The following is a 71,910-nucleotide window of genomic DNA, read 5'->3' as shown; positions in this document are numbered from 1 at the left end:
CGCGATCGAATATCATATCACCCTCCCCGGTGTTGTTTAGATATTCGGAGCCGTCATAATCTTCTTCATCCTGATCATCATCTGGACCGCGAGGATTGCATATGATATTGAACAGGGCCTCTTCTCTCTCTCTGCCGGTATTGTCCGCCATAGCTTTTATTTAACTAATCCAAAAGAAATATATTCAAATTACATTGCATGGATGCAATCAATTAATAAGAAAAAACTAAATCAATCATAGTACATAATAAGCATCATCGAATATAATCTCGAATACATCGTCTCGAATAATAGATATAATCTCGAATAAATCGTCTCGAATAATATATATAATCTCGAATGAATCATCTCGAATATTATATATCGAATACATCACTAGCTAGCTAGCTAGCTAGCTAATAAAGATCGAATACTAGAGAGTAATCTAGGCCACTCGCGGTTCCTGAGGCGCGGGCGGTGGACAACCAAAGTGAAGGAACCATCACTGGATCATAGCTCGGGTGATCTCCCGAAAGAAACTGCCAGGTATTGGAGAACCTGACGTCAATAGCAGCCATGTAGCGATGGACATGCTCTTCCTCCTCCCTGACACAGGGCCGGCTCCCTCCGCACCGAAAGTGGCCCACGCGAACACCACCAAAGGAGATCAGGGTTGACGACGGGACCCGGGGCCGGGTTCCTCACCAAGCGTCGCACCCTGAAGGTAGCACCTCCCAGTGCCAGCCCGGCGGAGCCCAATCCCGGACATGGGTCCTCTGAAACAGGACGTCGTCGCGAACTGGTCGACGGCGAGGATGCGGGCCGGGCATCGTCGACAACAAATACTATATGCCGCAAAAGTAAAGTAACATTTTTTAAATGATGGATTGTGATTTCATATATGAAAATTCTAAATTTTATAACTAAAAAAAACATAGACCATATCTAAAACTAACATTTCTAACATTTCTATAACTAAAAAACAGAAAAATTTATAACATTTCTATATAACTAACATTTCTAATATTTCTATAACTAAAAACAGAAAAATTGCTAACATTTCTATAACAATGTGTGTGTGTGTGTGTGGACATGGCGGCCGGGGCAGGAGCTCACCGGCGAGGCGCGGCGACGGGGGGCCGGTGACGGGGACGGAGACGGGCGGTGACGACGGGGATGGGGACGGGGCGACGACGACGGGGACGGGGACGGGCCGGGCAGGGACGATGGGAGGACGGGGATGGGTCGGGCGGGGACGACGGGAGGACGGGGCGGGGTGCGGCGACGGGGACGACGGGGACAGGGACGGCAAAGGACGGCGACGGGGACAGCGACGGACGGCGACGGGGGTGGCGACGAGGGGCGGCGGCGACGGGGCAGAGGGGAAAGAAGCAGAGGGAGAGATGAGAAACTGATTTTTTTGAAGTGTTTCCTTATATAAAACCCACCTTTAGTACCGGTTGGAGCCACCAATCGGTACTAAAGGTCTGTTTTGGCCAGGCGAAGCGGCGGGAACCGCACCCCCTTTAGTACCGGGTCATGGCTCCAACCGGTACTAAAGGCCCCCCCTTTAGTACCGGTTGGAGCCATGACCCGGTACTAAAGGGTGTGCGCTGCCAGGTGAGGGGCGCAGAAGTTTATGAAGGAAATATGCCCTAGAGGCAATAATAAAGTTATTATTTATTTCCTTATATCATGATAAATGTTTATTATTCATGCTAGAATTGTATTAACCGGAAACATAATACATGTGTGAATACATAGACAAACAGAATGTCACTAGTATGCCTCTACTTGACTAGCTCGTTAATCAAAGATGGTTATGTTTCCTAACCATAGACAAAGGAGTTGTTATTTGATTAACGGGATCACATCATTAGTTGAATGATCTGATTGACATGACCCATTCCATTAGCTTAGCACCCGATCGTTTAGTATGTTGCCATTGCTTTCTTCATGACTTATACATGTTCCTATAACTATGAGATTATGCAACTCCCGTTTGCCGGAGGAACACTTTGGGTGCTACCAAACGTCACAACGTAACTGGGTGATTATAAAGGAGCATTACAGGTGTCTCCAAAGGTACATGTTGGGTTGGCGTATTTCGAGATTAGGTTTTGTCACTCCGATTGTCGGAGAGGTATCTCTGGGCCCTCTCGGTAATGCACATCACATAAAGCCTTGCAAGCATTACAACTAATATGTTAGTTGTGAGATGATGTATTACGGAACGAGTAAAAAGACTTGCCGGTAACGAGATTGAACTAGGTATTGGATACCGACGATCGAATCTCAGGCAAGTAACATACCGATGACAAAGGGAACAATGTATGTTGTTATGCGGTCTGACCGATAAAGATCTTCGTAGAATATGTAGGAGCCAATATGGGCATCCAGGTCCCGCTATTGGTTATTGACCGGAGACGTGTCTCGGTCATGTCTACATTATTCTCGAACCCGTAGGGTCCGCACGCTTAAGGTTACGATGACAGTTATATTATGAGTTTATGCATTTTGACGTACCGAAGGTTGTTCGGAGTCCCGGATGTGATCATGGACATGACGAGGAGTCTCGAAATGGTCGAGACGTAAAGATTGATATATTGGAAGCCTATGTTTGGATATCGGAAGTGTTCCGGGTGAAATCGGGATTTTACCGGATTACCGGGAGGTTACCGGAACCCCCCGGGAGCCATATGGGCCTTATTGTGCTTTAGTGCAAAGGTGAAAGGGGCTGCCCATGGTGGGCTGCACGCCTCCCCCCTCCCCTAGTCCCACTAGGACTAGGAGAGGTGGCCGGCCACCTCTCTCTCTCTTTCCCCCTTGGGAATCCTATTTGGAATAGGATTGGGGGGGGGAGTCCTACTCCCGGTAGGAGTAGGACTCCTCCTGCGCCTCCATAGGGCTGGCCGCACCCCTCCCCCTTGGCTCCTTTATATACGGAGGCAGGGGGCACCTCTAGACACACAAGTTGATCCACGTGATCTATTCCTTAGCCGTGTGCGGTGCCCCCAGCCACCATATTCCTCGATAATACTGTAGCGGAGTTTAGGCGAAGCCCTGCTGCTGTAGTGCATCAAGATCGTCACCACGCCGTCTTGCTGACGGAACTCTTCCCCGACACTTTGCTGGATCGGAGTCCGGGGATCGTCATCGGGCTGAACGTGTGCTCGAACTCGGAGGTGCCGTAGTTTCGGTGCTTGATCGGTTGGATCGTGAAGACGTACGACTACTTCCTCTAAGTTGCGTCAACGCTTCCGCAGTCGGTCTGCGTGGGTACGTAGACAACACTCTCCCCCCTCGTTGCTATGCATCACATGATCTTGCGTGTGCGTAGGAATTTTTTTGAAATTACTACGAAACCCAACAGTGGCATCCGAGCCTAGGTTATTTATGTTGATGTTATATGCACGAGTAGAACACAAGTGAGTTGTGGGCGATATAAGTCATACTGCCTACCAGCATGTCATACTTTCGTTCGGCGGCATTGTTGGACGAGACGACCCGGACCAACATTACGCGTACGCTTAAGCGAGACCGGTTCCCCGACGTGCTTTGCACATAGGTGGCTTGCGGGCGACTGTCTCTCCAACTTTAGTTGAACCAAGTGTGGCTACGCCCGGTCCTTGCGAAGGTTAAAACGGAGTCTATTTGACAAACTATCGTTGTGGTTTTGATGCGTAGGTGAGATTGGTTCTTGCTTAAGCCCGTAGCAGCCACGTAAAACTTGCAACAACAAAGTAGAGGACGTCTAACTTGTTTTTGCAGGGCATGTTGTGATGTGATATGGTCAAGGCATGATGCTAAATTTTATTGTATGAGATGATCATGTTTTGTAACCGAGTTATCAGCAACTGGCAGGAGCCATATGGTTGTCGCTTTATTGTATGCAATGCAATCGCGATGTAATGCTTTACTTTATTGCTAAGCGGTAGTGATAGTCGTGGAAGCATAAGATTGGCGAGACGACAACGATGCTACGATGGAGATCAAGGTGTCGCGCCGGTGACGATGGTGATCATGATGGTGCTTCGGAGATGGAGATCACAGGCACAAGATGATGATGGCCATATCATATCACTTATATTGATTGCATGTGATGTTTATCTTTTATGCATCTTATCTTGCTTTGATTGACGGTAGCATTATAAGATGATCTCTCACTAAATTATCAAGAAGTGCTCTCCCTGAGTATGCACCGTTGCCAAAGTTTGTCGTGCCCAGACACCACGTGATGATCGGGTGTGATAAGCTCTACGTTCAAATACAACGGGTGCAAAACAGTTGCACATGCGGAATACTCAGGTTATACTTGACGAGCCAAGCATATACAGATATGGCCTCGGAACACGGAGACCGAAAGGTCGAGCGTGAATCATATAGTAGATATGATCAACATAACGATGTTCACCGATGAAACTACTCCATCTCACGTGATGATCGGACATGGTTTAGTTGATTTGGATCACGTGATCACTTAGAGGATTAGAGGGATGTCTATCTAAGTGGGAGTTCTTAAGTAATATGATTAATTGAACTTAAATTTATCATGAACTTAGTACCTGATAGTATCTTGCTTGTTTATGTTAATTGTAGATAGATGGCTCGTGCTGTTGTTCCGTTGAATTTTAATGTGTTCCTTGAGAAAGCAAAGTTGAAAGATGATGGTAGCAATTACACGGATTGGGTCCGTAACTTGAGGATTATCCTCATTGCTGCACAGAAGAATTACGTCCTGGAAGCACTGCTGGATGCCAGGCCTGCTGCAGGAGCAACGCCGGATGTTATGAACGTCTGGCAGAGCAAAGCTGATGACTACTCGATAGTTCAGTGTGCCATGCTTTACGGCTTAGAATCGGGACTTCAACGACGTTTTGAACGTCATGGAGCATATGAGATGTTTCAGGAGTTGAAGTTAATATTTCAAGCAAATGCCCGGATTGAGAGATATGAAGTCTCCAATAAGTTCTATAGCTGCAAGATGGAGGAGAACAGTTCTGTCAGTGAGCATATACTCAAAATGTCTGGGTATAATAATCACTTGACTCAATTGGGAGTTAATCTTCCGGATGATTGCGTCATTGACAGAATTCTCCAATCACTGCCACCAAGCTACAAGAGCTTCGTGATGAACTATAATATGCAAGGGATGAACAAGACTATTCCCGAGCTCTTCGCAATGCTGAAAGCTGCGGAGGTAGAAATCAAGAAGGAGCATCAAGTGTTGATGGTCAACAAGACCACTAGTTTCAAGAAAAAGGGCAAAGGGAAGAAGAAGGGGAACTTCAAGAAGAACAGCAAACAAGTTGCTGCTCAGGAGAAGAAACCCAAGTCTGGACCTAAGCCTGAAACTGAGTGCTTCTACTGCAAGCAGACTGGTCACTGGAAGCGGAACTGCCCCAAGTATTTGGCGGATAAGAAGGATGGCAAGGTGAACAAAGGTATATGTGATATACATGTTATTGATGTATACCTTACTAGAGCTCGCAGTAGCACCTGGGTATTTGATACTGGTTCTGTTGCTAATATTTGCAACTCGAAACAGGGGCTACGGAATAAGCGGGCACTGGCGAAGGACGAGGTGACGATGCGCGTGGGAAACGGTTCCAAAGTCGATGTGATCGCGATCGGCACGCTACCTCTACATCTACCTTCGGGATTAATATTAGACCTAAATAATTGTTATTTGGTGCCAGCGTTGAGCATGAACATTATATCTGGATCTTGTTTAATGCGAGACGGTTATTCATTTAAATCTGAGAATAATGGTTGTTCTATTTATATGAGTAATTTCTTTTATGGTCATGCACCCTTGAAGAGTGGTCTATTCTTATTGAATCTCGATAGTAGTAATACACATATTCATAATGTTGAAGCCAAAAGATGCAGAGTTGATAATGATAGTGCAACTTATTTGTGGCACTGCCGTTTAGGTCATATCGGTGTAAAGCGCATGAAGAAACTCCATACTGATGGACTTTTGGAACCACTTGATTATGAATCACTTGGTACTTGCGAACCGTGCCTCATGGGCAAGATGACCAAAACATCGTTCTCCGGTACTATGGAGAGAGCAACAGATTTGTTGGAAATCATACATACAGATGTATGTGGTTCGATGAATATTGAGGCTCGTGGCGGATATCATTATTTTCTCACCTTCACAGATGATTTAAGCAGATATGGGTATATCTACTTAATGAAACATAAGTCTGAAACATTTGAAAAGTTCAAAGAATTTCAGAGTGAAGTTGAAAATCATCGTAACAAGAAAATAAAATTTCTACGATCTGATCGTGGAGGAGAATATTTGAGTTACGAGTTTGGTGTACATTTGAAAAATTGTGGAATAGTTTCGCAACTCACGCCACCCGGAACACCACAGCGTAATGGTGTGTCCGAACGTCGTAATCGTACTTTACTAGATATGGTGCGATCTATGATGTCTCTTACTGATTTACCGCTATCTTTTTGGGGATACGCTCTAGAGACGGCCACATTCACGTTAAATAGGGCACCATCAAAATCCGTTGAGACGACACCTTATGAACTGTGGTTTGGCAAGAAACCAAAGTTGTCGTTCCTAAAAGTTTGGGGTTGCGATGCTTATGTGAAAAAGCTTCAACCTGATAAGCCCAAACCCAAATCGGAGAAATGTGTCTTCATAGGATATCCAAAGGAAACTATAGGATATACCTTCTATCACAGATCCGAAGGCAAGACTTTTGTTGCTAAATTCGGAAACTTTCTAGAGAAGGAGTTTCTCTCGAAAGGAGTGAGTGGGAGGAAAGTAGAACTTGACGAGGTAACTGTACCTGCTCCCTTATTGGAAAGTAGTACATCACAGAAAACTGTTCCTGTGACACCTACACTAGTTAGTGAGGAAGTTAATGATAATGATCATGAAACTTCAGAACAAGATACTACTGAACCTCGTAGATCAAGCAGAGTAAGATCCGCACCAGAGTGGTACGGTAATCCTGTTCTGGAAGTCATGCTACTAGATCATGATGAACCTACGAACTATGAAGAAGCGATGATGAGCCCAGATTCCACAAAGTGGCTTGAAGCCATGAAATCTGAGATGGGATCCATGTATGAGAACAAAGTATGGACTTTGGTTGACTTGCCCGATGATCGGCAAGCAATTGAGAATAAATGGATCTTCAAGAAGAAGACTGACGCTGATGGTAATGTTACTGTCTACAAAGCTCGACTTGTCGCAAAAGGTTTTTGACAAGTTCAAGGGATTGACTACGATGAGACCTTCTCACCCGTAGCGATGCTTAAGTCTGTCCGAATCATGTTAGCAATTGCCGCATTTTATGATTATGAAATTTGGCAGATGGATGTCAAAACTGCATTCCTTAATGGATATCTTAATGAAGAATTGTATATGATGCAACCAGAAGGTTTTGTCGATCCTAAAGGTGCTAACAAAGTGTGCAAGCTCCAGCGATCCATTTATGAATTGGTGCAAGCCTCTCGGATTTGGAATATACGCTTTGATAGTGTGATCAAAGCATATGGTTTTATACAGACTTTAGGAGAAGCCTGTATTTACAAGAAAGTGAGTGGGAGCTCTGTAGTATTTCTAATATTATATGTGGATGACATATTGTTGATTGGAAATAATACAGAATTTATGGATAGCATAAAAGGATACTTGAATAAGATTTTTTCAATGAAAGACCTCGGTGAAGCTGCTTATATGTTGGGCATCAAGATCTATAGAGATAGATCAGGCCAATCGCGGTTCCTGAGGCGCGGGCGGTGGACAACCAAAGTCAAGGAACCATCACTGGATCATAGCTCGGGTGATCTCCCGAAAGAACCTGCCGGGTATTGGAGAACCTGACATCAATAGCAGCCATGTAGCGATGGACATGCTCTTCCTCCTCCCTGACACAGGGCCGGCTCCCTCCGCACCGAAAGTGGCCCACGCGAACACCACCAAAGGAGATCAGGGTTGACGACGGGACCCGGGGCCGGGTTCCTCACCAAGCGTCGCACCCCTGAAGGTAGCACCTCCCAGTGCCATCCCGGCGGAACCCAATCCCGGACATGGGTCCTCTGAAGCAGGACGTCGTCGCGAACTAGTCGACGGCGAGGATGCGGGCCGGGCATCGTCGACAACAAATACTATATGCCACAAAAGTAAAGTAACATTTTTTAAATGATGGATTGTGATTTCATATATGAAAATTCTAAATTTTATAACTAAAAATATAATAAACTAAAAAAACATTAACCATATCTAAAACTAACATTTCTAACATTTCTATAACTAAAAAACAGAAAAATTTATAACATTTCTATATAACTAACATTTCTAATATTTCTATAACTAAAAAACAGAAAAATTGCTAACATTTCTATAACAATGTGTGTGTGTGTGGACATGGCGGCCGGGGCAGGAGCTCACCGGCGAGGCGCGGCGACGGGGGGGCGGTGACGGGGACGGAGACGGGCGGTGACGACGGGGATGGGGACGGGGTGACGACGACGGGGACGGGGACGGGCCGGGCAGGGACGATGGGAGGACGGGGATGGGTCGGGCGGGGACGACGGGAGGACGGGGCGGGGTGCGGCGACGGGGACAGGGACGGCAAAGGACGGCGACGGGGACAGCGACGGACGGCGACGGGGGTGGCGACGAGGGGCGGCAGCGACGGGGCAGAGGGGAAAGAAGCAGAGGGAGAGATGAGAAACTGATTTTTTTGAAGTGTTTCCTTATATAAAACCCACCTTTAGTACCGGTTGGAGCCACCAATCGGTACTAAAGGTCTGTTTTGGCCAGGCGAAGCGGCGGGAACCGCACCCCCTTTAGTACCGGGTCATGGCTCCAACTGGTACTAAAGGCCCCCCCTTTAGTACCGGTTGGAGCCATGACCCGGTACTAAAGGGTGTGCGCTGCCAGGTGAGGGGCGCAGAAGTTTATGAACGAAATATGCCCTAGAGGCAATAATAAAGTTATTATTTATTTCCTCATATCATGATAAATGTTTATTATTCATGCTAGAATTGTATTAACCGGAAACATAATACATGTGTGAATACATAGACAAACAGAATGTCACTAGTATGCCTCTACTTGACTAGCTCGTTAATCAAAGATGGTTATGTTTCCTAACCATAGACAAAGGAGTTGTTATTTGATTAACGGGATCACATCATTAGTTGAATGATCTAATTGACATGACCCATTCCATTAGCTTAGCACCCGATCGTTTAGTATGTTGCTATTGCTTTCTTCATGACTTATACATGTTCCTATAACTATGAGATTATGCAACTCCCGTTTGCCGGAGGAACACTTTGGGTGCTACCAAACGTCACAACGTAACTGGGTGATTATAAAGGAGCATTACAGGTGTCTCCAAAGGTACATGTTGGGTTGGCGTATTTCGAGATTAGGTTTTGTCACTCCGGTTGTCGGAGAGGTATCTCTGGGCCCTCTCGGTAATGCACATCACATAAAGCCTTGCAAGCATTACAACTAATATGTTAGTTGTGAGATGATGTATTACGGAACGAGTAAAAAGACTTGCCGGTAACGATATTGAACTAGGTATTGGATACCGACGATCGAATCTCGGGCAAGTAACATACCGATGACAAAGGGAACAACGTATGTTGTTATGCGGTCTGACCGATAAAGATCTTCGTAGAATATGTAGGAGCCCATATGGGCATCCAGGTCCTGCTATTGGTTATTGACCGGAGACGTGTCTCAGTCATGTCTACATTATTCTCGAACCCGTAGGGTCCGCACGCTTAAGGTTACGATGATAGTTATATTATGAGTTTATGCATTTTGATGTACCGAAGGTTGTTCGGAGTCCCGGATGTGATCACGGGCATGACGAGGAGTCTCGAAATGGTCGAGACGTAAAGATTGATATATTGGAAGCCTATGTTTGGATATCGGAAGTGTTCCGGGTGAAATCGGGATTTTACCGGATTACCGAGAGGTTACGGGACCCCCCGGGAGCCATATGGGCCTTATTGGGCTTTAGTGGAAAGGTGAAAGGGGTTGCCCATGGTGGGCTGCGCGCCTCCCCCCTCCCCTAGTCCCACTAGGACTAGGAGAGGCGGCCGGCCACCTCTCTCTCTCTTTCCCCCTTGGGAATCCTATTTGGAATAGGATTGGGGGGGAGTCCTACTCCCGGTAGGAGTAGGACTCCTCCTGCGCCTCCATAGGGCTGGCCGCACCCCTCCCCCTTGGCTCCTTTATATACGGAGGCAGGGGGCACCTCTAGACACACAAGTTGATCCACGTGATCTATTCCTTAGCCGTGTGCGGTGCCCCCAGCCACCATATTCCTCGATAATACTGTAGCGGAGTTTAGGCGAAGCCCTGCTGCTGTAGTGCATCAAGATCGTCACCACACCGTCGTGCTGACGGAACTCTTCCCCGACACTTTGCTGGATCGGAGTCCGGGGATCGTCATCGGGTTGAACGTGTGCTCGAACTCGGAGGTGCCGTAGTTTCGGTGCTTGATCGGTTGGATCGTGAAGATGTACGACTACTTCCTCTACGTTGCGTCAACGCTTCCGCAGTCGGTCTGCGTGGGTACGTAGACAACACTCTCCCCCCTCGTTGCTATGCATCACATGATCTTGCGTGTGCATAGGAAATTTTTTGAAATTACTACGAAACCCAATAGTTTAGTCCCACCTCGCTAGCCGAGAGGCACTCGCACCTGCTTATAAGCCCCGCCGCCGCTGCTGTCTCGAGCTCCTCTCTAAAGTAGGCCTTCTGGGCCTACCTTTGCTGCGATGCCCTGTTGGGCCTACTGGGCTAGCGGGCCTACATCCTGGCCCAACTAGAATTTGGGTTTCTAGTCGTATGCAGGCCGCTGTGGCCCAGTAGGTGGGCTTTTTTTCAATTAGTTTTTTTCTTTTTTTCTTTTCTGCTTTATTTATTTTGTTTTATTTATTTTTAGTTGTTTTTTGCTGTATTTTGAGTTTCTTTGTGAATATTTTTGCTTTAGGTACAAAAAATTACAAACTTTCTGTTAGTGTCAGTAGTTTTCAAATTTGAATAGTTTAAATTTTGAATTATTTGAATTTTGTGTGAATCACTAGTTTGTGAATAACTTAACTTTGAAAATATATTTTTCAGTGATTCTTTTTTCTTATGTTTAATATTAGTGTGTTTTATCATTATATTCAATTTGGTAATGCTTAAAAAATGAAATGCCTTTGTAACGGATGAGTTTTCATCCGAAACCCTGATACTTCGAAAGAGATTGTCCATTTTGTACACGAAGTGCATCCAGTTTTCGCAGTAACCCTCTCTACTTTTTTGCACATGCTATGTGGGTGAAATTATGATACCATGCCAACTTTCAATCTTTTCTGAGTTCATTTGAAATGCTTTTCAATTTCAGGGTCATTTAGCTGAAAAAATCAGTAAATGCATGAAAGAATTTGTTTGCACATAAAATTTCTTCGCGTTTCAATGCCAAAACACATAACTACCCTAACTATTACAGAGATTCCCTCCTGGGTGTGAAACACAGAAGAAAGTGATGATAGTGAAGCCGATCACATCCCAGATCTTTGGGTGTGAAACTTTTTCTTCGCGTGTGTCCCTTTGCACCGTAGCCATGGAAAATCTTCATCATTTAACTGGATGCTCGGGTCAATATTCACTGTGAATGGAGCAATTTCATCAAACCTTTCATAATCTTCTGACATGTTTGTCTTATCATCCACTCCCATGATGTTTCTCTTCCCAGAAAGAACTATGTGGCGCTTTGGCTCATCGTATGATGCATTCGCTTCCTTATCTTCTCTTTTTCTCGGCTTGGTAGACATATCCTTCACATAGAAAACCTGTGCCACATCATTAGCTAGGACGAATGGTTCGTCTGCATACGCAAGATTGTTGAGATCCACTGTTGTCATTCCATACTGCGGGTCTTCCGTTACCCCGCCTCGTGTCATATTGACCCATTTGCACCGAAACAAAGGGACCTTCAAACCACGTCCATAGTCAAGTTCCCATATCTCCTCTATGTAACCATAATATGTTTCCTTTCCCGTCTTGGTTGTTGCATCAAAGCAGACACCACTGTTTTGGTTGGTGCTCTTCTTATCTTGGGCGATCGTGTAAAATGTATTACCATTTATCTCGTACCCTTTGAAAGTCATTATATTCGAAGATGGTAACTGGGACAGCGAGTACAAGTCATCTTCAATAGAGGCGTCATGCATGGTACGTGTCTGCAACCAGCCGGCGAAACTCCTAGTTTGTTCATATGTAATCCAGTCATCAGACCGCTCCGGGTGTTTGGAGCGTAGAAAATTCTTGTGTTCGTCCATATACGGAGCCACCAAGGCGGATTTCTATAGAACCGTGTAGTGTGCTTTAGTTAGAGAATGTCCATCCATACATATTATTTGATCCCTCCTAGCGTGCCTTTTCCATCCAGTCTGCCCTTATGCCACGATTCAGGAACACCAATCGGCTTAAGGTCAGGAATAAAGTCAATACAAAACTCAATGACCTCCTCATTTTCATGGCCCTTGGAGATGCTTCCTTCTGGCCTAGCACGGTTATGAACATATTTCTTTAAGACTCCCATGAACCTCTCAAAGGGGAACATATTGTGTAGAAATACAGGGCCCAAAATGTTAATCTCTTCGCATAGCTGAACTAGGACGTGTGTCATGATGTTGAAGAAGGATGGTGGGAACACCAACTCGAAACTGACAAGACATTGCACCAAATCATTCTCTAACCTTGGTATGATTTCTGGATCGATTATCTTCTAAGAGATTGCATTGAGGAATGCACATAGCTTCACAATGGCTAATCAAACATTTTGCGGTAGAAGCCCCCTCAATGCAACCGGAAGCAGTTGCGTCATAATCACGTGGCAGTCATGAGACTTTAGGTTCTGGAACTTTTTCTCTGCCATGTTTATTATTCCCTTTATATTCGACGAGAAGCCAGACGGTACCTTAATACTGAGCAGACATTCAAAAAAGATTTCCTTCTCTTCTTTGGTAAGAGCGTAGCTGGCATGACCCTGATGTATGTCGTCTTTTCCGTGCATACGTTGCTGGTCCCCCCGTGCCTCAGGTGTATTTTTTGTCTTCCCATACACGCCCAAGAAGCCAAGCAGGGCCACGCAAAGATTCTTCATCACGTGCATCACGTCGATTGTGGAGCGAACCTCTAAGTCTTTCCAATAGGGCAGGTCCCAAAATATAGATTTCTTCTTCCACATGGGTGCGTGTCCGTCAGCGTCATTCAGAACAGGTTGTCCGCCAGGACCCTTTCCAAAGACTACCTTCAAATCCTTGACCATATCATGTACATCAGCACCAGTACGGTGGCGAGGCTTCGTCCGGTGATCCGCCTCACCTTTGAAATGCTTGCCTTTCTTTCTTACGGCATGCCTGCTCGGAAGAAATCGACGATGTCCCAGGTACACATTCTTCTTACAATTAGCCAAATATATACTGTCGGTATCGTCCAAACAGTGCGTGCATGCGCGGTATCCCTTGTTTGTCTGTCCTGAAAGGTTACTGAGAGCAGACCAATCATTGATGGTCATGAACAGCAACGCCTTTAGGTCAAATTCTTCCCCCATGTGCTCATCCCACGCACGTACACCTGTTCCATTCCACAGCTGTAAGAGTTCTTCAACTAATGGCCTTAGGTACACATCAATATCATTGCCGGGTTGCTTAGGGCCTTGGATGAGCACTAGCATCATAATGAACTTCCGCTTCATGCACAACCAAGGAGGAAGGTTATACAAATATAGAGTCACAGGCCAGGTGCTATGGTTGCTGCTCTGCTCCCCAAAAGGATTAATGCCATCTGCGCTTAGACCAAACCATACGTTCCTTGCGTCATCTGCAAACTCCTTCCCGTACTTTCTCTCGATTTTTCTCCACTGCGACCCGTCAGCGGGTACTCTCAACTTTCCGTCTTTCTTACGGCCTTCTCTGTGCCAGCGCATCGCCTTGGCATGCTCTTTGTTTTGGAACAAACGTTTCAACCATGGTATTATAGGAGCATACCACATCACCTTGGCAGGAATCTTCTTCCTGGGCCGCTTGCCCTCGACATCACCAGGGTCATCGCGGCTGATCTTATAGCGCAATGCACCGCATACTGGGCAAGCATTCAAATCCTCGTACTCACCGCGGTAGAGGATGCAATCATTAGGGCATGCATGTATCTTCTGCACCTCTAACCCTAGAGGGCAGGCATCCTTCTTTGCTTCGTACGTACTCTCGGGCAATTCGTTGTCCTTTGGAAGCATATTCTTTATCATTACCAGCAACTTTCTAAATCCCTTGTCAGATACACCATTCTCTGCCTTCCATTGTAGCAATTCCAGTGTGGTGCCCAGCTTTTTCTTGTCACCTACGCAATTCGGGTACAACAATTTTTTGTGATCCTCTAACATGCACTGCAACTTCTTCTTCTCCAAATCACTTGCGCAGTTTCTCTTTGCATCGGCAATGGCCCGACCTAGATCATCAACGGTCTCATCTGATGCCTCTTCTTCAGCTTCTTCCCGCATTGCCGGCTCAGCTTCTTCCCGCATTACTGACTCAACTTCATCCCTTATTGTTGTATCATCGTATTCAGGGAACCCATGGCCAGGATAGCTGTCTTCATCCTCTTCTTCTTCATTGTCTTCCATCATAACCCCTCTTTCTCCGTGCTTGGTCCAAACATTATAGCGGGGCAAGAAACCGGATTTAAACAGGTGGACGTGAATGATTCTTGACTTAGAGTAATTTAGATCATTCTTACAGCCAGCACATGGACAAGGCATAAAACCATCCGCCCGCTTGTTTGCCTCAGCCGCAAGCAGAAAAGTTTGCACGCCATTAATGAACTCGGGAGAGCATCGGTCATCGTACATCCATTGTCGGCTCATCTTCATTACACAACACCGAAAAAGACCAAATTAATACAAGTTCATACATAAAGTTCATACAACACTTAAATGCAACAAACAAATAACTCTCTAGCTAAAGAATTTAAATGCAACAACAAATGCGATCAAGATCGCAACTAATGTAACAATTGATCCAGCAACATAATGATACCAAGCCTCACTATGAATGACATATTTTCTAATCTTTCTAATCTTCAAGCGCATTTTCTCCATCTTAATCTTGTGATCATCGACGACATCGGCAACATGCAACTCCAATTCCATCTTCTCCCCCTCAATTCTTTTCAATTTTTCCTTCAAATCCTTGTTTTCTCTTTCAACTAAATTTAACCTCTCGACAATAGGGTCGGTTGGAATTTCCGGTTCAACTACCTCCTACATACAAATATCTATGTCAACTTGATGGGCATAATTTGTCATAAACACAAAATGCAACAAATAGCTTTAAAAGAGAATATACCACATCCGAATCATAACTCGGACGAGGGCCGACGGGGACGTATATCAAAACCATGGCACTATATATAACAAACAATGTATGGGTAAGATAATTATACGAGTAACTATATATCCAAATCACACAAACATCAATTTTTATATAAAACATTCATGAACAAGAGGCTCACCACAAGGTGGTGCCGGCGACGGGACGTTGCGGGCGATCGACGGTGGTTACGACAGAGACTTAGAAGGCACTAAGTAAACCACACCTACATATGCAAACTAAGTGTTATTTTTGACCTCAAATTGCATATAAATCAAATACTAGCACATATATATAATTCCTCCCAAATTACTAAACTCAAAAATCAATCACTATATGAAGCATTGCAAGAGCTAATCTAGCAATGAGAGATGAAAGGACAAAGTTGCTAACCTTTGTGATCATTTGAATAGATGGGGGCCTTCAAATCTTGACAAATTTTGGGCAAAATGTGTGATGAGCTTGAGAGGAAGAGGGAAAGAACAATGAGGAGAGGGGAAAGGGGAAGAATAGAGCGAGCTCGGGTGGACGAAGGGTGTATGTAGGACGACCTTTAGTACCGGTTCGTGATACGACCCGGTACTAAAGGTGCTGGAGGGGCCCCGGAGTGACAACATCCTGCCACCACTCACTTTAGTGCCGGTTCGTGGCACGAACCGGTACTAATGATGTCCGCCCGCCTAGCCGTTGGAACCAATTCAAACCGGCACTAATGTGCTTCACATTTGACCCTTTTTCTACTAGTGTCACGCGCCACCTCTTATAGTGGATACCCTCAAACATAGGAGGTTTCATGGAAGCAGCAAAACCACTTGGTGTAAATTGCCTATAAAAAGGTTTTTGGATTGTTGGAAATATGAACAATTTACCGAATGATTTTATTAATAGAAATATTTGATAAAGCATGACCAATATAATAGGGATAAGACTAGCCATGCGATCTAACAGAGAAAAGGTAAATAACATCTGCATATATGAACTGTAACCAAGCTTCTTATGTAAAGCAGACAATAGGGCAAGTTTCATATATGAAGTAGAACCTAACATATCTAGGGCAAACACTAGAACAAGGAACTGTAGCAGAACCTCGAACAGAAAGGAGAAGAACACATACGGGACAACAGCATCAACGACACTGGACTTGGGGTCGGTGTCCTCGCCAGCCATGTCATCGAGGAGGTCGTCGACGTTGGGGAAGAAGTCGTCGGAGTCCGGGGCGTCACTGGCCATGTCGTCGAGGAGGTCGTCGACGTTGGGGAAGAAGTCATCGGAGTCCGGGGCGTCACTGGACTTGGGGTCGGTGTCCTCGCCAGCCATGTCGTCGAGGTTGGGGAAGAAGTCATCGGAGTCCGGGGCGTCAGTGATGAAGAAGTCAGTAGTCGCATTGAACGCTCCCCAAAAACCTTATCAGCCTTCTCCCGTACAAGACTCAAAATTTAGACATCGGCTCGGCTCATTCCCGCGGCGCGGCGCGGCGTGACGAGGCGTGGGGTGGCGGGCGGCGGAGGAGGAGCGCACGTGGATGTCCCTCTTGTTCTCATGCTCATACAAGTGGGGAAAGATCCTCTCCCACTAAACTAGCAATGTGGGACTAAACTTTAGTAGTATCCCCTGCCTTGCACGAATGGGCTAAGTGAGCCTCTAGGATTTATTTAGGAATTTCTAAAATAGTTATTGGGCTGTCCTAAAATAGACTAAATTCCAGCATTACCTATTTGTATTTCAATGCTAGATAGATCCGTTTGAGCCATGGTTATTTCTCGACGAAGAGAGTACATTTTTTGTTTTAGAAATGGATTAATTACGTAAATTAAATAGTAGTGCTTCACCTGGCACCATAAAAAGTTGAAATAATTTTTTTTGATTACTATGATTGTATTGCAATATTTGGGTATGGGAAACATGTACATGAAAAATAACTGTAATATTTCTTTTCAAATATATGGTAGTAGCAGTTTTCACCATTGTATACAATCCTTCACTACTGTGAAAGTGGTGATAAAGCCGACAATACGTGTATTTATAATCTTCATGAGTGGATGGAGTGCAACTTTGTTTGCTATATACACATTTCCAATGAGTATATTCAAAATTATCTTTAACATTCATGGTGGCCATATACACATTTCATAAACTAAAACTCAATGCTACAAATGGATCCTGTCATACAGAGTGTAATGCAAAATACCACCACAATGGCGGTCCCTTTTAGCAGAAACCACCAATTTACAATTCGTCGCAAAAATCACCGCACGAGAAGGCAACAAACATTAAGTATTTTTCAAGCGTATTTTTCAAGTGGCAAATCACTCACGTGCTGATTTCGGGCCGTGACGCTGCACTAGTAGAAAAAGGGTCAAACGTGAAGCACATTAGTGCCAGTTTGAATTTGAGCCGGCACTAATGGTACCATTAGTATCGGTTCGAACGGCTATGCATTAATGCCGGTTCGTGTTGAACCTTTAGTACCGGTTTGTGCCACGAACCGGTACTAAAGGGGTGATGACAGGCTGGCGTCAGGCCGGGGCCCCACGATCACCTTTAGTACCGGTTCGTGTGACAAACCGGTACTAAAGGGCTAACCTTTAGTACCGGTTTGTGCCATGAACCGGTATTAAAGGGATCTGACCTATATTACCGGTTTGTGACACAAACCGGCACTATAGGGCAATTTTCAAACTCTACCCCCCCCTCCGTGTGTCGCCATTTCAGTTCTAAAAAAAATCAAAAGAAAATGATAAAAACTTCAAAAAATAAAATCCTTCAAGAGGTAGTTATATTACTACATCTACTAGTTAGGAAAATTTGAAAACTTAAATTTGGACATGTTTTGCAAAAAGTGTAGGGAAAATGTAAAACGGCTATAACTTTTGCATAAGATGTCGAAAAAACGTATAATATATCAAAAAATTTAGCACGAAAATCCGCATCCGATGCAGACGGCCTACGGCCTGTTTACAATTTTTTAGAATCCTCAAATTCCAAAACAAAAAAAAAGATATGGTCAAATTTCAGTTTTTTTTAAAAAAATTGGTTAAATCTGGTCAAACTACTTATTCAAGAAGTATTAATGTTACTACATAATTATTCAAGAATATTAGTGTTACTAAATAATTATTTCAATTTTTTAAATTTTGGTCAAATCTGGTCAAACTGTGGTCAAACTATGGTCAAACTTATTCAAGAAATATTAGTGTTACTAAATAATTACTGTTTTTTTAGAATAATAGTTTCAAACTCAAACAGTGAAATGTGTGACTTCATGCTCAAGCTAAACTCCTGAGGGTTAATAGGATTGACATCTTACTATTGTCAGGAAAACAACAAGTGCAGACTTGGAAACGAAGGAGAATAGAACCCGAAAGTTAAGCATGCTTGGGCTGGAGTAGTGAGAGGGATGGTTGACCGGTCGGGAAGATAGATGATTTGGAATGAGTGATCCACACTTGAGCAGTTAAGAGAGGTGATTAGAGACTAAATCATCAAATAATTCAGAAAAATTAAAAATCGAAAAAAATCAAATTTTTTTCCAAAATTTTCAAAAAAGTAATTCAAAAAAACCTTTAGTACCGGTTGGTAACACCAACCGGTACTAAAGGTCCCCCATACCAGGGCGCGAGCTCACGCCACGTGGTGGCACTTTAGCGCCGGTTCATGCCGAACCGGTACTAAAGGGGGGGACCTTTAGTGCCCACCCCCTAGTGCCGGTTATGGAACCGGCACTAAAGGCCCTTACGAACCGGCGTTAAAGCTCCGTTTTCTACTAGTGCTGGGAAATTGCTGTGAACGGTCGATGATGACCGGCTCGGTGAGAACTTTCTCTTTAGAAAAGCAATCGCTCCCTCCCTCTATCACCTCTCGCTCTCTCCGGCAATTCCGCTATGTTACTCCACTACCGCGTCCGAACCGCCGCTGCCGCCATGGTCTCCTGGAACAACGAAGAGTGCACCAAGGACTCCATGAAGGAGTTTGACTCAAATGTAAGCACCCTCGATACTCAGGCTAGGGTTAGGGTTCTTGGTAGGATTTGGGGATTTTTTTTTTGATTGGGGACGATTTGGACAAGGTATTTTATGTGAATGGAATAAGCTGGAGCTAGTGTTGTCTGGATGTTGTCTGTCAGTTAAGCTATATAAGCCGGAGTTAGTGTTAGTATTGTGTGGCTTTTATTCAGATATGTTTCATAGAAATTGATAGACATAAGGTTGTCAAAATCGCGATTCTTTTGTACGGTTCTACGACTTTACAATCCAAACTGACTTGTGTGATTTTACGATCCTGATTCGTAGGATCTACATTTTTACGATCTTGATAGTGAAGATTCTACAATTTGTGATCCTGCCATCGAAGCTCCGATCCGATTCAAAATCATGATTCTGATAACCTAAAACAAGTGATAAAAATTACAGTGCATGGGAGAAATAAGACTCGTGTGATAACTTCTCTTTTATATGGTCTTCATACCCTCCTCAAGCTATTCCTTGGGGCTTTGCTCACTTTGCCATATGTCTTCATCCATTGGCTGCATCAAATCAGGTTCTTCCACACAAAAAAGCATTGGAGTGCAAAAAGAATCTTGCTCGTATTCTTCATTCTTTCCCTGTTCTTTCCCAATTCTTGTTGCCATCTTCATCTGATGAGCCGCCTCCCTTTTTTCTTTGCGTAGGAGTTTCTGTTTCTTGCTCTCCTCCCTTTTCCTACGCATATCTTCCAGATTATTCCTCTCTTGCCCCTCTAGCAGTGGTCTCATCTCCTCCTACCTCTCATGAGGATCTTGTTGCTCAAGCATCATTTTCCTAGCTTGCTCCTCTTGCTCATAAATCTGGTAAAGCTTCTTGATCAGGTTCTTCACAGGGACGGTAATATCCAGAAAATCAACACCAGGAACAGCGTACAACTTCTCCTCTCTGAACTTGGAAGAGACACAGAACCATCGCTCGGTAAAGCTCAAGGCGACTGTCCAAGCCAAGTGCAACACAAACAGAAATTCATCAAGCTTAACACCAAGCCGATTCACGTACGACGTGATATAGATCCCCTCGCCTTTGGGCAACCTCCTGATGATGGCGACCTCGTTGAGTGGGCTGAGCCAGCCGTCCTCGAGGACACCCACTCTGCGATCAAGCCACCTACAGTTGTAGTAGTCGCTACCATATGAGAGGGCGCCCGGTTGCCCGTCCTCACCCGCCTCCTCCAGACGAGGCCCTTCTCTGCCGCCGACGAGACGGGCCACGCGCAGAGCGCCGGTGTACCCTGCCCGCTCCGGGGGGAAATGGGGGTACTCCTTCCGCCACCACGACACCTTGGCATTCCTGGCCGATGCCTTGATCTTGAAGAGAAGGAAGGTGGTCGCATCCGGGCCTCTTTTCTTCCTCTCGTCGACGAAGCGACCAAACGTCTTCCATTGGCATAGCTCGGGATCAAACCGCCGTCTGTCAAACGAGGAGAGGAGCTGCGCGTGTAGAGTGGAGAATACGATCTTGTACATGGTGAGGAAGCTCTCTGCAAGTGAGACGGCGTCCTCGTCCCTGAGGCCCCTCTCGACGGCGAGACAGCGGACGTCGTAGTCCGTCAGATTTGACCAGGCGGCGACGCGGAGGAACTTGCGCACCTCCTCGGCCGTCAGCCCGCTCTGGACGGCGACGGAGAGGGCCTCCTCCAACTCCCCCGCCGGCTGCCAGCTCGCGAGCTCCTTCCCCTTCTCCGGCTTCCCCACCTTCTTCCGGTCAGCGACGGCGAGGGCTTCCTCCATGTCGACCGGCCGCAGTGACCGGACGCAATCAACCCCCTTCCAGCTCTCACGGTCTGCCCGGGCAGCAAGCGAGAGGGCCTCCAGCAACTCGCTCAACCAGTGGCGTAGCCAGCCCAATAAATCAGGGTGATCCATCAATAGAAATATTTACATAAGTTTATTTATTTTTAAAGAAATATTTTTTTACTACACTATATACAAGCTATGAGGAAATTCCAGGGTGGTCCATGGACCACCCTGTCCACCCCCTAGCTACGCCACTGCGCTCAACTCCTCCGCGAGTTGCCGTCCCAGAACGGAACCAATCCCCACCCCCTTCTCCGGATGCTTCATCTTCTTCCGCGCGACGAAGGGGTCGGCCTCATCCAGCTCCTCCGCCGATCGCCGCCCGCTGGCCTGCACGGAATCGATCTCCATCTCCATCTCCTTCCTCGGCGAGGTTGATCGGTAGAGACCTCGCAACCGACGCGAGGTTAGGTTTTTCTCTTTTTGATTGAGATTGAGGGGTCGCGAGGTTAGGCTGTTTCGTTTTCGTTTTCTTTACTTTTTTTAGCGGAGTTTTCTTTACTTTACTTTTTTTAGGCAAAACACGCGCTTTATTAAACAGTAACAGTAATGTTTACAGGTACATTCAGAGGATCATAAGGGAGATCCAGCCAAACATGACGACCAAAATCTAAAGAAGAAGCGTGTTTTGCTAAATCGTGGGCTTCAAAATTGAAGTTTCTCCGTTCATGAATAATAAGACAGCTGGTAAAATGGCCCATCCTTCCTTGTATCTCCCGCACAATTACACCGTTTGTAGCACTCGAACCTTGATCAATGTCAGTCACTAATGTTTGGCAATCTGATGCAATAGTAATGCTTGCAAGGTTCAGGTCAGCAGTAAGGGCTAAGCCCTCCCTGCAAGCCAATGCTTCAATGACGGTTGGATCATTAATGTTCCCCAGAACGAGGGCTGAAGCTCCAACGTATCTGCCTGATGCATCTCAGCAGAAAGCCACTGCCGCTGTTGTTTTGCCCCCACGGGAGAAAGCTCCGTCAACGTTTATCTTTGAGTAACCCGGTTGCGGCGCCAACCATCTCTTGCTTGCATCAGGTTTAGGAATCAACCTCAATTTGTGGCTCTTGGCGTTATCCAGCATGTTCAGCTCAACTATATAAGAATTGACAAAACGGTGGATATGTTCCGGGCTCTGGAAGATATTCTCATGGATGGCCTTCCGACGAGCAGACCAAATTGCCCATAGTGTGATGATCATCCTGGTAAACTCAAAATGAGGTACTGTATCGTGCATGAAGAATAGCCAGTTCTTCGCATTTGGTTCTGTGTATCCAATCATATGGTCTACAATATTCTCATCCGACAGTGCCCAGGTACACTGAGGCATTGTACATCCGATCAAGGAATGCCGCCAAGAGTCCTCGCAGCCACACAGTGCGCAACTGCTCGACATTGCCATGTTTCTATGCTGTAAAAGGTCCGCTGAGGGGATGGACTGATGTGCAAGACGCTATACAAAAACCTTTAGTTTTGATGGTATGGAAAGTTTCCAAAGCTTTATCCAAACCTGTTCTGTTTTCTTATTGAAAGATGATCCCGCTACACCTTCAAGCCAGTTTTCTCTTCTGATTTTGGTGTATACCAACATTCTGTATGCCGACCTGACGGTGAGTAACCCTCGGCGATCGAAATGCCATGCCCAAAAATCAGTAACTCCAGCAGGGCATGTAGGAATGCTCAGGATCGCATCAGCATCCATCGGCAAAAATACTTGGCAAACCAAGTTGACGTCCCATGTACCTTCAGTGTGATTTATCAGTTCATACACCATTTGTGGAGGGTCTTGAATAAGGGGTAACAGTGGCCGCAGCAGTGGTTCCCTCGGGATCCAATTACAGTCCCAAATCTTAGTAGTCTGTCCGTCTCCAATGCGACGAATCAGGCCTTGCTTAAACACATCTCGACCATCTAGGAGTGCACGCCATACCTAGGAAGGATTGGCGCCAAGTTCTGCTTCAAGGATAGTGCTATTTGGGAAATAGGCAGCCTTGAGTAAACGAGCACTCAATGATGATGGGTCTTGGATCAGGCGCCATGCTTGTTTGGCCAGTAATGCCAAGTTAAAAAGCTCTAGGTCTCGGAAATCTAAACCCCCCATATATTTGGGGCTTGTCATGATTTGCCATGATACCCAGTGAGGTTTTCTTTTACCATGTTTGCTCCCCCACCAAAAGCCATGAATAAAAAGAATTTATATGCTCGCAAAGACCCCGGGGTAATGTGAAACATGCCATGGAATAGACAGGTATTGCCCGTGCAACCGATTTGATAAGCACCTCCTTCCCTCCTGCAGATAAAAGCTTCTCGAACCAGACTTTAATCTTCTTCTAAACTCTGTCTTTCAAATATTTAAAAGTGCCATTTTTTGAAAGGCCCACATCTGTGGGCATTCTCAGATATCTCTCGTTGAGAGATTCATTAGGTACCTGTAGTGATTCTTTACTTTACTTTTTTTTTTGAGACAATCCACGAAGCTTTTTATTCAAACCGTCACAATGTTTACAGGGACGAACTGAAGGTCACCAGGGTTGCCCAACCAAACATGGCGGCCGATCCCTATTCTCAAAACATGCTTCACTAGATTGTGAGCCTCGACGTTCGAGCTCCTAAACTCATGCACAAAATTACATGAAAGAAAACTACTAGAATAATCAACTATCTCGCGGATAATAGCCCCATAATTTGGACTGTTTTTTTGCTTGATATCTTCCACCACGCTTTTACAGTCTGTGGCAACGTGTAGTGCATGTATATGGAGATCTTCTGCGAGTGCCATTACTTCCCGAACTGCCGAAGCCTCGAGGGTGGCTGGGTCACAAATCCCATCAAAGACCTCCGTTTCGGTGCTGACTTGCTGGGCCCAAAATCTCGAAAAACAGGCAGTTAGCCCAGAAAGGCTCAGTTTGAGCGCCGGCTCCACTCCCCCATCTCCCCTTCTCCCCGTGAGGTTTTAGCTCTCGCCGCCGCCGCCGCCGCCCCCGCGCCAGAGAAGTGAGGTCTTAGCCCCGCCTCCGCCGCGAAGTGAAGTAGCCGGAGAGATGGGGAAGAAGCAGAAGAAGCCGGGGAAGGGGAAGGAGAAGACGGAGCGTAAGACGGCCAAGGGAGAGGAGAAGCGCGCCCGCCGCGAGGCCGGCAAGGTCGGCGAGGAGGACGACATCGACGCCATCCTCGTCAGTATCCTCTTCCTCTCCACCTCACCTCTTCGTTTACTTCGATGAGCTCGCTTTCCAGTGCTTCACTCTGCTGCTGCCGCTGCTTGTTGCGTTCTGTTCAGCTGCTGCTCTGCATCTGCTAATGAAGTCTTTTTTAATCGAAATTATGGAACGTTTCTTTAGTATACGCGTTGCTGTACTTCATCCCCTTTTGCTTATTTCCCCCTGTTGGGCTTTACTTTACTGCAGAAGAACATACAGAAGGAGGAAGCGAAGAAGAAGGAGGTTCATGTGGAGGAGAATGTCCCTGCGCCATCTCCCCGGTCCAATGGCTCGGTGAGGCTTTGCAGAGACTCAAAAATAATGACAGTTACTGAAAGAATCTTGTCTATCCATAATTCCATATGCTGAAAAGAACCGTGTAACATTAATTTCTATGCTTGTGAATCTTGTGATGGTCGTGTTCAATTAGGTGCTTAAAAGTTAGATTACTCAGTCTCATTGTATATGAGCAAAAGGTCTGCAAAATCTCTATGAGGCAATGATAATTTTCAGTGAAATTATTTAACAAATGATTATCATTATACGATTGAGCTATGTCCAAATAAAAGTTCTTCATTTTGTGGAGTGCTTTCGACATGATTTTTTTTGTTAAAATATAATAATTAATCTGTGTGTTACTTATATTATTGCCAATGCTACACAGAAGATATGTATATGACTTTTCAGCCAAGCAAGTAAATTTTATGGAGATTTAGTTGCCAATTTGACGTGATTCTTTCTCATATGCAGCTTACCATAAACCCATCGAAAGATACAGAACTAATTCTGTATGGTGGAGAGTTCTACAATGGTAGCAAGGTGGAGAACATATCTTCTGTAATCTGGACATTTTGCCGCATGTGACATGAATAATATGATAAATATATTGCACCAATTTCGCCATGCTCTTTCATTTATGGGTATTCCTGTATATTCTATAAATTTTATCTCCTGTCATTGCGCTTCCGTAGTAATGCAATGGTTGCTTAATGTTTTTCCTTGATAATTTTAATAAGTTCCCTCTTGAAGGCAAATAATTTCAGTAGTGCTGAATATTGTCTATATGTTTCTGCAGACCTTTGTTTATGGTGATCTTTATCGTTACGATGTAGAGAAAAATGAGTGGAAGTTGGTATCTAGTCCTAACAGTCCACCTCCACGAAGTGCTCACCAGACAGTTGCATGGAAGAATAACATATACATGTTTGGTAATAAAACTTCTACACACATGAGGACATTCTATGAGTAAAGGTGCTATTTCAGTCAACTGGATTTAATTTTCTTTTTATTGATGTTTCAGGTGGGGAATTCACTTCACCAAACCAAGAACGTTTTCATCATTACAAGGTAGAAGACTAAGTATTTAGTCTAAATTTTCTCATAACTGCCTGGGGATTTTTTCTTGGCATTAAGCATTTCACATATCCGTGATGATAAGCTGTCCTGACAGCTTCGGCCTCCGAAGACAAAAATTACATTTGGCTTGTTTTAAAAAAAATTGAACCAAGAGAGATGCTAATCCTATATGGGATATATCTATGAAAGTATATGTTGAGATGTCATTTGTAGAGATTAAGCCTGGGAGTTTGTTGCCATTTATAAATCAAGGAATAGAAGGCTCTTTACCATGGTCTGCCTGTCTTTTATTTGGATGTGTACACATGATAGATGATACTCCCTCCGTAAAGAAATATAGAGCGTTTAGATCACTATTTTAGTTATCTAAACGCTCTTATATTTCTTTACAGAGGGAGTACAATTTATTTTGTTCCTGATTTGCTTCTTTCTTTCTGATTTAACATCAGGGGTTATCTGTCTGTAATATGTATCTTAAGTTTAGCCGTCATAAATATGGTACATCTCTTATCCCGTGGCTTGTTTTCTACTGCAGGACTTCTGGACACTGGATCTCAAAACAAATCAATGGGAACAAATTCTTGCCAAGGGATGTCCAAGTGCACGTTCAGGACACAGAATGGTTAGTGTCTTCTATGTTGAAACCACTTGTTAACTATTACGGTCCTGTTTTCCTTAATCTTTTCTGCATTATAAGCACCAGGCTAGCAGCATAGTTGTAGGAAACATGTGGTTGTGATGCAATCATGTTAGGTAGTTCTGTTGAATAACCATATTTGCACAACCTAGTGCCTAAATACAAGAGATATTGAATCAGGCTATCTATGGAGTGATCTGAATAAATATGTAAATTAATATAATTGGCCGATGATATAAATTTGATCCCTTTCTTTTTTCTTCCTTTAGTCATTTGTAAACTGGTATGTGTTTCTTTCCACAGGTCCTTTACAAGCACAAGATTGTGCTATTTGGTGGCTTCTATGACACTCTTAGGGAAGTGAGGTTAGTACGTTTAGCTTGTGGTGAAGTTATTTTAGTAATATTTAATAATGTATGATATTTTTATAGAAGTATTAGGAGTTATGTCCTAGTTACACAAAAAGAACTCATGGCGTAGAGTATGTTATGAACTGTCAAGGACTTAATATGATATGGATTCAATTGATAATCATATCTTCTGCAGGTACTACAATGATCTGCATGTTTTTGATCTGGATAATTTCAAGGTGAGTACACCATGTTGTTTTTCCGTCAGTACTGCTGGAAACATAAAGTATATATTAGTAACAGGTAAAGCCATGTAATTCAATATTCTTACTGATAATGTTGGTGTTTTAGTGGGAGGAAATTAAGCCTCGTCCTGGTTGCTTGTGGCCAAGTCCAAGAAGTGGCTTTCAGCTTGTTGTTTACCAAGATCAGGCAAGCCTCTGTTTTTTAACCTCGATAGTTAGTATGCTGATACTTCATAAATGCTGTTTAATGTAACTCCATCACAATTTTTCAGTTATTAATGTATCGCATATTTTGCTATTGGGAGTGCTCTTGTTATGATTGATATTTTTTTATGTGGCAACTGATGTTTTTGCCGTAACAAGGCGTCATAAGAAAGAAATATAATTCTTCATGATGATGACATGGTGATAGATTGATGTATTGCACGTGTTTGCTCAACAAATATCAATTTTTTGCTCTGTTTAATCAGTTCTGGCAACCTTTAATTTTTTGTGTCAATAACCATTCAATAAGTGTGGCATAATGATACCTGACAATAGGTGACCTGTTATGCCGAGTCCTTTATTATTTAATATGTAGCTATGTAAGTTTATTAATGGTTGTTTTTCTGTAGATATATATGTATGGTGGATATTTTAAAGAAGTTTCTTCTGACAAAAATGCATCAGAAAAAGGAACAGTTCATGCAGATATGTGGTCTCTTGATCCTCGTACTTGGGAGTGGAATAAGGTCAAATCTTGCATTTCTCTTTAATTTGGTATCTACTGAGTTCTGTACTTAAGTCCAAGGATTTCTGAGCTCTGGGGCCATGTACTTAAGTCCAAGGATTTATCTTGCCAATGTTTAAAGTTTTTACTCCAGACCTGCATATCCCTGCTGAATGTCTTGCAATGTTTACTTGTTTCCCACTTGAACCCTTGATAGGTTAAGAAGACTGGGATGCCACCTGGCCCCAGAGCTGGGTTTTCAATGTGTGTTCACAAGAAAAGGGCTGTCCTTTTTGGCGGTGTAGTAGATATGGAAGTTGAAGGTAAGTTGAACCAAACTTTGCTTGCACTATGCTTTCCTACTTAGGTTCTTCTATTTTATATTTGAAATATCATGTGCGCTATGTTTCATCTTTTTAGTGATTAAGATGATTATTCTTTTTTACGAACCAAAGAGCTGCTTCAAGTCTTCAAACTCTAAGGGGTATTTCAATTGCTGTGAAACCTCTGCTAATTTCACTCCCTTATTTCTATTTGTAGCTGATGTCCTTATGAGCATGTTCATGAACGAGCTGTATGGATTCCAGTTGGATAATCACCGTTGGTATGCTTTATTTTAGCACCATTTGTGCAAATTTAATATTTATTTTATTTATATTTAATGGAAATAAAATTAGCTGCAAAAAACTCAGCCAGACAGGCACTAGCACCTTGGTAACATTCTTTAAGAAGAACGACCGTGACACCAGTTACTCTGTAATAAATTCAAATTGAATTAGTCACGACCCTGCTTAAATTTGTCTGTCATTAAGGTTGGTGGCATTCTTTAAGAAGAATGACCGCAACAACAGTCACTTGGTGGAATAAATTCAGATTAAGTTATTCATAATCCTGCTTGTTTGTCAGTAATTAATTTGAGCTACTGTGGGTATTTAAAAGAAAAACGGATGTGTCAGCTTGGTCCGGCAAATTACTGTAGCTGCTGCAACAAAATATGTTAGTGTTAGCAACATTCCACAGTCAGGCATACCATATGTTTTGCTCTGGCCAACTTTTAGTATCATTGAATTGAAGCAATAAACTATCATGTCTTGGATTGAACTTTCCCTTTAATCTTCTTGTGGTTATCTAGATTCTAGATAGCTTAACTATTCTGGAAATTATATAGCCTAGATGTGAAAGTTTGTTCTTTCTTGTAGTTTTTGCATTCTGTTTGTGTGTTGAATATATTGCTTTCCTTGGATGTCTCAGGTATCCTTTAGAGCTCAGGAAAGACAAGCCTGCTAAAAATAAGGTGATTCCTCAAATTAATGTGATCACGTGATCATCCATGTCCTGTTTATAATTGATAATCTGTAAGAAATCAGGCTGCGTACCAAAGTGGTTGGACCCTTCCCCAGACCCTTGCACAAGCAGGAGCTTATTTTTTAAGAAATCAGGCACAAAGCTACTGTACCAATTAATCTGCTGAAATGTCTTTTATTAATTGTGAGATAGACAGCTAATTTTGTGGTATGGGGTAAAATTTTGAACTTAAATGTGTAGTGATGTTTGTATCTCTGCCTAGCAAATGGCAAATTTAGCTGTCTTGAATGCTTATTTAGTTATTATTATAACACTATGCTGACAGTGGTTTACCATGCACAGACAAAGGATATCAAAAGAAAGGAAACAGCAAATGATTCAGAAAGTAATATTGGTAATGAGGATGATGATACCATGGACTGCTCTGAAGAAGCTACTGATGTTCAATCTGAAGTTGGTGGAGTTTCTAATCACTTGACCAAGAGTCTAACCTTAAATAAAGTTGGCTCAAGCCAAAACTCTGATGTCATGTCTGATTCAACAGAACAAGAAGCAACCCCAGAGGTTATATCCATGCTGGACAATTTTCGTAGACCATCTTTGATGTTTATACATCCTAATGACACTTCCGTTGCTCACTTATTTTTTGGTAATAACAGGCAATTAAGCCCATTGGTCGTATCAATGCATCAATGGCTGTAGGGAAAGATACACTATACTTATATGGAGGAATGATGGAAGTGAAAGATAGAGAAATTACTCTTGATGATCTGTATTCACTTAACCTTAGCAAACTAGATGAGTGGAAGTGTATCATACCGGTCAGTCGAAGATTGTCTTTCCCTTATATAGTTCATTTTTATTGGAGTACCCAACAAGTTATCTGCTAGTTGTTTCCTAATTATTCCCCAAAAAATATCAGAACTCACCTTTGCTTTCTGTTTTTGTGCAGTCATCTGAATCCGAATGGTTAGAAATGTCCGATGATGACGATGAGGAGGATGAGGATGAGGACGATGAAGATGATAGTGCAGATGATGCTATGCAGACAGATGAAGATGAGGAGGAGGTATGCAGTTGGATTTAAGGTTCATATTGTGCACATGTTCAGGAGAACAGTATTACCCACTTGGTTTCCCCTGCTTACAGTCATACTCGTACTTCTTAAAATCTCGCTAAGTTTGACGTGGGCTGTGACTGATTAATCTGATTCTAGCCAGTTCTATATACTTCCTGTAAGGCTTTTTTTTTTGTTAAAACAAGTAAAATATTTTAGTTTGATGTTTTCAACAATTGTTGCCAGAAACCAGACGAGCTGCTAATGTCCAGCCTGTTTTGTTTCAAGAATACACGTTAGTATATGCGTTAGGCTAAAATTCTGCATGATAGACGAGCCGGTGAGAAACCGTTCCACCAACACTTTCCACTTGAGGGATAGTAATCAATGTTTTAAGAGCGTCATAGGCGAGAATTTTTTCATAAATCCAACATTACAGTATTTTGTGGCAGAAATATTTGGAACTACAGAGGCCCCAGTCTTAGTTTGTTGGTATATGTTGTCATTCATGAACGCTATAGTAAAGTTGGGCTGTTGGTAAAATGCTCATTTTGTATTGACTATTGCACTCAGGCTTACCCAAAATGCCTCTGGCAGTTTGGCATGCTTGCCTGAGCTGTCAACTTGAGCTGCAAGTTCTCTGTAATTATTTATTGTTGTAACTTTTGGTTGGTACAACAATGACAAGAAAGTGTAAGTCACTGATAACGCCAGAGTCTGTTTTTTGTGATGAATTAACCTATTTGACAAAAATGCTAAATGGAGGACGAGCTCCATGGAGCTCTTTACTTTGAAAATTTTGAAGTTTCGAAAAATTCTAAAAAAATCACACGTTCATATGGATGTATACTACATGTGTGTAAAATTTGAAGATGATATACGTTATTGTGAGAGCTACACAAAAAAGACAGAGTTCTGATTTGAAAATGGTGAACAGTACATGCACTGTTGACTATTAAAAAATTGCATGAATTTGTCTTTTTTGTATTGTTCTCACCATGATGTATTTCATCGTCAGACTTTACACATGTAAAACACATCCATATGAACGTGTATGATTTTTTCCAGATTTTTTTTGGAACTTAAGAATATGATCTTTTGAAGATCTTTTTTTTTAAAGAGCTCCATGGAGCTCGTCCTTCAAAATGCCCTACTCCCTATTTGGAGGTTATAAAAGTAGGTATGCATGGTTAGTCCCATGGTGGTGTTTCTCACTTTCTGAGATTTATGCTGATGTTTATCTTTCTTTTCCTTTGTGATCAGTGTTTTTACTCATATTGTTTGGTTATTAATTTATATTCCTCCTGCGTAGTCCGATGAAGAAGCTGAGAAGAATGTAGCTGTGTCCGGTGCTGTGGCTCTACTGAAGGGTGAACGTAAGAAATTGCGCAGAAAAGAGAAACGTGCCCGGATAGAACAGATCAGGGTCATCCTCGGTCTTTCTGATTCTCAAAGGACACCAACGGTAATGTTGCAATTGATTAGCATTATTTATTCCTTCTATTATTTGTGGATCTGTTCCTGGCTATGTGTGTGGTGTCTGAAGTCATCCTTCGGATGTTTATCATGGAGCAATTTTTGGCCAGCTGCTTGTTACCTGCAGCAGACTGAAAACCAAATCATTATTTATTTATTCCCATCTTTTTGTTTTTTTAGCCAGGAGAGTCACTGAGAGATTTCTACAAGAGAACAAATATGTACTGGCAAATGGCTGCCTACGAGCACACTCAACACACCGGAAAGGTTGCCCTTCGTTGCTTATCGAGTATTCTATTCTAGGCTGTATGTTGTATTTAATCTTTGCGTGCCTGATGCCAGGAGCTCCGCAAGGATGGTTTTGATCTTGCCGAAACTCGATTCAAGGAACTGAAACCCATACTTGATGAGGTATTTTCTATTCATGCTAGAGTAGTTTGCCTGAAGGGATTCCAATATATCTGATCAATCTTGTTTTATGAATTTATATGTCAACTCATTCTGTGTGCATTTTCAGCTGGCCGTGCTGGAGGCTGAACAAAAGGCGGAGGAAGAGGCCAGTGCGTCGACTAGTTCCAAGAAAGACCCGAAGAAAGGCAAGCAGAAGAGCGCGGGAAGATAGCTTTGGTTCTAGAAACGGGGCTTAGCTTTGCTCCAGAGCTCGCCAAAATTAAAGTACAAATTCTTCCGGTGTTTGGACCTATAGTGTAGATCTCACGACTTTTTATGCGATCCGAAGAGTGAGACCCTTGAAGAGTTTTGTAATGTGTCTAGTACATTTTTGTTTACTTCTCATATGTATCGGAGGAAGGTGCATTCACCATATATGCTATGCATGCTAGTGTTAAGCATATCCTTCATTGTATTATTCTCTGCACATGTTTTCATAATAGCTTGGTGGTTATGTACTGGTTTGGTTGGTTGGTGGGGGGAGACGCATGTGTTTCGTTCCGACAACAAGAGCGTCAGCACGCAAAGAGCATGCCGCGTCTTTCGTGTGGCACGATCAACTTCAACTACTACGCCTGCCATCCGTGAGATTTTGACTACCCAATTTACTCTTCAGCCTCGTCAACTTTCAACGCCAACACAACCTGCATGCATTGCATGTGAGATTGCTTAGATACATGGATAATGTGCTACCGGTTACCACTCGTAGGGATTGTTGGAACAAACGTTTAATAATACAGTATAAAATTTTCCTAGAAATATTATGGCAAAAAAGAAAAAAAAACTGGGGAGCATGACATGATGTCCCTGCATCTGCATGTATCCGACAATGTGCTGATGATCACTTCTGCAGCTGGGAATGGGATTTTGCCTTTGAAATCCCTGCATGTATTCCGTCATCCTTTCCGAGGATTCCAATATTATGTTAACGGCTTACAAAAAAAATCAGTTAATTAATTAGTTAACAGCGTTCGACCCCACGAAACTCCACAGCAAGCAGCCAACCATCATCCTCTCCCCAGGGCTATATATGCATGGCCGTCGACCGCACCATCGCCCAGCTTGAGCTACACACCTCCCCACTGCCCAACAGTCTCGCCGTGTAGCGGCCGCGCTCACTTCCTTCCCATCGCATGGCCGGGGCAAGCGCGCAGCCGGCGTGGGCGCAGGCGCTCGCGGCGGTGGGCCTCCTCGTCGCGTCGCGCGCCGCGACGCGCCTTGCGCTGTGGCTCTACGCGGCGTTCCTCCGCCCCGCCAAGCCGCTGCGCCGCCGCTACGGCGCATGGGCCGTCGTCACGGGCGCCACGGACGGCATCGGCCGCGCGCTGGCCTTCGAACTCGCCGCCGCCGGGCTCGGCCTCGTCCTCGTCGGCCGCAGCCCCGACAAGCTCGCCACGGTCTCCAAGGAGGTCAGCGCTAGGTTCCCCGGCGCCGAGGTGCGCACCTTCGTCATCGACTTCGCCGCCGACGGGCTCGCCGCCAGCGTGGCCGCGCTGGCGGAGTCCATCCGGGGGCTCGACGTCGGCGTGCTCGTCAACAACGCGGGTCACGGCTACCCGTACGCGCGCTACTTCCACGAGGTGGACGAGGAGCTCAGGAGGAACCTCATACGCCTCAACGTGGAGGCCGTCACCCGGATGACGCACGCCGTGCTCCCTGGGATGGTGGAGCGCAAGCGCGGCGCCGTGGTGAACATCGGGTCCGGCGCCGCCTCCATCATGCCGTCCACCCCGCTCTACACCGTCTACGCCGCCACCAAGGCGTGAGTACTGCTCGGCCCTCTCCTCTTGAACCACTTTTGAAGTTAGTTTCATTCTTGCTATAGGTGTTAAATATGAATGCAGAAATTTAAAATAGTGCATTTTAACCTTCATTACGAAGTGATTCGCAATTTTTTTTATTACAAAGTCCGTTAGGAGGAGGATGTCGTTCACCCGTTCTAGTTTTATTTTCTTCTTTTGTTATCAACATAAATCACATCACACGTAAGTAGGAACCGACATTTCATTTGAATCAATAGCATATTTCATGTTTCATCTGATTTGCTTGACATGTGTTCAGTACTACGATAGTGTGTCACATACAAGTAAGCTGAGTGTTAACCGATATCAATATATCTTTTTCCATATTTTGTTCCATTAACCACTTTTCTCCCTCCTGACATGTCAAGTCCACGGTTAGACACGGAGGCCATGTAACATATATTGGAAATAATTGCACAAATTCTCTTAGAACTAAAAATTCTATCTCACCAATTTTATCTCCAAACTTTTCTGTAAGCATAATGTAAACACATACAGAATTTCCTCATATTTATTGTTTTCGTTCTAAAAAAAGCACACCTCAGGGGTAAGAAAGATGGATAAATTCTGAAATTGAGTATTCATTGGCACTTCGATGCCAATGAGGGCAGTGATGAGTGAACTATATATACCCTCGATTTATACAACAAATTTATTTTAAAGGAAATATGGCAATTTGATCTTGCTTAAATCTGCAGACCCTTGCCATATGGGTAACACACCGTCTTTCATTTCTTCACAGTGATACCAAAATGATTACATCATTTGCAACTGTAAAGGTACAAATTGCACACACTAGGATAGGTACAAAGATGATATTTCATTTCTCTACATTTTTTGTTTGCAGATCACTGGTTTCTCTAGATTATACAACATGCATTTATTTGTTTCAAAAAGTTGACTATAGATCTCTCCACAAAAAAGAAAGTTGACTATAGATTGTAACTAAATACAAACTCACAAGAAGTATGTGCGCGTGCGTGCTCGGAAGAAGTTACATACCACTCGCCAGGCACAGTGATAGGAACTCAACTATTTCTGAGAACCGGCAATGAAACTAATGTGTTTCCAATTTCTCAGGTATGCTGATCAATTCTCCCGAAGCCTATATGTGGAGTACAAGAACAAAGGCATCGATGTGCAATGCCAGGTACTAGCTAGTTAATCACTCTTGTAGAGGGCTGTTGCATTTCAGTTATCTCCGTTATTTTGCATGTCAGGCATAGTGATGTTCCTGTATGTTTAGAGAAATACAAATGATACAGTAGTATTTTGGTATTTTTATGATCTACCACCCCACCAGTTAAAAGTCTTTACTGGCCCTCCCAACGAACGCATGGATTTTCTCACTGTGGCACGAGCTAGTTCACATGGTTGTAGACCTGTACTGGATCGTACAGTAGACAGGTACTGGTGCATGGGCGCGAGTTAGTTCAACTAGAAACCGAAATCAACTAAAAAAAATAAATAAATAACAAGAAACCGGAATCATGACGTGTAGAAACAGTAGGAGCACTCAATTAGTGTCAGTTCGCCGCAAATCCTACTGTTTGGTCCAAGGCAGTAATAATCAGGAGTTATGCACTTATCAGTGTCACCTCATTCGTCAAACTGAATGAATCTCTCTTATTTGGGCAGGTACCCATGTACGTGGCGACCAAGATGGCCTCGATCAGGCAGGCGTCCCTGTTCGCCCCGTCGCCGGAGACGTACGCCCGCGCCGCCGTGCGCTACATTGGGTACGAGCCTCGGTGCGCGCCCTACTGGCCGCACGCCCTCCTGTGGTTCCTCTTCTCCGTGGTGCCCGAGCCCCTCGTCGATGGGTACGTCCTCGGCATGTCCCTCGGTATCCGCAAAATGGGCCGTGCCAAGGAGGCCAGGAAGAAAGCGGTGTGACACGCGCGGTGGAAGAAAGGGCACGTACGGTCGTAAAGATGGACTCAGATGAATGTGTTAATTCTACAATCTTCATGACCAATTGTAACACGACGAACGACTGAATGCAGCCTCCCTTCCCCTTCCAAACAGTTTTATCTGTATTAAGACTTAATTTGTGATATTTATCCATGTCTCACCAACGGGCCAAAATCGTTCGAAGATCATGAAACTGAATTCATATATTGAATGTGTTAAGATCAATCATAGACAGCTTTGTAAAGGCCATCATAGGGAGCTAACAACACTGGCTGCCCTCGAAAAGTCCAGGGGCCTCCTTCCATGACTTTATCCTAATCTCCAAGGCAAGAAAATTGCATGCATGGTGTAAAGGTTATTACTGGGTGATCAGAAATTGACAGCTGGTGCAAGATCCCGTGCGATTCCTCACATCCTTGGAAAACCAGAAATCCCCATACTCACGGCTGGTGTGGACCTTGTCGATCGCAAGCTAACGTGCCTCCATGGTTTGTTCTGGCATAATGTCCTCATACTCTCTCCATTCCATAATATAGTGGATATAGATTTTTTATAAAGTCATATCTCACAAACTTTGATCAAGTTTGTGGAGAAAAACATTTACATATAGAATGCCAAACATATATCAACATATTCATTATAAGATGTAGTTTCATGTGTTATATATTTGATATTGTACATACAAATAGTTTTCTCTATGAAATTGGTCAAATTTTGCAATGTTTGACTCTTCTAAAAATCTATAGGCACTACATTACGGAACAGATGGAGTACACCAGCTCATCTATGTCTTCCTCAATGATGCCTAGTTCATTCATCAGGTCCTCAAGTTCCTTGTCCTCCCATGTCGTAGACGCAGACACGGCACCCGCCATCACCAAGCTAGGGTTTGCACGATCCCGAGTGTGTCCGCACCGCCAAACACTAAAACCGTCGTCGTGCAAAGGCCAGGAAGCAGCGCAAGGCTGCCATTTAGTCAACCCGAGCGGGGGAACATGAGGGAAGGAAGGGGAGTGCCGGGTGAAAGATCGTGGATGTCGCCTAGAGGGGGGGGAGGGGGGGGTGAATAGGCGCTTTAAAATAATTACGGTTTAGGCTTGAACAAATGCGAAATAAACCTAGCGGTTAATTTGTCAAGCACAAAACCTACAACAACTAGGCTCACCTATGTGCACCAACAACTTAAGCTAAGCAAGATAAGCAACTATGTGATAGCAAGATATATGACAAGAAACAATATGGCTATCATAAAGTAAAGTGCATAAGTAAAAGGGCTCGGGTAAGAGATAACCGAGACACGCAGAGACGACAATGTATCCCGAAGTTCACACCCTTGTGTATGCTAATCTCCGTTTGGAGCGGTGTGGAGGCACAATGCTCCCCTAGAAGCCACTAGGGCCACCGTAATCTTCTCACGCCCTCGCACAATGCAAGATGCCGTGATTCCACTAAGGGACCCTTGAGGGGAGTCACCGAACCCGTACAAATGGCAACCCTTGGGGGCGGTCACCGAACCCGCATACTTTGGCAACCCTTGGGGGCGGTCACCGGTACCCGTCAAATTGCTCGGGGCGATCTCCACAACCTAATTGGAGACCCCGACGCTTGCTCGGAGGTTTACACCACAATGATTGAGCTCCGAACACCACCAACCGTTTAGGGCGCCCAAGCACCCAAGAGGAACAAGCTCAAGGGTACCAAGCACCCAAGAGTAATAAGCTTCTCAACTTGTAACTTTCACGTATCACCGTGAAAAACTCAAACCGATGCACCAAATGCAATGGCAAGGGCACATGGAATGCCCAAGTCCTTCTCTCTCAAATCCCACCGAAGCAACTAATGCTAGGAAGGAAAATGAGAGGAAGAACAAGAAGGAGAACACCAAGAACTCCAAGATCTAGATCCAAGGGGTTCCCCTCATAAAGAGGAGAAAGTGAATGGTGGAAATGTGGATCTAGATCTCCTCTCTCTTTTTCCTCAAAAACTAGTAAGAATCCATGGAGGGATTGAGAGTTAGCAAGCTCGAAGAAGGTCAACAATGGGGGAAGAACACGAGCTAAAAGGATAAGGTTGAATGGGGAAGAAGACCCCCTTTTATAGGAGCTCCCAAATCCAACCGTTATGTGCTCAGTCCGCGCACGAGCGGTACTACCGCTCAGGGGAGCGGTACTACCGCCCGGGCGTAGAACACGGAGAGCGGAGCGAAACAGAGTGCGAGGCGGAGTCGTATGAGCGGCACTACCGTTGGAGCCAGCGATACTACCGCTTGGCTCAGCGGTACTACCACTGGGATCACGCATAGCGCCAGCCACGAGCACGGGGAGAAGGAACAGGGAGGAGGGCCATTGAGCGGCACTAGGGGCGGTGGTAGCCGCGGTAGTACCACACATGAGCGGTACTGCCGCTCCTACTGCCGTTGAACCCGACACGAGAAAGCCACGTCTCGAGTCGAGGCGGTACCAGCGCGGAACCAGAGCCGTACTACCGCTTATGGCCATGGGCGGTGCTACCGCTGTGGGACAGCGGTACTACCGTTTGTGGCGATAAGCGGTACTGCCGCTCCGGCCCAACGGTACTACCGCTGGCACTATCCTTATGCCACTTCCACGAAAACAAGAATACTCCACGGAAAACCAGAACTGCCATAACTTCTACATATGAGCTCCGAATTGAGCAAACTCAAGCTTGTTGGAAACAAGATGACGAGTAGCATCAAAACAATGACTGGTTATAATAAGAAGAGGCAGAGGAGGTATGCCTAACAAATAGAGGAGTGAAACCTCCAACCGAGAAGAACCAACAAAACCTCCAACATCGAAAACATTATAGAAGATGCATGTGAACTCCGTTTTTGATGAACTCGAGCTTGTCAACAAGATGACCATAAGCTCCAAAACTCACAAAAAGAAGAACCAAACAAGAACCAATAAAGATGATGCAAGGATGTAATGGTTTGAGCTCCCTACGAACGATACGATCAAGCTACTCATCGAGAGCCCCCCTTGATAGTACGTCAATCAATCCTATAACCCGGTCTCCCAACCACCACTATGAGACCGGTAAAATAGAAAACCTATCAAGGGTAAACCTTTGTCTTGCACATAGTCCACTTGAGCTAGATGATGACGATTTTGACTTCCTCAAGTTGGACCACCTTTCTTGATTGTGTTGGCTCGATGAAGACTAGTTGATTGCTCCCCGTACTCCACTATGGGTGAGCCACTCTTCCGCACATATTCACAAGTCCATTGTCACCACAAAGGACGGCAAGCTTCAAACATTTGATCTCTTCGTGATGCTCCACTTGAACTTGCACACCGCAACCTAACCCCACAAAGAACCCTCACGAAGACCATGGGTTAGTACACAAAGCGTAATTGACAATGCTTATCATACCATGGGATCACTTGATCCCTCTCGGTACATCTTCTACGCTTTGTAGGTTGATCAACTTGATTCACTCTTTGACTTAGTCTTGATCAACCTCTCACAAGACCAATCTTTAGGTAATTCCTTAAATAGCACCTTGGTCGACACAAACTGTCCTTGAAACCAACACATGTACTCCAAGAAAAGCCTATGGACAAAACCTTCAAATATAACTCAAGGCAACCATTAGTCCATAGAGATTGTCATCAATTACCAAAACCAAACATGGGGACACCGCATGTTCTTTCACCGGGGAAAGTCTCAACCTAATGGAATGCTAGTTGTATCCTTCTGCCAAACTAGTTGGAACCTCGTATCTGGCTAACATTCGTCAGGAATGGGCGGCATTTCGAACACTTTTCATGGCTATCATCCCAGAAAATGTCATATCGCTCTGAAGAAACGGTCACCCACATACAACTAAAAATATCGTCAAAATCGTTCGAAATGTCATGTGTTGCTGGCAAACGTTTGCTAGGTAACATTACCGAGAAAAAAAGGATGCTAGTAAACGTTCGAAATGTCATATGTTCCTGGTGAACGTTTGCTAGGTAACCCAACCTGGAAGCTTCCTTCCGCCAAAACCAATGGCATGCTAGACTCCTTCCGCCAAGTTTCAAACATGTGCTAATCACCTTCCGCCAAAGCTAATAGCACCGGCCTACCGTTATCCGGACGGAGAGAAGAGAGATACATGGTGGCTTTTGGTGGCTTTTGATTAGGCAGATGGATGTTCGGACTTCCGCAAATTTTCATTAGGTTTACTTTCGATTTACATCAAAACGTACGCGTGGACACTTCCAAGAAGAAATAAGGGTTTGTGTTAGATGACAAAGTACGTCCAGATAACTCGGTCCGGACGTTTGCAGGCTATTTGAGGGTTTGTATTGAAAATGACCTTATTGCCAAGAAAAAGAAAGGAGTGCCACCTCTAGTCCGAACAAATGTAAACACAAGCTTCGTTCCGACACAAGAATCTCAACATGCAAAGAGCATGCTGTGGCACAAAGCAGCTCAGATGTCAATTTTCGGATAATCAAGTATTATGCTGGCCATCCGTGAGATTTTGACCACTACTTGAGCTTCGTCAACTTTCAACGCCCGCACAGCCTGCATGCATTGCATGCCCATTCTAAGAACTAGCCCGTCACACCTCGATAGACCATACTAGAACCTACCACGAGTATGCTCATGTTAAGAGACTTGCATAATGTGCTATCGATTACCACTTGTATGGATTGTTGGAACAAACGATTTTTATGGTAGTCTTTTTTTTTTAAATTGTTCACGGTGGTTTCTCTGGAGTGGCATCTATTTACAAAAATATTATCGGTTGTGTGAGCGCGCAGGTATACACATGGCGTTTCCTTGACAGTGGTAATTTTGAGTGACTTTGCGCCAAGCCATGATCCCCCAAGCCTCAAACTCGGCCACCTAGCTCTCATAGCCTACATTATTCACAATAGAAATCTCTGGATGCATTCATCATTCCTCTCCAAGGGTTCCAGTATTTTGTTCAGATTGCACATTGTCATTTCCTTTGATAAGTCCAACACTCTTTGTCCTTCATCTTCTCGTGATGAAAAGTATTATCGTCCACAAATTTCATGTAATGCATTCAAACTTTTTTTTTTCAAAAAGGAAAGGCTCCCCGGCCTCTGCATCAGAGTGATGCATACGGTCATCTTATTAACCAAATAAAAACGTGCCAACAAGGATTCAAAGTCTCCAACTGAAAAAAGAAAAGACAGCTCACACAGAGCCAAAAAGGCTAGAGACACAAACTAGCCAGGAAAAAAACGCCACAACCGGCTGGCTAAAGATAGATAGGTAAACTAATTGCCTATCCTATTACATGACTGCCATCCAAACCAGTTGAATATATCCCGAGCTACCATCTCCCAGCGGATAGATGCAGTAACCAAATGCTCTTTGGCCTCCATCGGAGTGAGTAGCGACCACGAACGGATCACTGCCGTGGCTCGGAAAATAACCTGCAAAAAATGAAAACGTGATGTTCTGTTAAAAACCAAATCATTTCTGCACTTTCAGATAGTCCACAGCAAAGCACAAACTCCAACCCGAATGTGTCTCGCTAAGTCAGGCTCAATCCCATTAAGCCATGTCCCAAAAATCGCATTGACAGTATTCGGTGGGTTAATATTAAACACAATGTGGACCGTCTGCCAAAGGACTTTGGCCAGCGGGCAATCAATAAAGAGGTGTTTGATCGTCTCATCCCGATCACAGAAACTACACCTAGTAGGTCCTGTCCAATTACGCTTCATCAAGTTGTCCTTTGTTAAAATAACTTGTTTATGGACAAATCACATAAACACTTTTATTTTCAAAGGAACTTTGACATCCCATACACTCTTGGACGTTGGAATGGAGTCCGAATTAATAACATCAATATACATTGATTTAACTGTGAATACTTCAGACCTAGTCAGCTTCCAGCGTAATTTATCGGGTTGTTGAGAAAGCTGAACCTCCATCAGTCTCCTAACTAGACGAAGCCATTCTTCCCAACGATTGCCCGCTAGCGACCGTCTAAGCTGAATATTAAGGGGGAATAGATTGAAATACTGTTGCAACGAACACCTCACATCGTTGAACAATACGATATAAAGACGAATATTGAATGGCCAAGGGTGTGTCGCCGAGCCAAGTATCTTCCCAGAAACGTGTACTAGCACCGTTTACAATAACAAACTTTGTCCTATTAAACATAGATTGTTTGACTTTCATTAGTCCTTTCCAGAAAGGCGAGTCAGTCGGCCTGACTGTGACCTGGGACAATGTATTTGTCTGGAGGTACTTGCTGCGAAGGATCTGCTCCCACATGGCATCAGTCCCGGATGAGAGCTTCCACAACCACTTACTAAGAAGGCATCTGTTCTTAACTTCAAGATTCTCAATACCAAGACCCCCTTGGTCTTTCGGTCTACAGATGATATCTCATTTAGCAAGCCGGTATTTTCTTTTAAGTTCATCACCCTGCCAAAAAAACGTGATCGATAGAAGTCCCGTCTTTTCCTAACACCAACTGGGACCTCAAAGAACGATAAGAGAAACATAGGCATACTCGTGAGCACCGAATTTATCAGGATTAATTGGCCTCCGTATGAAATGAGCTTACCCTTCCAGCAACTCAGTTTCTTCTCAAATCGGTCCTCGATGCACTTCCATTCTCTGTTTGTTAGCCTACGATGGTGTATTGGAATACCTAGGTAAGAAAAGGGTAGATCCCCCAACTCGCACCCAAACAATTGCCTATAAGCCTCTTGTTCGTCTTTGGCTCTACCAAAGCAGAACAACTCGCTCTTATGAAAGTTAATCTTTAACCCGGTCAATTGTTCAGATAGGCATAGCACCAGCTTCATATTTCTCGCCTTGGCCAAGTCATGCTCCATAAAGATGATTGTATCATCAGCGTACTGAAGGATGGATACACCTCCATCAACAAGATGAGGAACCAAGCCACCTACTTGACCATTCTCCTTAACCCTTTCTATCAAAATTGCTAACATATCCACCACAATGTTAAACAGGATACGGGACATCGGGTCTCCTTGTCTTAGGCCTTTATGTGTCTGAAAGTAATGACCTATGTCGTCATTAGCTTTAATTCCGACACTCCCTTTTTGCGTAAATGATTCAACCTGTCGGCGCCAGGCTTCATCAAAATCTTTCATACGCAATGCCTATTTTTGTTTCCTACTCTCAGTATTTCCAATTTCCTATAGAAATTCGTAAGATGTGACACACAGTCTGTGAATTTTTTTTGACAGAAAGATTATGTGAAATTGTTTTCTGTACCTTCATTTTATTTCAAAAGGCCTTCATTTCAAATGATTTTTCAATTATAGATTGTCATGCTATTATGTTTCTTCAATAAAAAACAATTCAACTAAGAGGATTCTGGCAAGAAAAATACTAAGAGGAACCCCTGCGGAATAATACCTAGTAGAGAGCTACTTCCTCCGCCACTCGAAAAAAGTGAGTTTCGACATTAACTTGATCTTAAAATAAATATATAAATTTAACCACTAATTTCTGTTGGGGTATATGTATGAAGACCAACGAATCTAATAGTCTGAAACTGCTCTTGAGACAAATCTTTATATATGGTTTTCAAGTTTGCAATCTACTCCCTCAACTGTCATAGTGAAAAAAATGTCTTATATTTTTATATAGAGGGATTCAGGGAGTATGCATTTAAAAACAATATATATGGTTAAAAATTGGTTTACACATGACCAAAGCATGACTATTTTAGTACTCCCTCGGTCCTTACTCGGCGCATTTCACAATATTTCAAATTTCCTATAAAATTTTTTATATTGCAAATGTTAATATTTTCTTCTACAAACTTAGTCAAAGTAGAAATACTTTAACTTCGGACAAAACTTAGCTACGGACTAAAAAGAAGCGGGAGGGAGTAGATGAAGGGGGTATGAGAGAAGCAGAGGTTTTAACCAGCACAGCAGGGTGTCCACCGCTGCACTAACGCCCTTCTCCTGTTCGCCATCCAAAGAGGAGAAGACTCCGTCAGAGCATCTCCAACAGGGGCCCAACGCGGCGCGCGTAAAAAACAGCTTTAGCGCGCGTTCATCGCCTGGTTTGGCGCGGTGCACGGCGCCCGCTCCAGCAGCCGCGCTAAAATGCAGCGCGGGCGCCACTCCAGTAGCGCGCAAAAAATGCAGCGCGCACATAACATTTTTTTTAATTTTCGAACGCATAGATAAAATAAAAATTAGATAGATTGCATAAATAAAAAATGATACAAAGGTATTTTACATCGATGCAACTAGATAGATAGTTCGAAAGCATAGATAAACTACGGCGCAACTAGATAGAAACTACTCTAAGTCGCTATCATCATCACCATTATCATCCTCGGCGGTGTCGTCCGAGGTGTCTAGCCAGATGTCCAGCCACCGATCATTGTTCGGCGCGAAGAACGACTGCCCACCTGCTGCAACGATGTCGGACTGCGCACTCGCCAACGCCTTCCGCTGACGCCTTTCCAACCGCGTCTCGCGGCGCCTTCGCGTGTCCTCCTCGCGGCGCCTTGCCCAGTAGGCCTGCTCGTAGGCGGCCACTCCGCCATGACCCGCTCGTCCTCCTGGGCGACGAGGAGGCGGCGTTGCCGCTCGGCGTGCTCCGCACGGTCTTCCGCCGTGTTCAGACGAGGCAGAGGGGCGAGGTTGAGCGCTTGCTGGAGCGTGTACACATCTTGAAAGTTCATCTGGCCGCGCGGCCGGCCTAGGTGCCACGCCGCGGCGTCGTACGCGCGGGCGGCCTCGCGCGCCGTCCCGTACGTGCCGAGGCCGAGCCGGAGTTCGCCGGAGCGTATCTCCGCGGTGTAGCAGCCGTTGGGGCGCAGGCGGACGCCGCGGTAGCCGGACGCTCCTCGACGGCGCGGCGGCATGGCGGCGCGTCGGTGACGGGGCGCTGGAGCGGCGCGTGGCAGAGAGGGAGAGGAAGAGGGGAAGAGGAAGTGTGGAGAAGCGCGTGGCGAAGCGGCGCACAGCTTTATAGGTGCGCCAAATCTTGCACGAGAGCTGGCGCCTTTTCGCGCACGCGCGCAAACGGTTCCGACGCGCGCTTGTTTCCCGCGCCGCTGGAGCACGGCAAACCGCCCCGCGCGTGCTAAAAGCTGAATTTATTGCGCGCGTACGTTGTTTGGGGCGTCTGTTGGAGATGCTCTCAGTTAATCGCAGCCAAAAAATAGTTAACAACGGTCCAGCTTGTGGCGCTCCGACCCCGCGAAACTCCTCAGCAAGCAGCCAACTACCGTACCATCCTCTCCCCGGCCCTGGGGCTATATATGCATGGCCGTCGATCGCATCGTCGTCAAGCTCGAGCTACACCTTCCCACCGCCCAACCGTCTCACTGTTGCGTCCACGCGCGCTCCAGCTTCCTTCCCATCGCATGGCCGGGGCAAGCGCGCAGCCCGCGTGGGCGCAGGCGCTCGCAGCGGTGGGCCTCCTCGTCGCGGCGCGCGCCGCGCTGCGCCTTGCGCTGTGGCTCTACGCGGCCTTCCTCCGCCCCGCCAAGCCGCTGCGCCACCGCTACGGCGCCTGGGCCGTCGTCACGGGCCCCACGGACGGCATCGGACGCGCGCTCGCCTTCGAGCTCGCCGCCGCGGGGCTCGGCCTCGTCCTCGTCGGCCGCAGCCCCGACAAGCTCGCCGCGGTCTCCAAAGAGGTCAGGGCCAGGCACCCCGGCGCTGGGGTGCGCACCTTCGTCCTCGACTTCGCCGCAGACGGGCTCGCCGCCAACGTGGCCGCTCTGGCGGAGTCCATCCGAGACCTCGACGTCGGCGTGCTCATCAACAACGCCGGCCACTGCTACCCGTACGCGCGTTACTTCCATGAGGTTGACGAGGCGCTCACGAGGAACCTGATACGCCTCAACGTCGAGGCCCTCACGAGGATGACGCACGCCGTGCTCCCTGGCATGGTGCAGCGCAAGCGGGGCGCCGTGGTGAACATCGGGTCCGGCGCCGCCACCATCCTGCCGTCCGACCCGCTCTACGCCGTCTACGCTGCCACCAAGGCGTGAGTACTCCTCTCGGTCCGTTAAAATGCTCCCCACGTCGTCCCACGCTTTTTTTTGGCTATCTTATAATTTTGGCATAAATCACATAAGTAGGGACCCACATTAGCATATTTCATCTGATTTTTTAAATATGTTTTCAGTACCTACAAATAGTGTCATATCGTTAAGCCGAGTGTCGATGTTTAGCTAATTTACAATTTTCATCATCATTCTACAATATTGGTGCGTATCATGCTCAGTGGTGGAGCTACACAAGATTGGTTGGGGTTTTCAATCTGCACCTTCATATAACAAATTTCTTCACAAAATTTACCAAACCTGGGGGGGCCATGGCACCTGCAGGGTTGCATGTAGCTCCGCCAATGATCATGCTATATTGTAATACTGTTCTCAATACATGACTCTTTTGTAACTAAAAAAATCTAACCATTTTTAGCTCTAAATTGTTGGATAATAATCATAATGTAAAAGCATACTAAAATTCCCTCATTTTTTCAATTCTGACTTTGTATTTTAAACAAAATTTAGGATAATAAACATAGAAAATCTTTAAAGATAAACCATTGTGTGTATAACTTGGAATATTATAGTAAGGATTTGTGTATTCGCACACCTTTGGATTGTTACAAACGTCCATTTCTCTTTTCTTTGTGTATGTCACTGGTTTTCCTAGATTATTATACAATAGACCGAGGGAGGGGGCTCACAAGAAGTTGCATGCCCGCGTCTCAGGCGAAGTGATTTTGTTTCCTATTTGTGTAAACTTAACCGTTTCTGAGAACCGGCAATAATGATATACTTTGGTCTATCAGATATGTCGATCAATTCTCAAGAAGCCTATATGTTGAGTACAGGAACAAAGGTATCGATGTGCAATGCCAGGTACCAACTAATATCACTCTTATAGTCGATGCATTTCACTAACCGCTCAAAAGAAAATCTTCTTCTTAGCGTTTCTTTTTGTTTGATTTTTAAAATACATACTTTCATATTTGTTGGTCTCATGTAACCCTTTTGAATTCTCCAGCATGGAGTTAATAGTGGGCTGTTGTACTGAATTTCAGTTATCTCCATAAATATGCAAATGCATTTACATGATCGTGATGTTTCTGTACATTTCATGGTAAACAACACTTTGGAAAATATAAACAATAGCTTGACATTTTTATGATTTGACACTCCGCTTGTTAAAGGTATGTCTTTCCCGCAAAAGACGCTACGGTTTTATGGGCTCTCATTTCAAACATGATTTTTCTCATGCTTACACGAGTTAGTTCAATTAGATGTGCACTTGTACTTGTACTGGACAGTGTGCAGTAGCTACATAGACACTGATGGGGATAACAGTGACATGGGGTTTTCAACAAGAAACCAAATTCATGACATGTGGATACAGTGTGAGCACTTAACGAGTGTCACTTCAAAAGTTAATGTCCTACAGCTTGTTCTTTTTGGTCCAAGGCATGTAAATGAGGAAAGCAGTTGGCATCGGTTCAGTCGTCCTTTTCAAAAAAAAAAAGTCGCAACTGATTGAATAATTTGTGTGATGTGCGCAGGCACCCTGGTACGTGGCGACGAAAATAGCCTCGATCAGGCAGGCGTCCCTGTTCGCCCCGTCGCCGGAGACGTACGCCCGCGCCTCCGTGCGCTACATCGGATACGAGCCCCGGTGCACGCCTTACTGGGCGCACGCTCTCGTGTGGTTCCTCTTCACCGTCGTCCCCGAGCCCATCGCAGACAGATATGTCCTTGGTGTGTCCCTCGACATCCGCGACAAGGGACGTGCCAAAGACGCTAGGAAGAAAGCCATGTGAGTGACATGCGCGGTGAAAGAAAGGCTCATACGCTCTCAAAGATCGACCCTCCGCGTGTTAAATTCTACTACTCCCTCCGTTTTAAAATATTTGTCTTTCTAGACATTTCAAATGACTACTACATACAGATATATGTAGACATATTTTAGAGTGTAGATTCACTCATTTTGCTCCGTATGTAGTTACTTGTTGAAATGCTTAGAAAGACAAGTATTTAGGAACGAAGAGAGTACATGCCAACTGTAATAAGATGAATGATTGCGCAGCTATTTCGGTTGCCAGTCATCTTATCGTGATGTCCTGACAGTGTGTATTGTGCTTGCACGTACCACATGTTTCTTGGATTTGGATGGCATATGTACCATCCTGTTCCTCCTAGCTAATAAAAGGTTGTCTAAATTAGCAATACCGTTCTTTTTTATGTACTCCCTCCAATCTGAATTAGTTTTTCTTTTTTGAGAACCCAATCCGAATTAGTTGATGCACCTCTATTACAATGTAAAGCGGAGGGAGACCACGTAACATATTAGATAAGCAACTCAAACTAATCCCAAGAAAATATAAAGCGGAGGGAGTACAAAAAAAATCTGCAACAACGTGGTAACCTAGGGGTGCAGATATGTATCGCCTTGAGCGAGACTGAGCAGCCATTCGCCTACAGCGAGTGTCCAGTTGGGCTGACTAATTAGCTTCCTACAGGTGAGTTTCATTTTCATTGTTTTTCATTTGTTTTGTAAACTTTATTTTGCCTTGCTCATATTTTCAAGAAAAACCTGAATACTTATATCCAAAAATTATATTTAATCCATATGAAACACTCATATTTTCTTAAATAATTATTAAAATCACAATTTTGAAAAATGTTAACACAATGTAATTTCTCTGTTAGTGTAACTTAAAAAATGTTGATACAATTCAAAAAACTTGTTCATGACATTTAAAAAGTTTGCGCATTTCAAAAATAAGTTTTTGATATTTTTTAAAATGTTTAAATAATGTAAAATATAATAAATGTTCACATAATTTTTAAAAAAGTTTTGTATCATTCAGAAAAATGTTTCGACATGTATTTGACAAATGATTAACACATATTTACCTACTAGGAAAAATGAGCGTGTGTTGCAATGGGAGAAAAAAACATCACATCTCTAAGAATGACTCAAGATCCTTCACTCAGGTCCATGTCCTCTATTTTAACATAGCAATCCAACAATGTCTATCCTTCCCCCTCCCTTATGTGCGGTTTGTAATTGCAATACATTAAGATCTAAAGTAATATTTAAAATCCTATTATCCACAATATTCTCATGATATCCAAAAGTTAAAAACAAAAGAACAAATATAAATATATGCTTAGAAACTCAGGAAAAAAATTCCACTCAAACAACTTTACAAGTAAAATAACAACAAAAGCAGGCAACATTATTCAAACTATTTTGGTTTAAAAACAATAAATTTTTTAAGTTCGTAAATCCTATAACTTTTTCAAAATACATATAATAAGTAAACATGGATATGATTTTACTTGATGTTTCAAGTTGCATGGTCTCCATCTTGTTGGTGAACTGGCACATGGCAAGTTGACACTATTTTTTTTGCCGAAATCGAAGTACAATGTGGTCTGAGAGACGAGGATGTATACCGATGTTCACTTCCTTAGAGGGAAGCTATGTCACCGTTTAGAGAGGTGGATGTTACCACGATGGCACACCAACGCCATGAAGACTCACCCTATTCTCTCTTTGAGACAACACCACGAAGGCGTTTCTCAACCACTAGTGGTAGACCTTGCGGTGGTCTCAAAATCCTCACAAACTTTCCGGGGATAATCACAATGATTGATTCCTCACCGAAAGACTCCTACCGCCTAGGAGTCTCCAACCTCCAAGAGTAATAAGATCCGAGGGAAAAAAGCTCAAGGCTTGCTCAAATCACGATTTGCTTCGGTCACAAGAAGGAGAGGGAGAAGATCTTTATTTTGATTGGAACAAATCTTTCAAACTCTCAAGAATCAAACCGGGATCTAGGATTTCGTGGATTAGCAAGAGAGAGGGAGCACAGGTGTTCTTGGGGCGTGTTGGAGTGGAGTGTTCCACCTTATCTCGAAGAGGTAAGGAGCTATTTTTACCCACAACAGAATAGAGCCGTTTTGAGAAGAGGTTGACTTGCCCGGATGATCTGGAGGACCATCTGAATGATTTGGTCACAAGCCCGGATGCTCCGGCTAAAGACCCGGATGAAAGTGGTAGCAGCAGAACTGCATGGAGGTCGGACAGTCCGGAGGACAGCCTAGATGATCTGGTCACAAGCCCGGATGATCTGGATGAACGATAGGACGATCCGGCTTTATCCACCAAACTTCTGTGACGGAAGAGGCGATATTATCCAGACGATCCGGGGCAGGTCCGGATGATCCGGCTACAATTAGTGCCAAATGATGCTTCCTGGATGCATTATCCGGACGATCAGGATCCAGCACCGGATGATCCGGGGCCAAGTCCGGATGATCTGGGTATGGGGTCAGCTTGTGGACAGAATGAAGAGAAAGAGTGGTAGGTTTTGGCTAAGGGGTTTTGCTAGGGATTTTGGTATTTTGTGAAAAACTACTTGTGAGGTAGATTGTGAGCAAGCCTTGAACCTACACCTCGGATCCCCTCTTAATAGCGCGGGATCCCAATTACTCAAGAAATGTATAAAAGAGCACGATGCTTCGTCTTTGTTTGCTCCTTTCCTCATTGATTATTTGCTTGAGTAATATCTCATATGATGTGACCACGACGCACATTAGAAAAACCATAGGACTGATGACCTGTGTATATACTTAGCAAACAAGGTTAGTCCCCTATATGTAAATTTGTCATCAACATCAAAAAAATTCTTAAGAGCAAGATTGCACTTTTAATCTCCCCCTTTTTTGGTCGTTGATGACAAACTACATATAGCTCTCAGCAAGTGAAATGTGATGCGAATATTCTTAGGAGAGTTGTCCTCTATGTGTTTTAGGGAGAGCTCCCCCTTAATGTATGCATAGGAGTAAAGTGATAAAATACAAAATGATGCACATATGGCGTGGATACCCTCATTCGGCATATAATGTTCTAACAGCAGTGTAGACATACACCATTAAAAGCAACATAAGCAACGAATGAAGATAGCATACATAAGCTCTTACAGGGTACTCATAACTCATAATCTCATACAAGGTATAATCTCATACAAGGTAGCATAACACATGACCAAAGGTCAATTACAATAATAATAATGAGTCCAATAACTAGAGCTCAATAAACATAGCTGACACACACTCATACTCCTAAGAATTACATCTCCCCCTTGGCAGCAAGTACCGAAAAGGGGAAAACGGTAGAGAAGGTAGGAGGATCACTCAACATCCTCATCATCATCCCCATCACCATCACTCAGATCAGCAGGGTTAAGGAAGAACTCGGGAAAGTCATCGACAGAAGGAAAGTAAACCTTCGGAAGAGGAAGACGATCAGGAATAGGCTCATCTGGCTCGACAGGACTCCCAGGGCGCGCATGGAGGCGAGCCCTAAGTGCATTCGCCTCAGAGATACGACGAACCTCCTCGGTAGCAATGTGAGTAGCAGTGTAGCGGCAAGTGTCAAAGATAGCCTTGTGGGACTTGCCAATGAAGCGAGCCAGGCGGTCAAAAGGCTTCACGAAAGGTTTAGTGTGGCGAGAAGTGCACAAGGAGGAGCAGGAGCCTTCCCTCTGGAAGACTCATCACGCGGAGTCCACATGGAGTGTGTGGATGTCTTGGTAATGGGACAAGGATAGACCAAGTCGATGACTGTCTGAATGAAAGGGGCATGGGGAAGTGTACGAACCTTCAGACAACTAGCCATGTGGATCTCGTTCCAGAGAAAATCTGCCATGTCAATGGAACGGGTGGGAGCCTTCCTAGAGTAGTACATCAACTCAATGCTATAGGCCCGAACCATTCCACGATCCCCTTTATTGGGAGCAATGGAGTTGAGGACATACTGGAAGAACCACTGGTATTTGGGATGAAAGATAGAGATATCATTAAGCTCCTTTTGTTGCTGCGTTGTGGATAGCTGGGTGGTAGGCAGGACGAGATAGCCACATGCACTGATGGGCATGGGCTCAAACTTGGGGTTCACCTCATGGATCCGAAACAGAGAGGCCTCAGATCCAGGCATGCCCAAAGCAGCAGCAAACTCCTCGAAGGTGACAGATAACTGAGAGTGGTGAGTCATCCAAGTGATAGACCGGTCCGGATGGAAGAAACATATGGCATAGAATTGCCGAATGGCAGCCTCATTCCAATCACAATGAAGAGACATAGCATGACACAACCCCATGCCATCAATCTTCTCCAACACACCTTCGAACTTGGAAGGATTGTTCTCAATGAAACCCAAGTTCACGTAATGTTGAGGAGAGAAACCAAGATGAGCAATGACGAATTGGTAGAGGTCTTGTTGAACCAACATGCAAAAACAAGGATCGGTGGCATTTGCAGGAGCGGGAAATTGGTTGACATCACTCCTTAAGGCAGCATACTTAGAGGGGTCCATGGGCTGATAATTGACAAAACAACGGCCACGTTTGGTGGGGTTGGCCATGGACAGAACGAGACCAGTAGTTGCCGCAGACTGGGAGCTGGAGGCACCGGTTGTTTTCTTCTTCTTTGACTTAGTCGTGGAGCGAACATGCACGAGATCCTCCCCGTGGAGTTTGGCCTAGTAGTCAGGGTCGTCCTGCCCGACATAGGACGGACGAGCATGCCCCGGCTCCTTCTTGAGTGGACGAGCAACATCCTCTGAGTCCGTCGATGCTTGACGACGCACATCTGTGTACACACATAGGAGAGAGAGCCAACTCGTTGAATGACTAAACCTAGATGAAAAACGGAGAAATAGAGGAAAGGAGCATATGGAGTACCACAAGAGGGGCCGAGGACGTCGACTTGAAGCTCCGGCCACCACCTCCACGTCCGACCACCATGTCGGAGTTGGGGATAGAGGGCGCGAGATTGGGGAAGATCCAGTCGGCCCCGAGAGAAGCCGTGCGAGGAGGGAGTAGATCGAGGAGGAGGTAGCGTGAAAGGGGCAAAACGAGGCAGTTGGACGGCCGTACTAGCAGGGCCGGCCACGAGCAGCCGGTGGTGGTGGGAGGGGCGAGCGGTTGGGGGCAGTGGGGAAGAAAACAGAGGGGTACCCCTCTGTTCCTACTCGGCCCGATTTTAGTTTTGGGGCGTGGACCCACCCGGATGACCGAAAGGAGGCCCGGATCAGCCGGAGTGTTCCAGATGACTGGATAATGGCCCGGACATCCGGGCATACGACAGAGAGACCCAGACATCCGGATATATATCCGGATGATCCGGTCAGCCAGAGTGCAGATAGCCAGAGTTAATGATGAAGTGGTGATGATGTGATGATTTTGACATGTATATCTTTATATAAGTGTGAGTAACAACATAACCCAGAGCATAGCACACACCCGCATGAACAACTAAGAAGAGTTTTTAACCTAAGTTACCATGTTTGAGTATACATAACTTGGTATACCAAAGATGAGAACTTTGGACCCAAGATTACTACTCCATCATTTTAAGGTGCTATGGACACTTAAAAAGTGTCATAGTGACTTTGAGAGTGTTGGTTTTGTTTGCACATTGCATAGGGTAAAGAGGATTCATGAATTGAAGTTCTCCCTCGAAATATATGCCCACATCAAGACAAGACATGACAAAAATGCATGCTTGGGTACTAGATTTCACATAATGTTGTCAAGCTCCAAGATACCAAGTTCACGCCTAAGTTGATAGAATCTTGCTTCATCCAATGGCTTGGTGAAAATGTCAGCAAGTTGCATATCTGTACCAACATGACCAATATCAATGTCACCCTTTTCCACATGATCTCTCAAGAAATGATACCTAATATCAATGTGCTTGGTGCGAGTATGATCTTTGGGATTCTCAGCAATATTGATGGCACTTTCATTATCACATAGAAGAGGCACATGTCTATAGTTGATACCGTAATCCTTCAAAGTTTGCCTCATCCATAGTAATTGAGTTGCACAACTGACGGTTGCAACGTATTCAGCTTCGGCGATGGAGAGAGCAACACAATTTTGTTTCTTCGAGGACCAACTTACCAAGGAGCGTCCAAGAAATTGACATGCACCGGAGGTGGACTTACGATCCACTTTGTCTCCAGCCCAATCCGCATCTATGTACCCAATGAGATCAAACTTAGCATCCTTGGGGTACCATAGACCCAACTTTGGGGTGTGAACAAGGTATCTAAGAATATGCTTAACCGCCTTATGATGACTTTTCCTAGGGTAAGCTTGAAATTTAGCACACATGCATACACTAAACATGATGTCTGGTCTAGATGCACAAAGATAAAGCAATGAACCAATCATAGAGTGGTAAATAGATGGGTCGAAAGGGATACCATTTGTGTCTTCAGTGAGTACAAATTTGGTTGGCAGGGGTGTCTTACATGGACTAGCATCAGACATGCCAAACTTCTCTAGGATATCCTTGAGGTATTTTGCTTGAGACAATAAAATTCCTTCTTGAAATTGTTGAATTTGGAATCTGAGAAAAAACATCAAATCTGCATTGAGTGACATTTCAAAATTCTTGGTCATGGAGGCCACAAACTTCTTGCACAAATGAATGTTAGGAGAACCAAAAATTATATCATCTACGTAGATTTGGCATAAGATCAAATCACCCTTGTCCCTCTTAGTAAAAAGAGTGGGATCGATCACCCCTCTCACAAAACCATCATCGAGTAAAAAGTTCTTAATATGATCGTACCAAGCACGAGGTGCTTGTTTGAGGCCATACAAAGCCTTATGAAGTTTATACACATAGTCTCTATGATCGGGATTAATGAACCTAGGTGGTTGTGATACATATACTTCTTCTTGTAAAGGACCCTTAAGGAAAGCACTCTTCACATCCATTTGATGTAATGTAAAACCATTGAAAGCAGCATAAGCAAGTAAGATGTGGATAGATTCAAGACAGGCAACGGGGGCAAAGGTCTCACCAAAGTCCAAACCTTCAACTTGTGAGTACCCTTGTGCCACTAACCTTGCCTTGTTACGGATGATTACACCATTCTCATCTTGCTTGTTCTTGAAAATCCATTTTGTTCCAATGACATTGTGCTCCATAGTTGGCCTCTCGACTAATGACTACACTTGGTTGCGTTCAAAACTGTTCAACTCTTCTTGCATAGCAATGAGCCAATCATTGTCCATCAATGCATCTTGTACCTTGAGAGGCTCAACACTAGACACAAATGAGAAGTGAGCACAAAAGTTTGTCAAATGTTTACGAGTGACTCTACATTCTGATATGCCAGTGAGAATTTTGTCAATATCAACACGACCGGCCACTCGAGGCATGATGGAGGTTTGGGTTTCGCGAGGTTCAACTTCATGTCCATCATCCACGTCCTCAACATATGGATCATTAATGTGTGGTGGAAGATCTTCTTCACATTGCATTTGTTGAGGTTCATTATCAATGATTGCACTTTCTTGTTCTTGCCCTTGATGTTGATCTTGTTCTTGAAGATTATCATGAAGAGGAACTTGATCATCTTCTTGTACTTGGACTAAGGGCATTGGTTGAGCACTAGGGGCTTGTGGTGGTATGGGTGTTGAAGTAGTTTGATGATGGGTGAAGCTTCCATCTTCTTCATCATCATCATGAGGTTCTTGTTCGATTTGAAGAAGTGCACCAACACCCATGGTCAAAATATCTTGAGAAGAATATTCTTCACCTACATCACTTAGATCAACTTGATCCCCATGGGAGCCATTAAATTCATCAAACACCACGTCACAAGTTTCTACAACACATCCATTGGATTTGTTGTAGACTCTATAGGCATGAGAGTTTGATCCATAGCCAACAAATATGCCCTCAATGGTTTTGGATTGAAATTTTCCTAAACGTTCTCTTTTGTTGAGGATGACGCATTTGCACCCAAATACACGAAAGTACTTGACATTTGGTTTGTTCCCAGTTAGGAGCTCATATGGAGTCTTTTCCAATATTGTGCGGAGGAAGACCTGGTTTGATGCATGGCATGCGGTGTTGACAGCCTCGGCCCAAAAACTATGTGGCGACTTGTATTCATCCAACATGGACCTTGCCATCTCCACAAGTGTACGGTTCTTCCTTTCGGCTACACCATTTTGTTTAGGAGTGTATGGAGCTGAATATTGATGTTCAATCCCTTCATCACTAAGAAATTCTCCCAATGTGTAGTTCTTGAACTCAGAGCCATTATCACTTCTTATTGCCAAGATTTCTTTATCAAACTTGCGTTGTGCTTGCTTGGCGAAATCAATGAAGATGATCTTCGTCTCGTCCTTGGTCTTGAGGAAGAACACCCATGTATATCTTGAGTAATCATCAACAATGACAAGCCCATACTTTTTCCCACCAAGACTATCCCATGAAGGAGGCCCAAAAAGATCCACATGAAGGAACTCCAAAGGCCTTGAAGTAGACACAATATTCTTGGGTGGGTGCTTTGATTGATGTTGCTTCCTGGCTATGCATGCACTTGTAAGTGCATCTAGTGCCCCTTAGTGATTTTGGTGTATTGAAGACTTATAGGTTAAGGGACTAATGCGTTTGTGAGTGTACACAAGTCTATAAGTCTATGAGGAGCTTGATATTTACAGAGAAAGTCGACCCCTAAAAATGAAGTTCTTCGACTGAAGACTTTGGATCACTGAAGACTTTTTGAAGACTTTGAAAGTGAAGAAATTGGTGTGACCTTGAAGACTTGGTATTCGTTTGAGGAACATGAAGCGTGAAGACTTTTGTTTTCGTAGTTTCATTTTCTCTTTTTGAGTCATAGGAAACACCATACTGTTAAAGGGGGTCGAGGAAATACTAAGGAAAAATTTCCAAGTGATGCTCAACTCAAAATCCTACACCTACCAATCCCTTCGAGTGAAGCCATTGGAAATCTCATACAGTCCAGTCATTTTCTTCAGTGACAAAGACGAATTTCTTCTGGTCTTTGAGGAATTTGTCCTGACCGAGGAGTTAGGAATTCGCCAGTGCGGATTGCCTACACAGTGAGGAACATGATAGCCCTGAGGATTTTGCTACTCAAAATTCCGACCGTTGCTGTGCTATGCGCCAGCTGTCCCAAAGTATCTATCCACCTAACGGTCATATCATTGAAGGGCATTTACGTCTTATCATGTCGGGTTACTCCCTAGGCTATAAATAGCCACCCCTACAACCACTAGTTGGTTGGCTGCTCCAAGAGAAACTGACACTTGTCATTTGAGAGCAACCCATCCTCTGAGGACTTTGAGCGAAAATCATCAAGTGAGGAAAAACCCAAAACCCAAACACCTACAAACCCCAAGTGATTGAGCATCACCGAAGAGATTGATCCTGCGTGGATCCGATGCTTGTTACCTTTGAAGATTGTGCTTCTTCCAGACGGTTAGGTGTCATGGTCTAGAGCATCCAAGAGGAATTGTGGATCGCCGAGTGACCAAGTTTGTGAAGGTTCGGAAGTCACCTGAAGACTTACCACGAGTGATTGGACGAGGTCTGTGTGATCTTAGTTCAAGGAGAATACGGTGAGGACTGGGTGTCCTGAGCTGCGTGTTCAGGACTGGGTGTCCGGGACTGTGTGTCCTCGAGTTTAAATACTCAGCCGCTCCAACCAGACGTACAACTGAGACAACAGTTGGAACTGGTCTACCAAATCATTGTCTTCACCAAGCTTACTGGTTCTATTTCCTCAACTCTTTCATTTCCTCATAACTGTGTTGTGTGCTTGTTCATATCTGTGTTTGAAGACTTTGACTGAAGACTTTCTCAATTTCCTCAGTTCAATTTCTTCAGTCTGTTTGTCTTCATCCTGTGTTATCCTGTGCTTACGCTTTCTGTACTCTGTGCCTATCTTCATTTCATCATGATGACTATGCTTGTATTCTGTTATGTTTACTGTTGAGTACTTATTCCGCTGCTAGTAGTTCTTCGCTAAGGAATTTCCTCACCGGCAAATTCCTCAGTGAACAATTTCATGAAAATCGCCTATTCACCCCCCTCTAGTCGATATAACGCACTTTCAATTGGTATCAGAGCAAGGTACTCCCTTGTTCTATGTGATTTTGGTTTAACCGCCTGGAGTTTTAGTTATGTCGACCGCAGGTATGATCAAGGTTTCTGCTGGGTGTCCTACCTTCGATGGGACGGACTACCCCTACTGGAAGAATAAGATGCGAATGCATCTTGAAGCAATTGATAATGATCTCTGGTATGTTGTGGAAAATGGTGTTCCCTCAGTCACACCTTCTCTGAATGCTGCTGATGTGAAGAGATTCAAGCAACTCGACTCTCAAGTGAAGAATATCATATGTGGCCATCTGAGCAAAGGACAGTATGGCCGAGTGAGTGCTTTGGAAACAGCGAAGCTTATCTGGGACATGTTGTCCAAAGTGAATGAAGGAGTCTCAACTCAGCGTGACTCTTGAGTTGATGTTCTTCGCAATCTCTTCAACCGCTTCAAAAGACTCGACAATGAAAATGTTCAACAAACCTTCGATCGCCTCACTGACATCTCAAATGAGCTTCAAGCACTTGGTGCCACTGACATCACCGACCATGAGGTGGTGAGGAAATTGCTGAGATCGCTTGATTCCTCATTTGACACTCTGGCATTGATGATACAAGAACATGCTGATTACAAGTCACTTGATCCCACTGATATTCTCGAGAGGCTAAATACTCATGAGTTCCAACTTGCTGAAAAAAGAGATCTCTATGGTACTAGCTATGGCAGATCACGTGCACTGAAGGCCAAGGCAGTATCTGAATCCGAAGATGAAGACTCTGGTAGCAGCCTTGGTGATCCTGAAGAACTAACCCATGATCTAGCACTGCTCGTGAAGAAGTTCCAAAAGTTCTCAAGACGTGGTCGCCTTGGAAGATCCTCAAGGAGCAATGATTCCTCATCCAGTGACTACAAGAAGAGGCTCTGTCACAAATGCAAGAAACCTGGACATTTCATTCAAGAGTGTCCTTAGTGGGAAAAGGAATCAAAGAAGAAGAAATACAAGGATTAAAGTTCTGATGATGTGAAGAAAAAGAAGAAATCCACAAAATCTTCATCATCAAAATCCTCAAAGTCTTCATACCACAAGAAGAGAAGCTCCAAGAAGGCTAGGGCATTCATTGGCAAGGAAATGAACTCTGAGGCTGAATCTGAAGAGAATGAGGAAGAGGAGACATCTGAGGAGTCCGAATCCGGAGTGGCGAGCCTAGCTCTCGCTACTGCGTTCATCAGCAAGTCTATCTTCAACACCGAAGAAAATGACCTCACCAACAATGCTGATGAAAGCGATGATGACTACACTCCCACCTATTGCTTCATGGCAAAGGGTGCCAAGGATGATCAACCCAAAGCCACTGAGTGGGTCCTCGATAGTGGATGTACAAACCACATGACTGGTGACAAGAATCTATTGATGAATGCTCCATTATCTCTGTCGCATCTGAAGCATATCATCTTTGCTGACAAAGGAAAAAGTCAGGTATTGGGTCTAGGTAAGGTTGCGATCACAAAGGATCGACACATGGACAAAGTCATTGTCGGTGTCAAAACCGGCAGATCTCGGGTAGGGGGTCCCGAACTGTGCGTTTAGGATGGATGGTAACATGAGGCAAGGGACACGATGTTTACCCAGGTTCGGGCCCTCTTGATGGAGGTAATACCCTACGTCCTGCTTGATTAATATTGATGATATGGGTAGTACAAGAGTAGATCTACCACAAGATCGGAGAGGCTAAACCCTAGAAGCTAGCCTATGTTATGATTGTTGTATATTGTCTATCGACTAGCCTGGCCTCGGTTTATATATTGCACCAGAGGCCTAGGATAACAAGAGTCCTAGCCGAATACGCCGGTGGGGAGGAGTCCTTGTCTTGATCGCCAAGTCTTGTGGAATCTTCCTTGTATGCAACAGCTATCCGAACTGGCCCATGAGTATACGGCCATGGGGGTCCTCGGCCCAATCTAACAGATCGGGAGATGACGTGGTGAGTACCCCCCTAGTCTAGGACACCGTCAGTAGCCCCCTGAACCGGTCTTCAAGTTAGGGACGCTCCTCGATTCTTCCGAACTGTTCTTCATCTTTGGTCGCCGGTCTTGAAAACTGGTTCAACAAATCTTCTCATCTTCTATCTTGAGGATCGCCGAAATGCATTCGTCGAGTTTACACGTCGGGTATCCGAGGAGCCCCTTTAAGTTTCCGGCCTTTATCAATGCCTTTTTATTTTTATGCCACACCTCGGGTTTAAAGTTGTTCCCGGGAGGAAGTGTCCTCTTGCGTCCGAGCTCCAATGCCGGACTACATTTGAGGTATCTTTTGCAGCCGAACGCCAACGCCGGACCGCTTCCCAGCTCTAACACCGGAATGTATCCGAGCTGCAACGCCGGACTGTATCCAAGCTCCAATGCCGGACTATGTATCCGTGCTCCAACGCCGGACTGTATCCGAGGTGTCGTAAATCACCTTGGTTCAAAGAAGTTTGAAGGAGTTTAGCCGAGCTTAATGCCGGAAATGCCCTCTATGGAACCAGCCACTAGCGCGCGAGCTTTATGCTGGACTGCTTCCGAGGTGGTGCACCACCCCGAATGTGGGCCGATTTTTGTCAATATTTTTGATTGGTGCAATTTTATTCTCTGTCGAGATATATAGCCAGTAGCCCTCAAGGTGGGTATCGGTCTAAAACCAGAGATGCACATGAAGGATGACATAAGACCACTGATCCCAGTAGCCGCTGAGACTCAGGTTGATTTGCAAAATCGGTCTGAGGATCAAGTCCTAGCTCGGCAGAATACTTTGGGACACAAAAAACGGCGTGCTCAGTCCTCGAGACTCAGGTTGGGTGCGGCCGACCAACCTGAGGATCAAAATCTCCTCGGAAACTGTATTACACTTAATTTTTTTTGCATTGGACAAGCAATGCAGTAGCCCCCGAGACACTGGTCGGGTGGCAACACCAGATCAGGGGATCGATGTGCCCCTTTAATATTTGTAAATAATAAGCACGAAGCCCAGTAGCCCCCGAGCCTTAATGCGGGCACGGGTGGCCGAATTAAGGATCGATATCCATAGTAAAATCACAAATTATGTGTAATGACTCTATGTATCCAAGTACTTTACGTCATTAATGCTCGGATCTGCATTGTACAAAACTTTGTTGACCGACCATCGACTTCCACCTCCTCGGCCAGTAGCCGAGGAGTGTTTGTCCTACTTTATAAAGCCTTTATGAGGGCAAAGATTTACGACAAACAAGGCAAACTGGCCATACGGTTTTATAAACAAAGGTACGCAGAGAGATATGTTATATTACTGTTTAACAGAAGAAATGTCTTCCAAAGAAAATAATCCCGCTATGGGTTCCTTTCTATGGGTTCCTTTCTTTGGGTTGTCATGCTAAGCATGATCATGAAACCTCAGCTCGAATGTAAGAGCAAAATATCGAGGATTTAGTTTGGGACGCCAGTTAATAGCCCCTGGTAGTGTTCGGCGATAGTCGAGGTCAAGCCGTAAACACTTCGTCCATTATTAGGAATGGCCCGTCATTTAACACCGTCATCGGATCGCTGACCAATTTACGCTTATTGTGACAGTCAGTTTTCGGCTTTCTCCACTGAGGTGCTTAACCATGTGAGTTGGAAGCAGAATCGCAGTGGTTCTCCCTTTGCACACCTAGCCGAACAAAGCAGAATGTAGGAGGCAAGCGCAGGAGCTGGGCAACCCAACTATTGACCGAAGACACAATTCGAAACCGATGCATATATAGCAATATTCGAGAATGTTTTTGCCGAATCTCTAAAGGTGTTCGGCGTTGCACTGCGAGACTTGTGCTGAAAACACACAAATAGTTTAAAAGTGCCACAATCTTGGAAAACCAAAAAACGTCAGTAAAAACTTGACGTCCGAACAAGATCAAGTGTTCGATGCCAATCTGAAAATTGGCCTTAGAAAAAAAGTGCTCCCGTCGTGCTTTAACATGACACATCCTATCTCAAGACTTCAAGCGGGTCAGCCTACGGCTTCAACCTCCTATCCCGAAGGCGGAGTACTTCTCGTTAGGCCAACTTAGCAAACTAAACTCTAGCGGCTTTGAGAGAGAAATTAGGCTCCCCGGCTAGTGACCACACACTCGTGTTGAAAAAAGGAGTGATAAATAATAATAGTAATAATAATAATAAAACTTTGCAACGACTAAGAAGAAGAACACTTATTATAAAACGGCTCAAATAAACTTAAGAGCCCCCAAGTGACTTGAGTAAAAGAATGATTGCATGTACCGAAGTACTTATATCATATCTATGTTCAATCGAACTTTAAACGTGTCTTAACCGACCGTCGGCTTCTCCCTCTTCAGTCAAGGACCGAAAAGTGTTATGTACTCCATCTGTCGAGAATATTGACGGTGTTTCCAATAACCAGGCAATCAGGACATAGGGCTGTAACAGACAAAGCGCACTCAGGGAACTTATGCTATATTACTGCAAAGTGTAAGAAGCATCTTTGAAGAAAATAGTACCCCCACCGATACCTTTCTTCGGTGCTCATTGTTATTATGAGACTTGTGCAATAGATTTTTTGTACTCATGAGTTCCATTGTGTGCCGACCATCATTGAAAACAATAAGAGCGCTAGCTTTTGGCTTCACCCAGTCTGAGGTCCGGCTCGGGTGACCCGATCGTGACAATCGCAGAGGTGCTCCCTTTACTCCCTAGCCGAACAATCGGGAACATAGGGGTAAACACAGGAGCGAGGCAACCCAGCTTGCAAATCGCTTAAGTCAATATGGTGCATATTGTGGCGTAATACATGAACAAGGAACGAAGCCGTACAAGTATAATCATATGCAAGAGGAAAAGCTTCATAAAGGAAGCCCCCAAGTAAACGGGGTATTTGAATTTATGCGTCACAAACAAAGTTTGGACAAGGAAATTTTTTACAAGCAACTTTTTTCCAAAAAAGTATAATGCTTGGTCGAACCGAACACAAGTTAGAAATTAAAGGTTTGAGCATGAAAGCGACTTAGCTGGTTAATGTGTTCGGTATTGATGACGCGGTCCGAGCTTGATGCAGGGCAAGGTTCCATCCCCCAAGCCGGTCCCGAGGTGGCGGAGCGGAGAGCTCGACACGCCGAAGTGGTGACATAGCACGGTCAATGCAGATCGGTAGAGTGACGCCGAAGTCCCCGGATCATTTTCCTGTGCACAAAAAATAGTGCAAACCGGAGATAATAGTAATAATGATAATTAAAAAAAATTGTTGCATAATAAATAATTTATGCAAAGTGAGTAATAGAAGAAATATGGCCTGGCGCCAAAGTCAATGTCGATGCAGGGCGTCGGCGTGATGCGGTAAAGGCGTGGCAAAGCCTGAATTCACAGGGTGGTCCGAGTTCCGGATGCGGCGTTCGCCGGACTATGTACGGAAACTGACCGAACCACCACGCGACCGTCGTTAATGCGGCCATCATTTGATAGACCTGTGTACAGATGATGGACAAATCAGAGTAATAATTCCTTGGGAAAAATAAACCCAAACAAGCAAAAAAATACTAGGATTAATAGCACCTGGTTTATTTGTTGTAGCAATCCGAAGAAAAGCGATTCCCAAAATCGGGAATCGATCCGCACACCATTGCCTGATGGGTGATAAAGCGATGGCCTGGCGATGCTAGGAAATGTTGGCTCGCCGAGGAAAAGCCCGTGGTCCAGCTAATGCGATGAAGCTGGTTCGCTGGTGACGCCGAAGTCTCCGAAGTAAGTTGATGAAGAGATGGTCTAGCCGAGGAGACGGAGCAGGTCGGTAAGGAGACGTTGCAGCTGCCGTGTCAGCCGAGGTGTTGAAGCAGTTCGGCGTGATGAACATCAGCTTGAAGAAGCAACATTGCGGCCATGCCGACGCAGGTCGTAACTTGTGACGCGGACAATGCTGGTTTGATAAAGTGACCATGCGGTGATGCCTGTGTTCCCACTCCGTGTAATCCATGGGGCGGCGATGTTGGTGATGATTTATCCTTTGCGATGCCGAACTCTTGTTCGGCTTGCCGAGATGATGATCGAAGGAATTGAGCTCGGCTCAATAAAGCGGCGACGTGTCTAGCGCAGGCCGGCAGCCATGGAGCAATACCGCCGGACTGGTTTGACACCAGCGTGATGGTGAAGATTACCTCGAAGGAGGCTTAAACTTTTATGGGTACATGTTTAAAAACAACGCACAATACCATAGAAGAAAATTCCTTAAAAAAGGTTGTTCAATATCACGTTTATAAAGAAACATGAATTCGGGTCGGATCCGTATTCGCGCAGAAAACAGATCCGAAAATTGGTCCACTCATCGGAAGTTTCCCGGAGTTTGAACCGTTGGATCGAGCTGAAATTTGGAGGGATGGTAGATATGGGATCTCCGCAGTAGATGAACGGTTGGATCTTCCAAAGGCCCTCCGAGATGGGCTCTGGAGACCATGCCCTAAACTCGTCCAGATTTCTGTCCAGATTTGACAGGGCTCCGGTATATCGTAGATTTTCGGAGATTCCTTCATCGGAACTCGATGAAATTTTTGAGGGTTGTTGTAGACTCAATTCCGCACAATTCAACCAAAGGGATCGTCAAAGCGATGCTCTAAGAGGTGGTGGCAGCAGATACAAGTTTGCTGTTCGGAAAAACAGCACAGTTGCCCGAGGGCAATGTTGACGTTGAGCCCCCGAGCTCCATGGATGATTCCTCCATGATCTTGATAGAGATTGGAGTTAATGTTGATGAAGGCCCTCGTCCGAACATGACGATTGGAGATGGAGCACGGTCCTCGGTCGAGCCGACGACGAAGATGTCAGCATCGCAGTTGACCTGCAGACGAGCCATCGATCCTTTTGCCGATCACACAGCGGAACTCTCAATGAAAGCACCAATGTCGGTGTCAAAACCGGCGGATCTCGGGTAGGGGGTCCCGAACTGTGTGTCTAGGATAGATGGTAACAGGAGGCAGGGGACACGATGTTTACCCAGGTTCGGGTCCTCTTGATGGAGGTAATACCCTATGTCCTACTTGATTAATATTGATGATATGGGTAGTACAAGAGTAGATCTACCACGAGATCGGAGAGGCTAAACCCTAGAAACTAGCCTATGTTATGATTGTTGTATATTGTCTATCGACTAGCCTGGCCTCGGTTTATATAATGCACCAGAGGCCTAGGATAACAAGAGTCCTAGCCGAATATGCCGGTGGGGAGGAGTCCTTGTCTTGATCGCCAAGTCTTGTGGAATCTTCCTTGTATGCGGCAGCTGTCCGAACTGGCCCATGAGTATACGGCCATGGGGGTCCTCGGCCCAATCTAACAGATCGGGAGATGACGTGGTGAGTACCCCCTAGTCCAGGACACCGTCAGTCATGCTTGTTGAGTCCTTAGGATACAACCTTATGTCTGTCTCAATGCTTTGTGATCTTGATATGGTTGTTGTCTTTGGAAAGTACCGTTGTGTTGTGGTTATGGAAGCTGACAATTCCAAAGTCTTCGAAGGCTTTAGGAGAGGAGACCTGTATATTGTTGATTTCTCTACAGGACCACAACCAACCATGTGCTTACTTGCAAAAGCTTCAGAAGGCTGGCTCTGGCATCGACGACTTGGTCATGCAGGCATGAGGAATTTGCACACGCTTGCGAAGAAGAAGCATGCCATTGGCATCGAAAATGTCAAATTCCTCAGGGATCACCTATGCGGAGCCTGTGAAGCTGGGAAGATGACGAAGGCCAAGCATCCAGCGAAGACTATCATGACCACCACTCGCCCATTTGAATTGCTTCACATGGATCTCTTTGGTCCTAATCATTATTCTGCTATTTCAAATGAAGCATCTCAATATGGCTTTGTTATTGTTGATGATTATTCTCGCTACACATGGGTACACCTTGTTACTTACAAACATGAAGTGCAGGAAGTCTTCAAACGATTTTCCTCAAGGGCTTCAACCAACTTTGGTGTGAAGATCAAGCACATCAGAAGTGACAATGGCACTGAGTTTAAGAATTTTGGTCTCGATGACTATCTTGATGAACTTAGTATTACTCATGAGTTATCTGCTCCTTATACTCCTCAGCAGAACAGCGTCGTGGAGCGTAAGAACAGGACTCTTACTGAGATGGCTTGCACTATGCTTGATGAATACAAAACGCCTTGTCGGTTCTAGACTGAGGCAATTGATACTGCGTGCCACATCATCAATAGAGTATATCTTCACAAATTCTTCAAGAAAACCGCCTATGAACTCCTCACTGATAAGAAACCCAATGTAAGTTATTTCAAAGTCTTCGGTGCTAAATGTTGGATTAGAGATCCTCATCACAACTCAAAATTTGCACCGAAAACACATGAAGGTTTTATGCTTGGTTACGGAAAGGACTCGCACACCTACAGAGTCTTCAACAACGTTCTTCACAAGGTTGTTGAAACTGTAGATGTGCGGTTTGATGAAACTAATGGCTCGCAAAGAGAGCACCTACCTACTGTGGTAGATGAACCAGCACCTGAGGAAACTATCAAGTTCAAGGCTACTGAGGATGTCATTCCCACTGAAGAATCTGCTGAAGAATTCATTCCGGAACATGAAGAACGTCGAGCTAATGCACCTGAAGAAAATGCTGAAGAAAATGGTGCTGAAGAAAATGCTGATCAAATTCTTTAACGGCAACCAGCTCATCCTCGCATTGCAAAAGAAGTGCAAGTTGAAAAGATCATCAATGACATCAAAGCGCTAGGTCCTCTCACACGCTCAAAAGCTTCACATTTGTCTAACTTTTGTGGGCACTATGCTTTTGTCTCTATTACAGAGCCCACTAAGGTAGATGAAGCATTTCTGGAGCCTGAGTGGATTCAGGCCATGCAATAAGAATTACATCAGTTCGAGCTCAACAATGTCTGGGAACTGGTCAAACGTCCAGATCCTCGCAAGCACAATATCATCGGCACAAAGTGGATCTACCGCAACAAGCAAGATGAAAATGGCCTTGTGGTGAGGAATAAGGCACGACTTGTAGCTCAAGGCTACACACAGGTTGAAGGAATTGATTTCGATGAAACTTTTGCACCTGTTGCTAGACTTGAGGCTATTCGCATATTACTTGCTTATGCTAACCATCATGATATCACTTTATATCAAATGGATGTGAAAAGTGCATTCCTCAATGGTAAGCTTGAGGAAGAAGTATGTGTTGCTCAACCCCCAGGTTTTGAAGATCCAAAGAATCCTGACAAAGTCTTCAGACTCAACAAGGCCCTCTATGGCCTCAAGCAGGCCCCACGGGCGTGGTATGATACTTTGAAGGAATTCCTCACGACGAAAGGCTTCAAACCCGGTTCACTCGACCCTACTCTTTTCACTAAATCTTATGATGGTGAATTGTTTGTGTGCCAAATATATGTTGATGATATTATCTTTGGCTGTACTGACCAATGTTATAGTGATGAATTTGCCTATATGATGAGTGAATAATACCAAATGTCTATGATGGGAGAGTTGAAATTCTTCTTAGGTCTTCAAATTCGTCAACAACGCAATGGCATATTCATATCTCAGGAGAAATACCTCAAGGATGTACTGAGGAAATTTGGCATGCAAGATTTCAAAGGCGTCAAAATTCCTATGCCCACAAATGGCCATCTGTGCACTGATGAAAATGGTATTGACTTCGATCATAAGGTATACAGCTCCATGATTGGTTCTTTATTGTACTTATGTGCATCTAGGCCAGATATAATGCTTAGTATTTGGATGTGTGCCCGATTTCAAGCTACACCGAAGGAATCACACCATAAGGCTGTGAAGCATATTCTTCGATATCTAGCTCACACACCAACACTTGGATTATGGTACCCCAAGGGCTCGGATTTTGATCTCATTGGATATTCTGACTCTGACTATGCTGGTGATCGTGTGGACTGCAAGTCAACATCTGGTACATGCCATTTCCTCGGACGATCTTTGGTCTGTTGGTTCTCGAAGAAACAGAACTGCGTATCACTATCTACTGCTGAAGCTGAGTACATTGCCGCTGGTTCTTGCTGTGCCCGATTGCTATGGATGAAGCAAACTCTCCAGGACTACGGTGTCAAGATGAAGAATGTGCCTCTCTTCTGTGACAATGAGAGTGCCATCAAGATTGCTCACAACCCAGTTCAGCACTCGAAGACAAAGCACATTCAGATTCGTCATCATTTTCTTCGTGATCATGTGTTGAAGGGCGACATTTCTATTGAGCATGTGAAGACTGAAGAACAGCTAGCCGATATCTTCACAAAGACCTTGGATGAGAAGAGATTTAGCAAGTTGCGGTGTGAGCTAAATATCCTAGAATCTTTGAATGTTCTTTGAAAAGGACACTCATCCTAACACTTATGCAAATTTGATGACTTAGATGTGCAACACATGAAGAAACGTTTTTCTTCAATTCAATGAAGAATAACACTCTTAGTGTGAAGAAATTAACGAATAATTTGATTCTCAGAACCCTACGATAATTGTACGCGGTGTCTGAAATCATCATTCTTATACGGTGGGTCACGCTATGACCAAAAGTTGAAATTCCTCAATTATTCATATTCTTCAACTTTGCATTATCTTCACTGCTTCCGTCGTTTTTCTTCATTTGACTATATATATAAGTTTATGTCCTCTACAGCATTCACTTATTGCTAATTCTTCAAGTTGGTTCTTCTGCTAAGTGAATGTGATCGGACCCTTCCCTCTCTATGCTATACTCAACCCAATCTATTCACAAATTCTTCATGTGCATTCTATTTGAAACTCGTTCAAAATCTTCACTGTGTCCTTGTCAGCTGAAGAAATTGCGAACGGAACTTTAAAACCTATCTTATCGAAATTTTCGGCTTTGCCACTCAAACCGTTCCGCATCCCATGTTATACTTATCCACTCACCCACGATCGCACACGATCTCCACCTCTCAGTACGTCGGTGACACATGTCAAGCGCATGAGAAGGGTCAGGGGCACGTTCGTCCAATTTCTTCGGGCGAGCAGGTTTTCACCGTGGCTATAAATACCCCTCCGCCCCTTCCTCACTTCTTTTACTTCGCTCGACCTCTCTCTCCAGTTCGAGCTTCTCAAACCCTAGCACCGCCGCTACTTCATCGCCGCCGGTGAGGAAGAGCTTCACTGCCTCGACCTCGTCACCGACGTACTCGCGCCGACAGCGGAAATCTTCACTCCGCCGCCACCATAGCCGTCTTCCTCCACCAAGTTAGGGCGTGGAAGATCTGCACAGACGAACTTCACATCTCCTTACTCCAGTTCGTCGTGTTCTTCGTCCAGGGTAATTAAAAGTTACTTTTACTACCCTCGTTGATTTGAATGATTATCTTCAAAATCTTCAAAGGTGTTTTTTTCATAGTTTCACACACTAAACACCTCACAAGTCATTTGTTCTTGATTCGTTTCTCTAAGCATCATTTTTCTTCAAGATTCCTCAATTGTGCGGATCTTCGATCTATACAACTCTGGAACCTAAGACAAAGAACGCTTAGGGAAATTCTTCAAGACTCATCTGGTCAAATTCCTCAAACTTGTTCCTTTGAAAAACCCTCTGAGAACGCATATGACCTCTCCAAATTCCTCGCAACTATACTATGTTCACAGGTACACATGTCAGCTGCTGAATCACTAGGTTCTCATCAACTTAACTCATTTGCAGCGTTCCTCGAAGAAAAGTTGCATACTTCTTCAGAGAATTCAATTGTTCAAATTCCTCAACTGAAGAAAATGGCTGATGGTAAGAAGCCACAGAAGGGAGGAAAGAGGCCTGAGGTAAATACAACGTTTGAGATCCCTGATGAAATATATGCTGGGTACTGCACACCTACTGAGGAAACCAAGAATGAGCGCAAAGTGCGCATTCAGAAGATAGAGAGGAGATGGGAAAGAGAATGGAGGGAGTACAAATATGTCACTCCTAAGTATATGAAGAAATTCGCACTCAATCCTCCATGCCCAAGAGCTCCATTGGCACCTGGCCAAATCGCTGATCCCACCAGCCTCAAGCGTGGTGAGGACTATCCTGATGAATGGGCCAAGCGCCAAGCCAAGTTGGCTAAGCAAGCCAAAGAAGCAGTGAGGAAATTCAATGAAGACTCTGCTGCTGCTGCTGCCTCTGCTGAGGCCTTTGCTGTCAAGCCAAAGAAGGCTATGTCAAAGAAGCCCGCACGCAAGCCAAGTGCTTCACCAACAATGCCCTCAAGGCCAAGTTCCTCAGCAATGCCTTCACGGCCAGAATCCTCAAAGCCCTCACGGCCAATTCCTCATGCTGCTCCTGTTCCTCCAAAGTCCTCAGCTCCTCCGCCTAAGCCCTCAGCTATTCCGACTAAATCCTCAGCACCTGTGCATCTCGCCTCGTGCCAAAGGACTGCAGACATCTCCATTGCCTCAGGTGTCTCAGCTAGTTCCTTAGTTGCACCAAGTTCCTCAGCTGGCCCCTCACTACTGAAGACAAAGGCCACTGCTGGACGAGGTCCTCGCCCAAGTCCTCAGAAGAAACAAGTCGTTTTCCAAGTGCCGTCTGAAGAAGACGAAGCTGATGATGATGAACTCGCAGAAATCATCAGAGACAGGCAAGTCAGGGTCGCTAGAGCCAAAGGATCAGAGGTGCCACTGCTTTTGGATCCCAAGTTGATCCTCGACTACATTGATGACTGGCACAAGGACCCCAACACTCCCAGGCCTGACTTCAAGCTGACTCCTGGCCAAAGTCACATGCTGACCCACTTCATTCAAGAAGAAAAGTGGAAATTTGAGAAGGCCAGGCAGATCAAGAAAGCGCAGTACAAGAAAGAGCGCTATCCGAAGAAAAACGTTGTCTCTATGACAACTGAAGAACTTGTCACTATTCAGACTGAGATCAAGAAACTCAGTGATGACTTTGACGCATATCGCGCTGATTGGCTTGGAGCCAAGGTTCATTTTTTGAAACTTGCGGATAACTTCACTTCCAATGTTGCAGCCCCAACGCAACAGGAAATTCCTCAGGCTGAAGCATCTGCTCAGCCTACTGAAGAAAATGCCAACACCACTAATGACAATCAGGCTGCTGAAGAAAATGTGAGTTCCAAGGCTGATGACTGCATTCCAACCACTGAAGAAATTGCCAGGGCACCCACTAGTGGTGTGCCTGAAGAAACTGAAGAACTCAGGGCAACTGCATCAGTTGTGCCTGAAGAACATCAACCAGATTCCTCAGCTGCTCCTGCACCAACTTCAACTCCAATCCTTCCATCTGCATCAGATGTGAAGAAGACCAAGGCTGCAGAGCGTGCTGCAGCGAAGAAAAGGAAAGCATCAGTTGCTTCAGATTCTTCAGCTCCGAAGAAAATGAAGCCTATGACAAGTTCATTTGCAAATCCGATTGATGTTGTTCCCATCTCAACCAGGCCATCAAAGGACCTTGTTCCTTTTGATGAAGAATATGTGATCCCCAGCGGATCTGATGAAGAAACTCCTTCTGCTGCTTCGTTTGAACCGTTGGATGAAGAAATTGAAGTGGATGAGATCCCTTCAACACCTATCATCTCCTCGCCCATGCCTCAGTTCACAGCTGAATAGGCTGGCGTTGAAGAAATGGAAGATGAAGATGTGGACGTTGGCTGCTCCACACCCGTAATCAGTGATGAATTCTGGGAAAGTCAGCATCCAAACTCTCCAATGTTCACCCCTCTATAGCAAATTCCTCAGTCCCCCACACAAACTGTACAAATGGGCTCTGAAGAAACTCATCCCACTACATCTGTCCATGAGGAAATTCCAGCCACTAGCGCTGAAGAAACTGCTGCTGCTGAAGAACCAACGACGCAGACTGCCACTAAGGAGGAACCAGAAATTCCTCAGCCTGAAGAACCTGCGATTGAGATTCCTGAGGTCGTGATGCAACTCACTGACACTCCTCTGCCGAAGCCAAAGAATCCATTCTCACGCAAGAAAAAGTTCAAGGCTGATGATTTCTTCGGCGAGCATGTATTCTTCGAAGATTACAACCCATATAACTCTGCTCGCATTAGGAAGAGGCGTTTTTGGACTGCTAGTCAAGCAAATTTCTATTCCTGAGTGCTGTTCAACAAGGAGAATATCTTCTACCATGAGCATATTCCTCACGTGGATATGGAATCTCTGTCGTGCTTCGCACCAGTCCTCAGTGTTCTTCACGATGCTGGACTGCTAAACTTTTACTCTAACATCTACGATTGGAATGAAGAACTGATTCTTCAATGGG

The 71,910-nt window shown here is 44.6% G+C and overlaps 3 protein-coding genes across 3 annotated transcripts; all 3 read left to right on the top strand.

Annotated features, from left to right (window-relative positions):
* The first annotated feature begins 24,091 nt into the window (after window positions 1-24,091).
* LOC123189566 (kelch domain-containing protein 4) lies at window positions 24,092-32,454 on the top strand. Its single transcript, XM_044602010.1, has 20 exons — window positions 24,092-24,391; window positions 24,623-24,709; window positions 25,166-25,234; window positions 25,491-25,623; window positions 25,716-25,762; window positions 26,307-26,393; window positions 26,712-26,773; window positions 26,955-26,997; window positions 27,110-27,190; window positions 27,618-27,734; window positions 27,930-28,035; window positions 28,253-28,316; window positions 28,964-29,006; window positions 29,360-29,581; window positions 29,677-29,838; window positions 29,970-30,086; window positions 31,387-31,539; window positions 31,731-31,817; window positions 31,893-31,961; window positions 32,068-32,454. Exons 1-20 carry the CDS (start codon window positions 24,260-24,262, stop codon window positions 32,170-32,172), a joined length of 1,986 nt encoding a protein of 661 aa, XP_044457945.1. The 5' UTR covers window positions 24,092-24,259; the 3' UTR covers window positions 32,173-32,454.
* Window positions 32,455-33,052: 598 nt separating this feature from the next.
* On the top strand, window positions 33,053-35,890 carry LOC123189565 (very-long-chain 3-oxoacyl-CoA reductase 1). Its single transcript, XM_044602008.1, has 3 exons — window positions 33,053-33,762; window positions 34,883-34,952; window positions 35,441-35,890. Exons 1-3 carry the CDS (start codon window positions 33,134-33,136, stop codon window positions 35,696-35,698), a joined length of 957 nt encoding a protein of 318 aa, XP_044457943.1. The 5' UTR covers window positions 33,053-33,133; the 3' UTR covers window positions 35,699-35,890.
* Window positions 35,891-45,015: 9,125 nt separating this feature from the next.
* Window positions 45,016-47,932, top strand: LOC123185636 (very-long-chain 3-oxoacyl-CoA reductase 1). The gene is made up of 3 exons (XM_044597489.1): window positions 45,016-45,715; window positions 46,529-46,598; window positions 47,273-47,932. The coding sequence occupies exons 1-3, from the start codon at window positions 45,087-45,089 to the stop codon at window positions 47,528-47,530; spliced, it is 957 nt and encodes a 318-aa protein (XP_044453424.1). The 5' UTR covers window positions 45,016-45,086; the 3' UTR covers window positions 47,531-47,932.
* The last annotated feature ends 23,978 nt before the right edge of the window (window positions 47,933-71,910 follow it).

This window comes from Triticum aestivum, chromosome 2A (genome assembly GCF_018294505.1).
Source record: "Triticum aestivum cultivar Chinese Spring chromosome 2A, IWGSC CS RefSeq v2.1, whole genome shotgun sequence".
NCBI lineage: Eukaryota > Viridiplantae > Streptophyta > Magnoliopsida > Poales > Poaceae > Triticum > Triticum aestivum.
The sequence above is the reverse complement of the archived record's forward strand: the minus strand, read 5'-3'. Positions and strand labels throughout refer to the sequence as shown.

What these genes read in the sequence shown, in the direction of transcription:
- LOC123189566 (XM_044602010.1), top strand. Translation starts at nt 24,260, where the DNA reads ATGGGGAAGAAGCAGAAGAAGCCGGGGAAGGGGAAGGAGAAGACGGAG. An exon ending in GACACTCTTAGGGAAGTGAG is followed by an intron (nt 26,774 to 26,954) that starts GTTAGTACGTTT and finishes TATCTTCTGCAG; the next exon opens with GTACTACAATGATCTGCATG. An exon ending in AGTGGAAGTGTATCATACCG is followed by an intron (nt 29,839 to 29,969) that starts GTCAGTCGAAGA and finishes GTTTTTGTGCAG; the next exon opens with TCATCTGAATCCGAATGGTT.
- LOC123185636 (XM_044597489.1), top strand. Translation starts at nt 45,087, where the DNA reads ATGGCCGGGGCAAGCGCGCAGCCCGCGTGGGCGCAGGCGCTCGCAGCG. An exon ending in GTCTACGCTGCCACCAAGGC is followed by an intron (nt 45,716 to 46,528) that starts GTGAGTACTCCT and finishes TTGGTCTATCAG; the next exon opens with ATATGTCGATCAATTCTCAA. An exon ending in GTATCGATGTGCAATGCCAG is followed by an intron (nt 46,599 to 47,272) that starts GTACCAACTAAT and finishes TGATGTGCGCAG; the next exon opens with GCACCCTGGTACGTGGCGAC.
- LOC123189565 (XM_044602008.1), top strand. Translation starts at nt 33,134, where the DNA reads ATGGCCGGGGCAAGCGCGCAGCCGGCGTGGGCGCAGGCGCTCGCGGCG. An exon ending in GTCTACGCCGCCACCAAGGC is followed by an intron (nt 33,763 to 34,882) that starts GTGAGTACTGCT and finishes CCAATTTCTCAG; the next exon opens with GTATGCTGATCAATTCTCCC. An exon ending in GCATCGATGTGCAATGCCAG is followed by an intron (nt 34,953 to 35,440) that starts GTACTAGCTAGT and finishes TTATTTGGGCAG; the next exon opens with GTACCCATGTACGTGGCGAC.